The sequence below is a fragment of the Ranitomeya variabilis genome, chromosome 8, assembly GCF_051348905.1.
Source record: "Ranitomeya variabilis isolate aRanVar5 chromosome 8, aRanVar5.hap1, whole genome shotgun sequence".
In the NCBI taxonomy this organism is placed as follows: domain Eukaryota; kingdom Metazoa; phylum Chordata; class Amphibia; order Anura; family Dendrobatidae; genus Ranitomeya; species Ranitomeya variabilis.
In genome coordinates this window covers 125,557,118-125,629,206 of record NC_135239.1, presented here as the reverse complement: position 1 = coordinate 125,629,206, position 72,089 = coordinate 125,557,118, and positions in this window count along the sequence as shown.

The following is a 72,089-nucleotide window of genomic DNA, read 5'->3' as shown; positions in this document are numbered from 1 at the left end:
TCGCTAATCTATCTGGGTATTGTAGTTCTCCCATCCCCTTTATTAACTTTGTTGCCCTCCTTTGTACTCTCTCTAGTTCCATTATATCCTTCCTGAGCACCGGTGCCCAAAACTGGACACAGTACTCCATGTGCGGTCTAACTAGGGATTTGTACAGAGGCAGTATAATGCTCTCATCATGTGTATCCAGACCTCTTTTAATGCACCCCATGATCCTGTTTGCCATGGCAGCTGCTGCCTGGCACTGGCTGCTCCAGGTAAGTTTATCATTAACTAGGATCCCCAAGTCCTTCTCCCTGTCAGATTTACCCAGTGGTTTCCCGTTCAGTGTGTAATGGTGATATTGATTCCTTCTTCCCATGTGTATAACCTTACATTTATCATTGTTAAACCTCATCTGCCACCTTTCAGCCCAAGTTTCCAACTTATCCAGATCCATCTGTAGCAGAATACTATCTTCTCTTGTATTAACTGCTTTACATAGTTTTGTATCATCTGCAAATATCAATATTTTACTGTGTAAACCTTCTACCAGATCATTAATGAATATGTTGAAGAGAACAGGTCCCAATACCGACCCCTGCGGTACCCCACTGGTCACAGCGACCCAGTTAGAGACTATACCATTTATAACCACCCTCTGCTTTCTATCACTAAGCCAGTTACTAACCCATTTACACACATTTTCCCCCAGACCAAGCATTCTCATTTTGTGTACCAACCTCTTGTGCGGCACGGTATCAAACGCTTTGGAAAAATCGAGATATACCACGTCCAATGACTCACCGTGGTCTAGCCTATAGCTTACCTCTTCATAAAAACTGATTAGATTGGTTTGACATGAGCGATTTCTCATAAACCCATGCTGATATGGAGTTAAACAGTTATTCTCATTGAGATAATCCAGAATAACATCCCTCAGAAACCCTTCAAATATTTTACCAACAGTAGAGGTTAGACTTACTGGCCTATAATTTCCAGGTTCACTTTTAGAGCCCTTTTTGAATATTGGCACCACATTTGCTATGCGCCAGTCCTGTGGAACAGACCCCGTCGCTATAGAGTCCCTAAAAATAAGAAATAATGGTTTATCTATTACATTACTTAGTTCTCTTAGTACTCGTGGGTGTATGCCATCCGGACCCGGAGATTTATCTATTTTAATCTTATTTAGCCGGTTTCGCACCTCTTCTTGGGTTAGATTGGTGACCCTTAATATAGGGTTTTCATTGTTTCTTGGGATTTCACCTAGCATTTCATTTTCCACCGTGAATACCGTGGAGAAGAAGGTGTTTAATATGTTAGCCTTTTCCTCGTCATCTACAACCATTCTTTCCTCACTATTTTTTAAGGGGCCTACATTTTCAGTTTTTATTCTTTTACTATTGATATAGTTGAAGAACAGTTTGGGATTAGTTTTACTCTCCTTAGCAATGTGCTTCTCTGTTTGCTTTTTGGCAGCTTTAATTAGTTTTTTAGATAAAGTATTTTTCTCCCTATAGTTTTTTAGAGCTTCAATGGTGCCATCCTGCTTTAGTAGAGCAAATGCTTTCTTTTTACTGTTAATTGCCTGTCTTACTTCTTTGTTTAGCCACATTGGGTTTTTCCTATTTCTAGTCCTTTTATTCCCACAAGGTATAAACCGCTTACAGTGCCTATTTAGGATGTTCTTAAACATTTTCCATTTATTATCTGTATTCTTATTTCTGAGGATATTGTCCCAGTCTACCAGATTAAGGGCATCTCTAAGCTGGTCAAACTTTGCCTTCCTAAAGTTCAGTGTTTTTGTGACTCCCTGACAAGTCCCCCTAGTGAAAGACAGGTGAAACTGTACAATATTGTGGTCGCTATTTCCTAGATTCCTATTTTCCTAGATTTAAAACCCCCCCACAGATTTGTCAGTGTGTTATTTCCGTGACAGGCCTCATATTTCTGCGTACTCCAATTTAATCCATTTTAGGCTGTGTGCAAACGATGCGGAATTAGTGCGGATCCGCAGTGGATTTTTCCGCGCAGAAACGCTGCAGTTCCTTAAAGTGATTTACAGTACAATGTAAATCAATAGAAAAAAAAATGCTGTGCTAATTGTGCAGAAAGATCCGCATGAAAACCACTGCGGATCAAAAGAAGTAGCATGCTACTTCTTTTGTGCGGAACTGCAGCGTTTGACTATTATAGAAATCCGCAGGGGTAAAAAACGCAGAAAATTCGCACAAAATCCGTATCAATTCCACAACAAAAATGCACAAAATCTGCATAAAATCCGCGGCAAATCTGCACCTGCGTTTTCTGCCAGGAGATGCAGATTTTGTGCGGAAAATTCTGCACCCCAATCCGCAACGTGTGCACATAGCCTTAGGCCGGTGGAATACTTTTTTTGCTGTCTGTTACCCAAATTATATACAGCACTATTTTACATGAAAGAAAGCACCACAGATTTGGCAGTGTGTTATTTCCGTGACAGGTTTTTAGGGCTAGCGGACCGCACCAAATAATTATAAGGATGGAATAAGGTGCGTTCGCAGCCCGTGCAGAGATGGAACCTGCTGCTGAGTAATGACGGACTATATGGCGGTACCATGCGGATACACACACGGATTAGCTTCACCCGGTATGAAGGAAGCGAACCCTGTTGCTTCACAGGGTCGCGGTACTGCACAAAGAGCGCAAGCCAAGAGTCACAGAACTCTGTCCCAACTCTGGTGGACGCCACTAACCACCCAGGAAAGCGCTCTATTAGCGCACAGCACCGCACTGGCGGTCACTGCTATCAGATGCTGTATCGTGTGCTAGCTGTGCAGGATAGCACTGTCAGGCGCTAGCTAGCTTCCACCATTCGCGAACAGTCAACAACCCTAGGGATGGGAATAATTCAGAGCTTTCATCCATTGACAGGCATACGTCCACACACACACAATAATAAGTTTATACTAGCGCATGGCCGTGCAGCCATGTGAACCCTTTATAGTGGAAGCTCTCCAGGACCTTCCTAGTGGTCCAATAGGAGCTGCTTCAGGACCTGAGCATGTGACCCCCGACCTCCAATGAGAGGTCGTCCCTTGGGCATGCTCAGAAGAAGAAAAGCAGGACTTAGTCCCAGGGATGCCTGCTCGCCGCTGATCAGTACTGGTTACAATGACTGAGCCTGGAAGGACAGCAGTAACCAGCCGCACAGTATCAGTTTGAGCCAGATGCTGGGACTGACATCTCTGCTGAGCAGGCTCCACTGCAGCTGGAGGAGAATGGGAGACTGCAGCAGAGATGGCTCGAGATTCCCTCTGTGCAGCGGCGGGAACTCGACACCTAACATTACCCCCCCCTCCTTGGGCCTCGCTACGCTCGAAGGCAGCAATGAGCTGCGGAGCCCGAATGTGCTCAACAGACTCCCAGGACCTGTCCTCTGGGCCATGACCCTTGCAATCCACCAAATAGAATTTTTTAGCACGTACCACTTTACACCCCATGATGGCATTCACCTTGTATTCGTCCGTGGACAAGCCCAATGTCCCGGCAGATTACTCGGAACCAGGACATGTGGACGTGCTTTAGGAGGGACACATGAAAGGTGTTGGTGATGTCTAGGCGTGGAGGAAGGGCCAGACGGTAGACCACAGGATTAACCTGTTCCAGGACCTTGAAGGGACCTAGGTAGCGAGGCACAAACGTAGTGGACTCAACTCGCAGCCTGTTGTGAATTTGGATTCTGGGCTCCCCCGGTGGCTACTGGTGGAATTGAACTGGTGTTTTCATCTTCTCTGTTCACCTGTTCCCATCAAGATGTGGGAGTCGCTATATAACCTTGCTGCTCTGTTAGTTGCTTGCCGGTCAACAATGTTATCAGAAGCCTCTCTGTGCTTGTTCCTGCTCCTAGACAACTACTAGATAAGTTGGACTCTTGTCCATGTTTGTTTTTGCATTTTTGTTCCAGTTCACAGCTGTAGTTTCGTTACTGTGTCTGGAAAGCTCTTGTGAACAGGAATTGCCACTCTGGTGTTATGAGTTAATGCCAGAGTTTTAAAGTAATTCCTGGATGGTGTTTTGATAGGGTTTTAAGCTGACCATGAAAGTGTCCTTTCTGTCTTCTGCTATGTAGTAAGTGGACCTCAAATTTGCTAAACCTATTTTCATACTACGTTTGTTATTTCATCTTAATTCACCGCCAATACATGTGGGGGGCCTCTGTCTCCTTTCGGGGTATTTCTCTAGAGGTGAGCTAGGACTAATATTTTCCTCTGCTAGCATTATTTAGTCCTCCGGCTGGTGCTGGGCATCTAGAATCAACGTAGGCATGCTACCCGGCCACTGCTAGTTGTGCGTTAGGTTTAGTTCATGGTCAGCTCAGTTCCCATCTTCCAAGAGCTAGTTCCTATATATGCTGATGCTATGTTCTCTTGCCATTGAGAACATGACAGTTTGACCGGCCCACAAAGTGTTAATTGTTTGGGCTGAAGCAGGAGAAAAAGAAGTGTTTAAGGGAATTTTTTTTTTTTTTTTTTTTTTTCCCCTCAGAGTTTTGCTGCCTAGCCCTTAATTGCTGTCTAGCTGCTTCTTACCTCCTTTTAACCCTTGAATGGCTCTGTGTCCACCTGTTTGTAATGGATCTTCAGAGTGTAACTGCAGGTTTGAATAATCTCGCCACGAAGGTACAAAATTTGCAAGACTTTGTTTGTCATGCACCTGTATCTGAGCCGAGAATTCCTTGGCCGGAATTTTTCTCGGGGAATAGATCTGGGTTTCAGAATTTTCGAAATAATTGCAAATTATTTTTGTCCCTGAAATTTCGCTCTGCCGGAGACCCTGCACAGCAGGTCAGGATTGTGATTTCCTTGCTCCGGGGCGACCCTCAAGACTGGGCTTTTTCATTGACACCAGGGGATCCTGCGTTGCTCAATGTGGATGCGTTTTTTCTGGCCTTGGGGTTGCTTTATGACGAACCTCATTTGGAGCTTCAGGCAGAAAAAACTTTGATGTCCCTATCTCAGGGGCAAGATGAAGCGGAAATTTACTGTCAAAGATTCCGTAAATGGTCTGTGCTTACTCAGTGGAATGAGTGCGCCCTGGCGGCGACTTTCAGAGAGGGTCTCTCTGATGCCATTAAGGATGTTATGGTGGGGTTCCCTGTGCCTGCGGGTCTGAATGAGTCCATGACAATGGCTATTCAGATCGATAGGCGTTTGCGGGAGCGCAAACCAGTGCACCATCTGGCGGTGTCCACTGAGAAGTCGCCAGAGAGTATGCAGTGTGATAGAATTCTGTCCCGAAGCGAGCGGCAGAATTTTAGACGGAAAAATGGGTTGTGTTTCTATTGTGGTGATTCTACTCATGTTATATCAGCATGCTCTAAGCGCACTAAAAAGCTTGATAAATCTGTTTCCATTTGCACCTTACCATCTAAGTTTATTCTATCTGTGACCTTGATTTGCTCTTTGTCATCTATTACCACGGACGCCTATGTCGACTCTGGCGCCGCTTTGAGTCTTATGGATTGGTCCTTTGCCAAACGCTGTGGGTATGATTTAGAGCCTTTGGAGACTCTTATTCCTCTGAAGGGGATTGACTCCACCCCATTGGCTAATAATAAACCACAATACTGGACACAAGTAACTATGCGTATTAATCCGGATCACCAGGAGATTATTCGCTTTCTGGTGCTGTATAATCTACATGATGATTTGGTGCTAGGATTGCCTTGGCTGCAATCTCACAACCCAGTCCTCGACTGGAGAGCTATGTCTGTGTTGAGCTGGGGATGTAAGGGGGCTCATGGGGATGTACCTGTGGTTTCCATTTCATCATCTATTCCCTCTGAAATTCCTGAGTTCCTGTCTGACTATCGTGACGTCTTTGAAGAATCCAAGCTTGGTTCATTACCTCCGCACCGAGAGTGCGATTGTGCCATAGATTTAATCCCGGGTAGTAAATACCCAAAGGGTCGTTTATTTAATCTGTCTGTGCCTGAACATGCTGCTATGCGAGAATATATAAAGGAGTCCTTGGAAAAGGGACATATTCGTCCATCGTCATCTCCCTTAGGAGCCGGTTTTTTCTTTGTGTCAAAAAAAGACGGCTCTTTGAGACCATGTATCGATTATCGGCTTTTGAATAAAATCACTGTAAAATATCAATACCCATTGCCGTTGCTGACTGATTTGTTTGCTCGCATAAAGGGGGCCAAGTGGTTCTCTAAGATTGACCTTCGTGGGGCGTATAATTTGGTGCGAATCAGGCAGGGGGATGAGTGGAAAACCGCATTTAATACGCCCGAGGGCCACTTTGAGTATTTAGTGATGCCTTTTGGTCTTTCAAATGCTCCGTCAGTTTTCCAGTCCTTTATGCATGATATTTTTCGCGATTATTTGGATAAATTTATGATTGTGTATCTGGATGATATTCTGATTTTTTCGGATGACTGGGACTCTCATGTCCAGCAAGTCAGGAGGGTTTTCCAGGTTTTGCGGTCTAATTCTTTGTGTGTGAAGGGTTCTAAGTGTGTTTTTGGGGTACAGAGGATTTCCTTTTTGGGATATATTTTTTCTCCCTCTTCCATTGAAATGGATCCTGTCAAGGTTCAAGCTATTTGTGATTGGACGCAGCCCTCTTCTCTTAAGAGTCTTCAGAAATTTTTGGGCTTTGCTAACTTTTATCGTCGATTTATTGCTGGTTTTTCGGATATTGCTAAGCCATTGACCGATTTGACTAAGAAGGGTGCTGATGTTGCTGATTGGTCCCCTGACGCTGTGGAGGCCTTTCGGGAGCTTAAGCGCCGTTTTTCCTCTGCCCCTGTGTTGCGTCAGCCTGATGTTGCTCTACCTTTTCAGGTTGAGGTCGACGCTTCTGAGATCGGAGCTGGGGCAGTGTTGTCGCAGAAAAGTTCTGACTGCTCCGTGATGAGGCCTTGTGCCTTCTTTTCCCGTAAATTTTCGCCCGCTGAGCGGAATTATGATGTTGGGAATCGGGAGCTTTTGGCCATGAAGTGGGCTTTTGAGGAGTGGCGCCATTGGCTTGAGGGGGCCAGACATCAGGTGGTGGTATTGACTGACCACAAAAACTTGATTTATCTTGAGACCGCCAGGCGCCTGAATCCTAGACAGGCGCGCTGGTCATTATTTTTCTCTCGGTTTAATTTTGTGGTGTCGTACCTACCGGGTTCTGAGAATGTTAAGGCGGATGCCCTTTCTAGGAGTTTTGAGCCTGACTCGCCTGGTAACTCTGAGCCCACAGGTATCCTTGAGGATGGAGTGGTATTGTCAGCCGTTTCTCTGGACCTGCGGCGGGCCTTGCAGGAGTTTCAGGCGGATAGACCGGATCGTTGCCCACCTGATAAACTGTTTGTTCCTGATGATTGGACCAGTAGAGTCATCTCTGAGGTTCATTCTTCTGCGTTGGCAGGTCATCCTGGCATTTTTGGTACCAGGGATTTGGTGGCAAGGTCCTTCTGGTGGCCTTCCCTGTCACGAGATGTGCGAGGCTTTGTGCAGTCTTGTGACGTTTGTGCTCGGGCCAAGCCTTGTTGCTCTCGGGCTAGTGGATTATTGTTGCCCTTGCCCATTCCTAAGAGGCCTTGGACACACATCTCGATGGATTTTATTTCAGATCTGCCTGTTTCTCAGAAGATGTCTGTCATCTGGGTGGTGTGTGACCGTTTCTCTAAGATGGTCCATTTGGTTCCTCTGCCCAAGTTGCCTTCTTCTTCCGAGTTGGTTCCTCTGTTTTTTCAAAATGTTGTTCGTTTGCATGGTATTCCTGAGAATATCATTTCTGACAGAGGGACCCAATTCGTGTCTAGATTTTGGCGGGCATTCTGTGCTAGGATGGGCATAGATTTATCTTTTTCGTCTGCTTTCCATCCTCAGACGAATGGCCAGACCGAGCGGACTAATCAGACCCTGGAGACATATCTGAGGTGTTTTGTGTCTGCTGACCAGGATGATTGGGTTGCTTTTTTGCCATTGGCAGAGTTCGCTCTCAATAATCGGGCCAGCTCTGCCACTTTGGTGTTCCCGTTTTTCTGTAATTCGGGGTTTCATCCTCGATTTTCCTCTGGTCAGGTGGAATCTTCGGATTGTCCTGGAGTGGATGCTGTGGTGGAGAGATTGCATCAGATCTGGGGGCAGGTGGTGGACAATTTGAGGTTGTCCCAGGAGAAGACTCAGCTTTTTGCCAACCGCCACCGTCGTGTTGGTCCTCGGCTTTGTGTTGGGGATTTGGTGTGGTTGTCTTCTCGTTTTGTCCCTATGAGGGTCTCTTCTCCTAAGTTTAAGCCTCGGTTCATCGGCCCGTATAAGATATTGGAGATTCTTAACCCTGTTTCCTTCCGTTTGGACCTCCCTGCATCCTTCTCTATTCATAACGTTTTTCATCGGTCATTATTGCGCAGGTATGAGGTACCGGTTGTGCCTTCCGTTGAGCCTCCTGCTCCGGTGTTGGTTGAGGGTGAGTTGGAGTACGTTGTGGAGAAAATCTTAGACTCTCGTGTTTCCAGACGGAGACTCCAGTATCTGGTCAAGTGGAAGGGATACGGCCAGGAGGATAATTCTTGGGTTAATGCATCTGATGTTCATGCCTCTGATCTGGTTCGTGCCTTTCATAGGGCCCATCCTGATCGCCCTGGTGGTTCTGGTGAGGGTTCGGTGCCCCCTCCTTGAGGGGGGGGTACTGTTGTGAATTTGGATTCTGGGCTCCCCCGGTGGCTACTGGTGGAATTGAACTGGTGTTTTCATCTTCTCTGTTCACCTGTTCCCATCAAGATGTGGGAGTCGCTATATAACCTTGCTGCTCTGTTAGTTGCTTGCCGGTCAACAATGTTATCAGAAGCCTCTCTGTGCTTGTTCCTGCTCCTAGACAACTACTAGATAAGTTGGACTCTTGTCCATGTTTGTTTTTGCATTTTTGTTCCAGTTCACAGCTGTAGTTTCGTTACTGTGTCTGGAAAGCTCTTGTGAACAGGAATTGCCACTCTGGTGTTATGAGTTAATGCCAGAGTTTTAAAGTAATTCCTGGATGGTGTTTTGATAGGGTTTTAAGCTGACCATGAAAGTGTCCTTTCTGTCTTCTGCTATGTAGTAAGTGGACCTCAAATTTGCTAAACCTATTTTCATACTACGTTTGTTATTTCATCTTAATTCACCGCCAATACATGTGGGGGGCCTCTGTCTCCTTTCGGGGTATTTCTCTAGAGGTGAGCTAGGACTAATATTTTCCTCTGCTAGCATTATTTAGTCCTCCGGCTGGTGCTGGGCATCTAGAATCAACGTAGGCATGCTACCCGGCCACTGCTAGTTGTGCGTTAGGTTTAGTTCATGGTCAGCTCAGTTCCCATCTTCCAAGAGCTAGTTCCTATATATGCTGATGCTATGTTCTCTTGCCATTGAGAACATGACAGCAGCCTGATGTTACGGGCGGAGAACCACACTAAGTCGCCAGGAGCAAAGGTCGGAGTGGGGCGCCGATGTGCATTGGCGAAGACCCTCATTCTCTCCTTGGAGGCCCGGATAGCATCCTGTGCGGTCCCAAATGTCACGTGCCTACACAGCCCAGTCTGCCACCCTGGAGTCAGCGGAAGACACGGACATGGGCACAGGAACCCACAGATGCTGTCTGTATTTAAGGAGGAATGGGGTCTGCCCAGTGGAGTCGGCTACGGCATTGTTCACCGCAAACTCCACCCATGGTAGCAAGGATGCCCAGTCATCCTGCCTGGCTGAGACAAAATGTCGCAGGTATGTGACCAGGGTCTGGTTGGCCCTTTCTACCAACACATTCGTCTCTGGATGGTATGCTGAAGAGAGAGATTCAGCACAATGCTGGGAAGATGACAAAGCTCTCTCCAGAACCGAGATACAAACTGGGGACCCCGGTCACTGACAATTTTGTCTGGCTTACCGTGTAGGCAGAAAACGTGCTTAATAAACAACGCTGCAAAGGCCCGTGCAGAAGGTAGTCTTGGAGGAGGCACCAAGTGCACCATTTTGGAAAAATGGTCGGTGACTACCCAAATAATGGTGCAGCTACAAGACTTGGGTAAGCCCATCCCGACAATTTCTCCAGGGCCTGCCCACCACTGGCAGGGGGTAAAGTAGCCCAGCAGGCCATTGTCGAGGAGACTTGTTGTGAATTTGGTTTCTGGGCTCCCCCGGTGGTCACTGGTGGTACTGAACTTGTGTGCTTCATCTCCTCTGTTCACCTGTTTCCATCAGGATGTGGGAGTTTTCTATTTAGCCTTGCTCCTCAGTCATTTCTATGCCGGCCATCAATGTTACCAGAAGCCTTTCTGTTGCATGTTCCTGCTCCTAGACTACTATCAGCTAAGTTGGACTTGTAGTCCTAAGTTTGTTTTGCATTTTTGTTCCAGTTCTCTGTGATTGTATATTTCTGAGACTGGAAGCTCTTGTGAGCTGAAATTGCCACTCTGGTGTCATGAGTTGATATTAGAGTCTTAAAGTAATTTCAGGATGGTATTTTGAAAGGGTTTTCAGCTGACCGTGAAGTTCCCTTTTCTGTCTTCCTACTATCTAGTAAGCGGACCTCAATTTGCTAAACCTATCTTCATACTTCGTATGTCAATTTCCTCTGAAATCACCGACAATATATGTGGGGGCTACTGTCTGCCTTTTGGGGAAAATTTCTCTAGAGGTAAGCCAGGTCTGTATTTTCCTCTGCTAGGGTCAGTCAGTCCTCCGGCTGGCGCTGGGCGTCTAGGGATAAAACGTAGGCACGCTACCCGGCCACTGCTAGTTGTGCGGCAGGTTTAGCTCACGGTCAGCTCGAGTTTCCATCTTCCAAGAGCTAGTCCTTTTGTATGCTTTACTATGTTCTCTTGCCATTTGAGAACCATGACAGTATGGCCGGCCAAGGGTTAAAATAATTGGCAGAAGAAAGGAGTGAAAAGAAGTCTGCAGAGAATTTTTTATTTTTTTTTCTGAGTTTGCTCATTAGTTGATTCACTAGCATCTCTGCTTACTGCAGCCTTCGTTTCTCTCTCCTTCTAATCCTTGAATGGTTCTGATTTCACCTGATTAAAATGGATCCTCAGAGTTTAGCTACAGGTTTGAATAATCTTGCTATGAAGGTTCAAAGTTTACAAGATTTTGTTATTCATGCTCCTATATCTGAACCTAGAATTCCTTTACCTGAATTTTTCTCCGGGGATAGATCTCGCTTCCAGAATTTCAAACATAATTGTAAATTATTTTTGTCTCTGAGATCTCGCTCCGCTGGAGATCCTGCACAGCAGGTCAGGATTGTAATTTCCTTGCTCCGGGGCGACCCTCAGGATTGGGCATTTGCTTTGGCACCAGGGGATCCTGCGTTGCTCAATGTGGATGCGTTTTTCCTGGCTTTGGGGTTGCTTTATGAGGAACCTCATTTAGAGATTCAGGCTGAAAAAGCCTTGATGGCCCTGTCTCAAGGGCAAGATGAGGCTGAAATATACTGCCAAAAATTTCGTAAGTGGTCTGTGCTTACTCAGTGGAATGAGTGCGCCCTGGCGGCGAATTTCAGAGAGGGTCTCTCTGATGCCATTAAAGATGTTATGGTGGGGTTCCCTGTGCCTACAGGTCTGAATGAGTCCATGACAATGGCTATTCAGATTGATCGGCGTTTGCGGGAGCGCAAACCTGTGCACCATTTGGCGGTGTCTACTGAGAAGGCGCCAGAGATTATGCAATGTGATAGAATTCTGTCCAGAAGCGAACGACAGAATTTTAGGCGAAAAAATGGGTTATGCTTCTATTGTGGTGATTCAACTCATGTTATATCAGCATGCTCTAAACGTACTAAGAAGGTTGATAAGTCTGTTTCAATTGGCACTTTACTGTTATGACCCCAATGGCGAGGGTCTCAGAGGAACGTGGAAGTCTGCAGAATACAAAAATCCAGCTCATAGGGCAGTGGTAACTGGGTTGACCATATATCTACTCCTAACGCCAACACTAGAAGTAGCCGGGGATCATTCCTACGATGATTCTAGATGACACGCTCCAGCCGGAGAATCTAACTACCCCTAGTAGAGGAAAACAAAGACCTTTCTTGCCTCCAGAGAAGGGACCCCAAAGCTGGATAGAAGCCCCCCACAAATAATAACGGTGAGGTAAGAGGAAATGACAAACACAGAAATGAACCAGGTTTAGCACAGAGAGGCCCGCTTACTGATAGCAGAATAAAGAAAGGTAACTTATATGGTCAACAAAAACCCTATCAATATCCACACTGGAAATTCAAGAACCCCCGAACCGTCTAACGGTCCGGGGGGAGAACACCAGCCCCCTAGAGCTTCCAGCAAAGGTCAGGATATAGATTTGGAACAAGCTGGACAAAAATACAAAACCAAAACAAATAGCAAAAAGCAAAAAGCAAACTTAGCTGATATAACCGGAACCAGGATCAGTAGACAAGAGCACAGCAGACTAGCTCTGATAACTACGTTGCCAGGCATAGAACTGAAGGTCCAGGGAGCTTATATAGCAACACCCCTAACTAACGACCCAGGTGCGGATAAAAGGAATGACAGAAAAACCAGAGTCAAAAAAACTAGTAACCACTAGAGGGAGCAAAAAGCAAATTCACAACAGTACCCCCCCCTTAGTGAGGGGTCACCGAACCCTCACCACGACCACCAGGGCGATCAGGATGAGCGGCATGAAAGGCACGAACTAAATCGGCCGCATGAACATCAGAGGCGACCACCCAGGAATTATCCTCCTGACCATAGCCCTTCCACTTGACCAGGTACTGAAGCCTCCGCCTGGAGAGGCGAGAATCCAAGATCTTCTCCACCACGTACTCCAACTCGCCCTCAACCAACACCGGAGCAGGAGGCTCAGCAGAAGGAACTACAGGCACAATGTACCGCCGCAACAAGGACCTATGAAATACATTGTGAATAGCAAACGACACAGGAAGATCCAGACGAAAAGATACAGGATTAAGGATTTCCAATATCTTGTAAGGCCCAATAAAACGAGGTTTAAATTTGGGAGAGGAGACCTTCATAGGAACAAAGCGGGAAGAAAGCCATACCAAATCCCCAACGCGTAGTCGGGGACCCACACCGCGGCGGCGGTTGGCAAAGCGCTGAGCCTTCTCCTGTGACAACTTCAAGTTGTCCACCACATGACTCCAGATCCGCTGCAACCTATCCACCACAGAATCCACCCCAGGACAGTCAGAAGGCTCCACATGACCCGAAGAAAAGCGAGGATGGAAACCAGAGTTGCAGAAAAAAGGCGAAACCAAGGTGGCGGAACTAGCCCGATTATTAAGGGCAAACTCAGCCAACGGCAAAAATGTCACCCAATCGTCCTGATCAGCAGAGACAAAACACCTCAAATAAGCCTCCAAAGTCTGATTGGTTCGCTCCGTCTGTCCATTAGTCTGAGGATGGAAAGCAGACGAAAACGACAAATCAATGCCCATCCTACTACAAAAGGATCGCCAGAACCTGGAAACGAACTGGGATCCTCTGTCTGACACAATATTCTCAGGGATGCCGTGCAAACGAACCACGTTCTGGAAAAACACAGGAACCAGATCGGAAGAGGAAGGCAGCTTAGGCAAAGGAACCAAATGGACCATCTTGGAGAAGCGATCACATATCACCCAGATAACGGACATGCCCTGAGATAGCGGAAGATCAGAAATGAAATCCATGGAGATATGTGTCCAAGGTCTCTTCGGGACAGGCAAGGGCAAGAGCAAACCGCTGGCACGAGAACAGCAAGGCTTAGCTCGAGCACAAGTCCCACAGGACTGCACAAATGACCGCACATCCCTAGACAAGGAAGGCCACCAAAAGGACCTGGCCACCAGATCTCTGGTGCCAAAAATTCCCGGGTGACCTGCCAACACCGAGGAATGAACCTCAGAAATGACTCTGCTGGTCCACTTATCCGGGACAAACAGTCTGTCAGGTGGACAAGACTCAGGCCTATCAGCCTGAAATCTCTGCAACACACGTCGCAGATTTTTGTGATCAGTCAAGACCACCACACGATGCTTAGCACCCTCGAGCCAATGACGCCACTCCTCAAATGCCCATTTCATGGCCAACAACTCCCGATTGCCCACATCATAATTTCGCTCGGCAGGCGAAAACTTCCTAGAGAAAAAGGCACAAGGTTTCATAACAGAGCAACCAGGGCCTCTCTGCGACAAAACGGCCCCTGCTCCAATCTCTGAAGCATCCACCTCAACCTGAAAGGGAAGTGAGACATCGGGCTGGCACAAAACAGGCGCCGAAGTAAACCGGCGTTTCAACTCCTGGAAAGCCTCCACGGCAGCAGGAGCCCAGTTAGCTACATCGGAGCCCTTCTTGGTCATATCCGTCAAAGGTTTCACAATGCTAGAAAAATTAGCGATAAAACGACGGTAGAAGTTAGCGAAACCCAAGAACTTCTGAAGACTCTTAACTGACGAGGGTTGAGTCCAATCAAGAATAGCTCGGACCTTGACTGGGTCCATCTCCACAGCAGAAGGGGAAAAAATGAACCCCAAAAAGGGAACCTTCTGTACACCAAAGAGACACTTTGAGCCCTTGACAAACAAAGAATTTTCACGCAAAATTTTAAAGACCAACCTGACCTGCTCCACATGCGAATCCCAATCATCAGAAAAAACCAAAATATCATCCAGATAAACAATCAAAAATTTATCCAGATACTTCCGGAAAATGTCATGCATAAAAGACTGAAAAACTGAAGGCGCATTGGAGAGCCCAAAAGGCATCACCAAGTACTCAAAATGACCTTCGGGCGTATTGAATGCGGTTTTCCATTCATCACCTTGCTTAATGCGCACAAGGTTGTACGCACCACGAAGGTCTATCTTGGTGAACCACTTGGCACCTTTAATCCGGGCAAACAAGTCAGACAACAGCGGTAAAGGATACTGAAATTTGACAGTGATCTTATTTAAAAGCCGATAATCAATACAAGGTCTCAAAGATCCGTCCTTTTTTGCCACAAAAAAGAATCCCGCACCAAGAGGGGAAGAAGACGGACGAATATGTCCTTTCTCCAGAGACTCCTTGATATATGAACGCATAGCGGTATGTTCAGGTACCGACAGATTAAAGAGTCTTCCCTTAGGAAATTTACTGCCTGGGATCAAATCTATAGCACAGTCACAGTCCCTATGAGGAGGCAGTGCACTGGACTCAGACTCACTGAAGACATCCTGATAATCAGACAAATACTCCGGAACTTCCGAAGGCGTAGAAGAAGCAATAGACACAGGCAGGGAATCCCCATGAATACCACGACAGCCCCAACTTGACACTGACATAGCCTTCCAGTCCAGGACTGGATTATGGGTCTGTAACCATGGCAGCCCTAAAACAACCAAATCATGCATTTTATGTAAAACCAGGAAACGTATCACCTCGCGGTGTTCAGGAGTCATGCACATGGTAACCTGTGTCCAATACTGCGGTTTATTTGCTGCCAATGGCGTAGCATCAATACCCCTAAGAGGAATAGGATTTTCTAATGGTTCAAGAGTAAAACCACAGTGCTTAGCAAATGACAGATCCATAAGACTCAGGGCAGCACCTGAATCTACAAACGCCATGACAGGATAAGACGACAGTGAGCAAATCAAAGTTACAGACAGAATAAATTTAGGTTGCAAATTACCAACGGTGACAGGACTAACAACCTTAGCTATACGTTTAGAGCATGCTGAGATAACATGTGTAGAATCACCACAGTAGTAGCACAAGCCATTCCGGCGTCTATGAATTTTCCGCTCATTTCTAGTCAGGATTCTATCACATTGCATTAAATCAGGTGTCTGTTCAGACAACACCATGAGGGAATTTGCGGTTTTTCTATCACATTGCACCGAATTAGGTGTCTGTTCAGACAACACCATGAGGGAATTTGCGGTTTTGCGCTCCCGCAACCGCCGGTCAATTTGAATAGCCAGTGCCATAGTATCATTCAGACCTGTGGGAATGGGAAAACCCACCATAACATTCTTAATGGCTTCAGAAAGGCCATTTCTAAAATTAGCGGCCAGTGCACACTCGTTCCAATGTGTCAGCACGGACCATTTCCGAAATTTTTGGCAATACACTTCAGCCTCGTCCTGCCCCTGAGACATAGCCAGCAAGGCCTTTTCTGCCTGAATCTCAAGATTGGGTTCCTCATAAAGTAAACCGAGCGCCAGAAAAAACGCATCAATATCAGCCAATGCCGGATCTCCTGGCGCCAGCGAAAAAGCCCAATCCTGAGGGTCGCCCCGTAAGAACGAAATAACAATTTTTACTTGCTGAGCAAAGTCTCCAGATGAACAGGGTCTCAGGGACAAAAACAATTTACAATTATTCATGAAATTCCTAAACTTAAACCTGTCTCCGGAAAACAGTTCAGGAATCGGTATTTTAGGTTCTGACCTAGGATTTCTGATAACATAGTCTTGTATGCCCTGCACACGAGTAGCCAGCTGGTCCACACTTGTAATCAAGGTCTGGACATTCATGTCTGCAGCAAGCATAGCCACTCTGAGGTAAAGGGGAAGAAGAAAAAAAAAAAAACTCAGAATCTTCTTTCTTATAATCCCTCTTCTGCAATGCATTAAACATTTAATACTGGCCTGGCAAACTGTTATGACCCCAATGGCGAGGGTCTCAGAGGAACGTGGAAGTCTGCAGAATACAAAAATCCAGCTCATAGGGCAGTGGTAACTGGGTTGACCATATATCTACTCCTAACGCCAACACTAGAAGTAGCCGGGGATCATTCCTACGATGATTCTAGATGACACGCTCCAGCCGGAGAATCTAACTACCCCTAGTAGAGGAAAACAAAGACCTTTCTTGCCTCCAGAGAAGGGACCCCAAAGCTGGATAGAAGCCCCCCACAAATAATAACGGTGAGGTAAGAGGAAATGACAAACACAGAAATGAACCAGGTTTAGCACAGAGAGGCCCGCTTACTGATAGCAGAATAAAGAAAGGTAACTTATATGGTCAACAAAAACCCTATCAATATCCACACTGGAAATTCAAGAACCCCCGAACCGTCTAACGGTCCGGGGGGAGAACACCAGCCCCCTAGAGCTTCCAGCAAAGGTCAGGATATAGATTTGGAACAAGCTGGACAAAAATACAAAACCAAAACAAATAGCAAAAAGCAAAAAGCAAACTTAGCTGATATAACCGGAACCAGGATCAGTAGACAAGAGCACAGCAGACTAGCTCTGATAACTACATTGCCAGGCATAGAACTGAAGGTCCAGGGAGCTTATATAGCAACACCCCTAACTAACGACCCAGGTGCGGATAAAAGGAATGACAGAAAAACCAGAGTCAAAAAAACTAGTAACCACTAGAGGGAGCAAAAAGCAAATTCACAACACTTTACAGTCTAAGTTTATTCTATCTGTGACCCTGATTTGCTCTTTATCGTCTATTACCGCGGACGCCTATGTCGACTCTGGCGCCGCTTTGAGTCTTATGGATTGGTCCTTTGCCAAACGCTGTGGGTATGATTTAGAGCCTCTGGAAGTTCCTATACCTCTGAAGGGTATTGACTTCACGCCATTGGCTAGTAATAAACCACAATACTGGACACAAGTAACTATGCGTATTAATCCGGATCACCAGGAGATTATTCGCTTCCTTGTGTTGTATAATCTACATGATGTGTTGGTGCTTGGATTGCCATGGCTGCAATCTCATAACCCAGTCCTCGACTGGAAAGCAATGTCTGTGTTAAGCTGGGGATGTCAGGGGATTCATGGGGACGTACCTTTGGTTTCCATTTCGTCATCTATTCCCTCTGAGATTCCGGAATTTTTATCTGATTATCGTGACGTTTTTGAGGAGCCTAAACTTGGTTCACTACCTCCGCACAGAGATTGCGATTGTACTATAGATCTGATTCCGGGCAGTAAGTTTCCAAAGGGTCGTTTATTTAATCTATCTGTGCCTGAACATGCTGCTATGCGGGAATATATTAAGGAGTCCTTGGAAAAGGGACATATTCGTCCTTCGTCATCTCCCTTAGGAGCCGTTTTTTTCTTTGTATCTAAGAAAGATGGCTCTTTGAGGCCGTGTATTGATTATCGGCTTTTGAATAAAATCACGGTTAAATATCAGTATCCTTTGCCACTGCTTACTGATTTGTTTGCTCGAATAAAGGGGGCCAAGTGGTTCTCTAAGATTGATCTTCGTGGGGCGTATAATTTAGTGCGAATTAAGCAGGGGGATGAGTGGAAAACCGCATTTAATACGCCTGAGGGCCATTTTGAGTATTTAGTAATGCCTTTTGGTCTTTCAAATGCCCCTTCAGTCTTTCAGTCCTTTATGCATGACATTTTCCGTGAATATTTGGATAAATTTTTGATTGTGTATCTGGATGATATTTTGATTTTTTCGGATGACTGGGACTCTCATGTCCAACAGGTCAGGAGGGTTTTTCAGGTTTTGCGCTCTAATTCCTTGTGTGTAAAGGGTTCTAAGTGCGTTTTTGGGGTTCAAAAGATTTCGTTTTTGGGGTACATTTTTTCCCCCTCTTCCATTGAGATGGACCCTGTCAAGGTTCAGGCTATTTGTGATTGGACGCGACCCTCTTCTCTTAAGAGCCTTCAGAAGTTTTTGGGCTTTGCTAATTTTTATCGTCAATTTATAACTGGTTTTTCTGATGTTGCTAAGCCGTTGACTGATTTGACTAAGAAGGGTGCTGATGTTGCTGATTGGTCCCCTGCTGCTGTGGAGGCCTTTCGGGAGCTTAAGCGCCGCTTTTCTTCCGCCCCTGTATTGCGTCAGCCTGATGTTACTCTTCCTTTTCAGGTTGAGGTCGACGCTTCGGAAATCGGAGCTGGGGCGGTTTTGTCGCAGAAAAGTTCTGACTGCTCCGTGATGAGACCTTGTGCGTTCTTTTCTCGCAAATTTTCGCCCACTGAGCGAAATTATGATATTGGTAATCGGGAGCTCTTGGCTATGAAGTGGGCTTTTGAGGAGTGGCGTCATTGGATTGAGGGGGCTAGACATCAGGTGGTGGTATTGACTGACCACAAGAATTTGATTTATCTTGAGTCTGCCAGGCGCCTGAATCCTAGACAGGCGCGCTGGTCGTTATTTTTCTCTCGGTTTAATTTTGTGGTTTCATACCTACCGGGTTCTAAAAATGTGAAGGCGGATGCCCTTTCTAGGAGTTTTGAGCCTGATTCCCCTGGTAATTCTGAACCTACAGGTATCCTTAAGGATGGAGTGATATTATCTGCTGTTTCCCCAGACTTGCGACGGGTTTTGCAGGAGTTTCAGGCGGATAGACCTGATCGTTGCCCGCCTGGTAGAATGTTTGTTCCTGATGATTGGACCAGTAGAGTCATCTCGGAGGTCCATTCTTCTGCGTTAGCAGGTCATCCTGGAATCTTTGGTACCAGGGATTTGGTGGCTAGGTCCTTCTGGTGGCCTTCCCTGTCGCGAGATGTGCGAGGTTTTGTGCAGTCTTGTGATGTTTGTGCTCGGGCCAAGCCTTGTTGTTCTCGGGCTAGTGGATTGTTGTTATCCTTGCCTATTCCGAAGAGGCCTTGGACTCACATCTCCATGGACTTTATTTCTGATCTCCCTGTTTCTCAGAAGATGTCTGTCATCTGGGTGGTGTGTGACCGTTTCTCTAAGATGGTCCATTTGGTTCCCTTGCCTAAATTGCCTTCCTCATCCGAGCTGGTTCCTCTGTTTTTTCAAAATGTGGTTCGCTTGCATGGTATTCCTGAGAATATCGTTTCTGACAGGGGAACCCAATTCGTGTCTAGATTTTGGCGAGCGTTCTGTGCTAGGATGGGCATTGATTTGTCTTTTTCGTCTGCTTTCCATCCTCAGACTAATGGCCAGACCGAGCAAACTAATCAGACCTTGGAGACTTATTTGAGGTGTTTTGTGTCTGCGGATCAGGATGATTGGGTTGCCTTTTTGCCCTTGGCGGAGTTTGCCCTCAATAATCGGGCTAATTCTGCCACCTTGGTTTCTCCGTTCTTCTGTAATTCGGGGTTTCATCCTCGTTTCTCTTCCGGTCAGGTGGAGTCTTCGGATTGTCCTGGAGTGGATGCTGTGGTGGAGAGGTTGCATCAGATTTGGGGGCATGTGGTGGACAATTTGAAGTTGTCCCAGGAGAAGACTCAGCAGTTTGCCAACCGCCGTCGTCGTGTTGGTCCTCGTCTTTGTGTTGGGGACTTGGTGTGGTTGTCTTCTCGTTTTGTCCCTATGAAGGTTTCTTCTCCTAAGTTTAAACCTTGGTTCATCGGCCCGTACAAGATATTGGAGATTCTTAACCCTGTGTCCTTTCGTTTGGACCTCCCTGCATCTTTTTCTATTCATAATGTCTTCCATCGGTCATTGTTGCGCAGGTATGAGGTACCGGTTGTGCCTTCCGTTGAGCCTCCTGCTCCGGTGTTGGTTGAGGGTGAGTTGGAGTACGTTGTCGAGAAGATCTTGGACTCCCGTGTTTCCAGACGGAGACTTCAGTATCTGGTCAAGTGGAAGGGCTACGGTCAGGAGGATAATTCTTGGGTGACAGCCTCTGATGTTCATGCCTCCGATTTGGTCCGTGCCTTTCATAGGGCTCATCCTGATCGCCCTGGTGGTTCTGGTGAGGGTTCGGTGCCCCCTCCTTGAGGGGGGGTACTGTTGTGAATTTGGTTTCTGGGCTCCCCCGGTGGTCACTGGTGGTACTGAACTTGTGTGCTTCATCTCCTCTGTTCACCTGTTTCCATCAGGATGTGGGAGTTTTCTATTTAGCCTTGCTCCTCAGTCATTTCTATGCCGGCCATCAATGTTACCAGAAGCCTTTCTGTTGCATGTTCCTGCTCCTAGACTACTATCAGCTAAGTTGGACTTGTAGTCCTAAGTTTGTTTTGCATTTTTGTTCCAGTTCTCTGTGATTGTATATTTCTGAGACTGGAAGCTCTTGTGAGCTGAAATTGCCACTCTGGTGTCATGAGTTGATATTAGAGTCTTAAAGTAATTTCAGGATGGTATTTTGAAAGGGTTTTCAGCTGACCGTGAAGTTCCCTTTTCTGTCTTCCTACTATCTAGTAAGCGGACCTCAATTTGCTAAACCTATCTTCATACTTCGTATGTCAATTTCCTCTGAAATCACCGACAATATATGTGGGGGCTACTCTCTGCCTTTTGGGGAAAATTTCTCTAGAGGTAAGCCAGGTCTGTATTTTCCTCTGCTAGGGTCAGTCAGTCCTCCGGCTGGCGCTGGGCGTCTAGGGATAAAACGTAGGCACGCTACCCGGCCACTGCTAGTTGTGCGGCAGGTTTAGCTCACGGTCAGCTCGAGTTCCCATCTTCCAAGAGCTAGTCCTTTTGTATGCTTTACTATGTTCTCTTGCCATTTGAGAACCATGACAGAGACTTATTCTTGGCACAGGAGACACACGCCTGAATATAGTCTCCGACGTCACGGCCATATGCGGCCACCAGTATGTCCTCGCCAGAAGCTCAGATGTCCTCTTGGTCCCAAAATGTCCACCCACCCTGGACGAGTGAGCCCAAGAGAGAACCTCGGGTTGCAAATTAGATGGCACAAAGGTCTTGCCTGGAGGCAGAGACTGTAGCGAAACTGGGGTCACGGTCCTCAGTCTCTCCGAAGGGACAATTAACCGAGGCTCCTCCTCTAATGATGACACTATGGAGCAGGAGAGAGCATCGGCACGGATGTTCTTCTCCCCGGAAAGATAAAGGAGGGTGAAGTGGAAGCGGAAGAAGAGCAAGGACCATCTAGCCTGGCACGAGTTTAGCTGCTGGGCAGTCTGTAAATAAAGCAAATTTTTGTGGCTGTTATATACTTGGAAGGGAAAATGAGCCCCCTCCAGGAGGTGTCTCCACTCTAAGAAGGCCAACTTTATATCTAGCAACACTCCCTGTCCTTGATGGAATAACTCCTCTCTGCTGGTGTGAAGGTCTTAGAGAAAAAGAAGCAAGGATGCTTTTGACCTTGAGCATCCTTTTGGAAGAGGACTGCTCCAGTACCGACGGATAAGGCATCCACCTCCATTATAAATGGTTTATCTACATCGGGGCGATGTAAGATGGGAGCTCTAGCAAAATGAAACTTAATAGAGAGGAAGGCCTTGGCAACCCCCTCTGACCGCAATTTGGGATTTGCTCCCTTCTTGGTGAGGGCTACCAAGGGAGCTACCAAAGTTGAGAAGTGGGAAATGAACTGACGATAATAGTTAATGAACCCCATAAAGCGCTGCACCGCTTTGAGAGAATGGGGTTCTTGCCAGTCCATCACAGCCTGTAGCTTGGCAAGATCCATAGCCAATTCCTCAATTCCTGGGTGGAGATGATATAGCCAAGGAAAGGCAAGGACTCCTGCTCAAACACACACTTCTCCAACTTGGCATAGAGGGAGTTTGCCCGTAGGAGGTCGAAGACTTTGCAAACATCTCTCCGGTGGGAGTCTATATCTGGAGACTAGATGAGAATATCATCCAGATATACTACGATCGAGGAGGTGAGCATATCCTGGAAGATATTCACAAAGTCTTGGAAAATGGCAGGAGCATTACAGAGCCCGAAGGGCATCACCAGGTATTCATAGTGCCTGTCCCTGGTGTGTTAAATGCTGTCTTCCATTCGGCCCCCTCACGGATGCGAATCAGGTTGTAAGCACCCCGAAGATCAAGCTTAGTAAATACCGTTGCTCCCCGCAACCTATCAAATAGCTCAGATATAAGAGGCAAAGGGTATTTGTTCTTAAGGATGATTGCGTTAAGACCCTTGTAATCTATGCATGGACGTAGTTCTCCATTCTTCTTCTGCACAAAGAAGAACCCCGCCCCTGTAGGTGACACTGACTTCCCAATGAATCCTCTTGCCAGATTCTCCTGAATGTATTGGGTCATCGCCTCCGTCTCCGGGAGAGATAGGGGATAGACTCGACCTATGGGAGGCTCTGCACCAGGCAAGAGGTCAATAGGACAGTTATAAGTTCGGTGGGGTGGAAGGGTCTCCGCAGCCCTCTTGGAGAACACGTCCGCATAGGTCCAATAATGCTTGGGGAGAGAAGAAAGATCTGCAGGTACTTCAGTAGTAGCAACCTGAACGCACTCCCTCTGACATCTACCCTCACAAGATTCACTCCATCCCAGAATTCTCCCAGAGGACCACTCTATATGAGGAGAGTGGTAGCGTAGCCATGGGATCCCTCACAGAACCTCATCAATTCCCTAGGGAATGACTAGCAGGGAGATAATCTCCTGATGGGATGGAGACATGGATAAAGTAAATGGGATGTGTTGTGAATTCTGCTCTTGGGCTCCCTCCGGTGGTTGTTGATAGTAGTGCAGTTGTCTCTGGGTTGTAATCCTTGGCAGGTGTTTCTGCTGATTGCAGCTCTATTAGGTATTTAGGTGTGCAGGATCCATGAGTCCCTGCCAGTTGTCCATTGTTCTTGGAGGGATTGCATCTCTCTCTGGCTCCTCATGCCCTGCTGTCAATTCAGCTAAGATAAGTGTCTGTTTTTTTTTGTCTCTGTTGCACACATGCAGTGTGCTTTACAGTTCAGTGCAATTTATTGTGTTTTTGTCCAGCTTAGACTTTGTTTGGATTTTTCTGTCATGCTGGATTCTCTGGAGATGCAGATATACATTCTATGTCTTTAGTTGATGTAGAATATTTGTATTATCTGCTGTGGATATTTTTAGGGTTTTAATACTGACCGCTTAGAATTCTGTCCTATCCTTTTCTATTTAGCTAGAAGTGCCTCTTTTGCTAAATTCTGTTTTCTGCCTGTGTTCGTCTTTCCTCTTAAACTCACAGTCAATATTTGTGGGGGGCTGCCTATCCTTTGGGGTTCTGCTCTGAGGCCAGATAGAATTCCCATTTCCAACTTTAGGGGTATTTAGTTCTCCAGCTGTGTCGAGGTGTCTAGGCCATGTTAGGTACACCCCACGGCTACTTCTAGTTGCGGTGTCAGTTTAGGGTTTGCGGTCAGTACAGGTACCACCTACTCCAGAGATAGTCTCATGCGGCTCCAGGGTCACCGGATCATAACAGTACAACTGGCCAACAATGAGTTAAACGCATCTCAGAAGAAGGGAAGAAAAGTGTTGAGCCATTTTTTTTTCTGTAGTCTGTTTTGTCTTTCCTTCCCTCTTTTCCTCTGGGTGACTGAGGAGTTTTGTGCTAGCATGGATGTTCAGGGATTAGCTTCTCGTGTAGACCAACTTGCTGCTAGGGTACAGGGTATTGCCGATTATATTGTTCAGACTCCGGTTTTACAGCCTAGGATTCCTACTCCTGATCTGTTTTTTGGGGACAGGTCCAAATTTTTGAGTTTTAAAAACAACTGTAAATTGTTTTTTTGCACTGAAACCTCGTTCTTCTGGTGATCCCATTCAGCAGGTTAAAATTGTCATCTCCCTTCTGCTTGGCGATCCTCAGGATTGGGCATTTTCCCTGGAATCTGGGAATCCGGCCTTGCTTAATGTAGATGCCTTTTTTCAGGCTCTAGGGTTATTATATGATGAACCAAATTCTGTGGATCATGCTGAGAAGACCTTGTTGGCCCTGTTTCAGGGTCAAGAAGCGGCAGAATTGTATTGTCAGAAATTTAGAAAATGGTCTGTGCTGACTAAATGGAATGAGGATGCTTTGGCGGCAATTTTCAGAAAGGGTCTTTCTGAATCTGTTAAGGATGTTATGGTGGGGTTTCCCACGCCTGTTGTTCTGAGTGATTCTATGTCTCTGGCCATTCAGATTGATCGGCGCTTGTGGGAGCGCAGAACTGTGCGCACTGTGGCGTTGTCCTCAGAGCAGATACCTGAGCCTATGCAGTGTGATAGGATTCTGTCTAGAGCTGAACAACAAGGATTCAGACGTCAGAATAGGTTGTGTTTTTACTGTGGCGATGCTTTTCATGTCATTTCAGTCTGCCCTAAGCGTACAAAGAGAATCGCTAGTTCAGTTACCATCAGTACTGTACAACCTAAATTTCTGTTATCTGTGACCTTGATCTGCTCATTGTCGTCATTTTCTGTCATGGCGTTTGTGGATTCAGGCGCCGTTTTGAACTTAATGGACTTTGAATTTGCCAGGCGTTGTGGTTTTCCCTTGCAGTCTTAGCAGAACCTTATTCCTTTAAGGGGCATTGTTGCTACACCTTTGGCTAAAAATAAACCCCAGTTTTGGACACAGGTGACCATGTGCATGGCACCAGCCCATTAGGAAGATTGTAGTTTTCTGGTGTTGCATAATTTGCATGATGCTATTGTGCTGGGTTTTCCGTGGTTGCAGGTACATAATCCAGTGTTGGATTGGAAATCTATGTCTGTGACTAGTTGGGGTTGTCAGGGGGTTCATAATGACGTTCCTTTGATGTCAATCTCCTCTTCCTCTTCTTCTGAAATTCCAGAGTTTTTGTCTGATTTTCAGGATGTATTCGATGAGCCCAAGTCCAGTTCCCTCCCACCGCATAGGGACTGTGATTGTGCTATTGACTTGATTCCAGGCTGTAAGTTTCCTAAGGGCCGACTTTTCAACCTGTCTGTGCCTGAACATACCGCCATGCGGAGTTATGTTAAGGAGTCTTTGGAGAAAGGGCATATGCGGCCATCTTCTTCACCGTTGGGAGCGGGATTTTTTTTTTGTTGCCAAGAAGGATGGCTCCTTGAGACCCTGTATTGATTATCGCCTCTTGAATAAGATCACGGTCAAATTTCAATACCCTTTGCCTTTGCTTTCCGATTTGTTTGCTAGGATTAAAGGGGCTAGTTGGTTCACTAAGATTGACCTTCGAGGGGCATATAATCTTGTTCGTATTAAGCAGGGTGATGAATGGAAAACTGCGTTTAATACGCCCGAAGGCCATTTTGAATACCTTGTGATGCCATTCGGGCTCTCTAATGCTCCATCTGTTTTTCAGTGCTTCATGCATGATATCTTCCGGAATTATCTTGATAAATTCATGATTGTATATTTGGATGACATTTTGATTTTTTCCGATGATTGGGAGTCTCATGTGAAACAGGTCAGGTTGGTATTTCAGATCCTTCGTGATAATGCTTTATTTGTGAAGGGGTCTAAGTGTCTCTTGGGAGTGCAGAAGGTTTCTTTTTTGGGCTTCATTTTTTCTCCCTCATCTATAGAGATGGATCCGGTTAAGGTTCAGGCCATTTATGATTGGATTCAGCCCACATCCGTGAAGAGCCTTCAGAAGTTTTTGGGCTTTGCTAATTTTTATCGCCGTTTCATTGCTAACTTCTCCAGTGTGGTTAAACCTCCGACCGATCTGACGAAGAAAGGAGCTGATGTGACGAATTGGTCCTCTGCGGCTGTCTCTGCCTTTCAGGAGCTTAAACACCGATTTACTTCTACCCCGGTGTTGCGCCAACCGGATGTTTCTATTCCATTTCAGGTTGAGGTTGACGCTTCTGAGATTGGGGCAGGGGCCGTTTTGTCTCAGAGGAATTCTGATGGTTCCTTGATGAAACCATGTGCCTTCTTTTCCTGAAAGTTTTCGCCTGCTGAACGCAATTATGATGTCGGCAATCGGGAGTTGTTGGCTATGAAGTGGGTGTTTGAGGAATGGCGACATTGGCTTGAGGGAGCCAAGCACCGTATTGTGGTCTTGACCGATCATAAAAATCTGATTTACCTCGAGTCTGCCAAACGGCTGAATCCTAGACAGGCTCGATGGTCCCTGTTTTTCTCCCGTTTTGATTTCGTGGTCTCGTATCTTCCGGGTTCTAAGAATATTAAGGCTGATGCCCTCTCTAGGAGCTTTTTGCCTGATTCTCCTGAGGTCCTTGAACCGGTCGGCATTCTGAAGGAAGGGGTGGTCCTTTCTGCCATTTCCCCTGATTTACGACGGGTTCTTCAGGAATTTCAGGCTGACAAACCTGACCGCTGTCCAGTGGGGAAACTGTTTGTTCCTGATAGATGGACTAGTAGAGTGATTTCTGAGGTTCATTGTTCTGTGTTGGCTGGCCATCCTGGTATTTTTGGTACCAGAGATTTGGTTGGTAGGTCCTTTTGGTGGCCTTCTTTGTCGGGGGATGTGCGTTCTTTTGTGCAGTCCTGTGGGACTTGTGCGCGGGCTAATCCTTGTTGTTCCCGCGCTAGTGGGTTGCTTTTGCCTTTGCCGGTCCATGAGAGGCCCTGGACGCATATTTCTATGGATTTTATTTCAGATCTTCTGGTTTCCCAGAGGATGTCGGTTATCTGGGTGGTTTGTGACCGGTTCTCTAAGATGGTTCATTTGGTGCCTTTGTCTAAATTGCCTTCCTCTTCTGATTTGGTTCCGTTGTTTTTTCAGCATGTGGTTCGTTTGCATGGTATTCCGGAGAATATTGTGTCTGACAGAGGTACCCAGTTTGTTTCTAGGTTTTGGCGGGCCTTTTGTGCTAGGCTGGGCATTGATTTGTCTTTTTCTTCCGCATTTCATCCTCAGACAAATGGCCAGACCGAGCGAACTAATCAGACTTTGGAAACTTATTTGAGATGCTTCGTGTCTGCTGATCAGGATGATTGGGTGGCTTTCTTGCCATTGGCCGAGTTTGCCCTTAATAATCGGGCTAGTTCGGCTACCTTGGTTTCACCCTTCTTTTGTAATTTTGGTTTTCATCCTCGTTTTTCTTCAGAGCAGGTTGAGCCTTCTGATTGTCCTGGTGTGGATTCTGTGGTTGACAGGCTGCAGCAAATTTGGGCTCATGTGGTGGACAATTTGGTGTTGTCTCAGGAGTAGGCTCAGCGTTTTGCTAACCGACGTCGGTGTGTTGGTTCCCGGCTTCGGGTTAGGGATTTGGTCTGGTTGTCTTCCCGTCATGTTCCTATGAAGGTTTCTTCCCCTAAGTTTAAGCCTCGGTTTATTGGTCCTTATAGGATTTCTGAGATTATCAATCCGGTGTCTTTTCGTTTGGCCCTTCCGGCCTCTTTTGCCAACCATAATGTTTTCCATAGATCTTTATTGCGGAAATATGTGGTGCCCGTTGTTCCCTCTGTTGATCCTCCTGCCCCTGTGTTGGTTGATGGGGAGTTGGAGTATGTGGTTGAGAAGATTTTGGATTCTCGTTTTTCGAGGCGGAAGCTTCAGTACCTTGTCAAATGGAAGGGTTATGGCCAGGAGGATAATTCTTGGGTTTTTGCCTCTGATGTCCATGCTGCTGATTTGGTCCGTGCCTTTCATCTGGCTCGTCCTGATCGGCCTGGGGGCTCTGGTGAGGGTTCGGTGACCCCTCTTCAAGGGGGAGGGTACTTTTGTGAATTCTGCTCTTGGGCTCCCTCCGGTGGTTGTTGATAGTAGTGCAGTTGTCTCTGGGTTGTAATCCTTGGCAGGTGTTTCTGCTGATTGCAGCTCTATTAGGTATTTAGGTGTGCAGGATCCATGAGTCCCTGCCAGTTGTCCATTGTTCTTGGAGGGATTGCATCTCTCTCTGGCTCCTCATGCCCTGCTGTCAATTCAGCTAAGATAAGTGTCTGTTTTTTTTTGTCTCTGTTGCACACATGCAGTGTGCTTTACAGTTCAGTGCAATTTATTGTTTTTTTGTCCAGCTTAGACTTTGTTTGGATTTTTCTGTCATGCTGGATTCTCTGGAGATGCAGATATACATTCTATGTCTTTAGTTGATGTAACATAGTAACATAGTAACATAGTTAGTAAGGCCGAAAAAAGACATTTGTCCATCCAGTTCAGCCTATATTCCTATATTCCATCATAATAAATCCCCAGATCTACATCCTTCTACAGAACCTAATAATTGTATGATACAATATTGTTCTGCTCCAGGAAGACATCCAGGCCTCTCTTGAACCCCTCGACTGAGTTCGCCATCACCACCTCCTCAGGCAAGCAATTCCAGATTCTCACTGCCCTAACAGTAAATGTAGATGTAGATGTAGAATATTTGTATTATCTTGTATTATCTGCTGTGGATATTTTTAGGGTTTTAATACTGACCGCTTAGAATTTTGTCCTATCCTTTTCTATTTAGCTAGAAGTGCCTCTTTTGCTAAATTCTGTTTTCTGCCTGCGTTCGTCTTTCCTCTTAAACTCACAGTCAATATTTGTGGGGGGCTGCCTATCCTTTGGGGTTCTGCTCTGAGGCCAGATAGAATTCCCATTTCCAACTTTAGGGGTATTTAGTTCTCCGGCTGTGTCGAGGTGTCTAGGCAGTGTTAGATACACCCCACTGCTACTTCTAGTTGCGGTGTCAGTTTAGGGTTTGTGGTCAGTACAGGTACCACCTACTCCAGAGATAGTTTCATGCGGCTCCAGGGTCACCGGATCATAACAGGGATGGTCTGGTGTGTTATTTGTGAGGGAAAAGTTGACCCATTCACCACTCATACAGTCACCAGCTTTGCGAGCATCACCAGGGGTATTGCGTGGTGTTGGGCGAAGGCAGAGGACATAAATTCCCCTCCGCCCTGGAATCCACACAAAGCTCAACTTGGAGTGGATGGGTCAAAGGTGATTGTCCCTTTGAAGGACAGTTTGGAGGAAATCATCGCCTTGTCTAGTGTACCTTCTCCTACATCCACTAGACGCTGACAATTTCCCGACCGCTGGGAACATCTGGAGGCAAGATGTCCTGACTGCCGGCAGACATGACAGACCTTGAGAGCACGAGCGATCTGAGACTTAGATCCCGCTCGTGACACCTCCATGGCCTCATGTGGCTCAGATGCCTGAACTGGAGATTCCAGAGGTATGGCGAAGGTGGGAGCCAGCCGAAACCTCTGCTTACACTGGGCTCACTCCAACCTTCGCTCGTTAAAACGAAGGTCGATGCGAGTTGACACTGCTATTAGCTCCTCCAATGAGGCAGGAATCTCCCTAGTGGCCAAAGGGTCCTTCACATGGTCAGCCAGCCCCCTCCAAAATACAGGGATGAGGGCTTTATCCGGCCACTGCAGCTCAGATTCTAAAGTCCGGAAGTGGACAGAAAAATGGCTGACCAAGGATGAGCCCTGTGTCAGTGCCAACAGTTGGAGCGCCATATCATGGGTGTCTTGAGGTCCCAAAAAGACCTGTTTCAGAGTGCTCAGGAACTGCAGAGCACTCTGCATTACATGAGCGTCACGCTCCCACTGCAGTGTAGCCAACTCCAACACCCTGTCTGATAAGAGAGATATTATGAATCCCACTTTAGCCTGCTCTGAGGGGAAACATGCAGCCAGAAGCTCAAGATGTATCGCACACTGGTTCACAAATCCCCTGCATGACTTGCTATCACCAGAGTACTTATCTGGCAGCAGGAGGCGGGATAAGGTCGGAACAGGGGTGGCAGTGAACAAACTTGCTGCAGTGATGCTAGCAGCCTCAACAGCTACTGCAGTAACATCCACAGCCGAGGTTTTGCGCTCGAGAGCAGCCATCCTGCCCTCCAGCTGCTGGATGTACCGCTGCAGTCGCTGTTCGGCCGCCATTACTAGCCAGACCCTGGCGCGCTAGTATAATGTTAGGGCTAGTGGAACGCATCAAATAATAAGGATGGAATAAGGTGCGTTCGCAGCCCAGGGTCCACCGTGCAGAGATGGAACCTGCTGCTGAGTAATGACGGACTATATGGCGGTACCATGTGGATACACACATGGGTTAGCTTCACCCTGTATGAAGGAAGCGAACCCTGTTGCGTCACAGGGTCGTGGTACCGCATAAAGAGCGCAAGCCAAGAGTCACAGAACTCTGTCCCAAGTCTCAGGGAAAGAGTTCCTCTAGACCTCTTGCGCTCGACACTGCTACTGGGGTATCAGAGATCACCAGAACTAATAATTTACTGCACAAGGGTGCATGCAGTGCCGCTCTGATGGACTCCACTAACCACCCAGACTTGGGCCAGGAAAGCACTCTGTTAGCGCATGGAGCCGCACTGGCAGTCACTGCTATCAGACGCTGTATCGTGTGCTAGCTGTGTGGGATAGCAATGTCAGGCGCTAGGTAGCTTCCACCATTCGCGAACAGTCAACAACACTAGGGATGGGAATGATTCAGAGCTTTCATCCAATCAACAGGCATACATCCACACACACACAAAAAAATAATTTTATACTAGCGCTTGGCCTTTTATAGCGGAAGCTCTCCAGGACCTTCCTAGTGGTCCAATAGGAGCTGCTACAGGACCTGAGCATGTGACCCCCGACCTACAATGAGAGGTCGTCCCTTGGGCATGCTCAGAAGAAGGAAAGCAGGACTTAGTCCCAGGGATGCCTCGTCACCGCTGATCAGTACTGATTACAATGGCTGAGCCATTGAACAATTGAAAACCAGATCACAAAAGCCACCAGAATATCAAAGAATCACCTGCTGCATTACAAAGCTAAAGAAGAAAATAACCAGGTGCCTTTAGCAGTTACCTACAATCCAAATCTGGAGGTGCTAAGGGGAGCTGCATGGAAATTACAACCTTTACTACAAAAAGATGCCCCCTTACAATCCATTTTTCCAGTCCCCCCACTACTGTGTTTTAGGCAGTCCCCAAATCTAAGAAGCATCATTGTCAGAAGCTCCCTGTCCTCTCCAACAGCTGCAGGAACCTTTCCTTGCAACCAGAAAAAATTTAAAACCTGTCCATTTATAATGACCATGGACAAGATAAAGATCCCCAATTCACATCAGGACTACAAGATCCCAGGTACCTTCAGCTGCATCACATCTAATGTGGTGTACTTAATTATTTGTACTAAATGTCCAACTGGGGGTCTGTCTGTTGAGGAGACAGGACAAAAACTGAGAACAAGGATAAATTCTCACTGCCTTACAATAAAAGAAAAATGAATGGAACTACCTGTTGCCAAACATTTTTGTATGCCTGATCATAGCACCATGGATCTGAAATTACTTGTATTGAAAGGTGGCTTCAAATCTCAGAGAGACAGGAGAATCTGGGAGCATAAACTTATGACGACCTTTGACATACTTAGTGCAGGAATGAATGTGTCGCATGGATTTTTGTCTTTTTACATCAAGTAAGGAATTTGCACTTCAGACCATGTGGGGTCATCATAACAGAACCAGACCCCAATCAGAGGACAACAAAACATTCACTCCTAATCTAGGAACTTTCCAATATTTATGGACACAACTGTTTATCACTTATCACTCTCCTATAATGACAGTTCTGTGCTGTGTTGTGTATAAATATGCGATTCTTCAGAATTTGCTTTAGTCTGTGCCTGATGAAGAGACCTGAGTAGTCTCGAAAGCTTGCAATTTGTTACCATCTTATCAGTTAGCCATTAAAAGGTATCAACCACTGAGGACTCTCAATTCTAAATATTTTTCTATCTACTGGCTAACACGGTACCAAGATATTTAGCTTCCCAGTATCAAAATGGAGGATACCAGAATGTCCCGCATCTTTATGAAACTAAAACCACTTCTGAAGAAACGTGCACAAATGGACAGCAACATTTTTTTCCTATCTAAATGCAAAAAGGAGAATCTAATTCCCAAAGTACTCTGGATTACAAACCCAATTCTTCATACCCACAATACCCATTATGCACAAAACCTTTGTCACAGGACTTCTGAGAGATTAAAGGGAACCTGTCACCGGAATTTGGCGGGACCGGTTTTCGGTCATATGGGCGGGGTTTTCTGGTGTTTGGTTCACCCTTTTACCTTACCCGCTGTCTGCATGCTGGCCGCAATATTGGATTGAAGTTCACTAATGCTTTTTGGCTTTGCCTCAGTTGGGCAAAGCATACTGCGCGTGCGCAAGGCAAGATTGCCTTGCGCAGGCATATACTACGGAAGACAGAGAATGGACTTCAATCAAATATTGCGGCCAGCATGCAGCCAGCAGGTAAGGAAAGGGTGAATCAAACACCCGAAAATCCCGTCCATATGACCGAAAACCGGTCCCGCCAAATTCCGGTGACAGGTTCCCTTTAAGGAATCACCTTTTGCATGTCTGCTACAGTATAAAGAGTAAAGTCCAAGGGGAATTTGAAACTGAGGAAAACACTTACATAAGACACAGAGCAAAAATTGCAACAATACTACAACAAACTACGGGCCCTTCTGATTCATAACAAGAAAAGAAACTACACAGATTGCACGTCAATTCAGGACTCTATACAAACAGATACAAAACAAAGCCAAAACCTGACAACTTGGACAACCACTCCATTCCAGACACAAAAGCATCTAACTGTGTCATTAATCTCTCAGATTATAAACCCAAAGTGGAGCTGGCCGTGCTTTCCAAAGGACTCTCATTTTGTCCTACTAAGGCCCTGGATAAAACTGAACTCTGCAGTGATATGGAACATTTTTTCAGGAGACTGCGCCTGAGGGAATATTTCAATGATACAGAAGATTCAGAACCCACCTGGACTGAAGGAAAAGGGATCCTAACAACAAAGAAGAGGTCTGACTGGACACCTCCACCTGGACGCAACCCTCATTTGGATAAATATATAGACTCCTTTAGACATTTGATAAAATCCACCATCATAGATACTAACAGGAGACAAGCATCCAACATCAGAGCCCAGAAAAGAAAGGCCATATAGTCTCTGAAAACCAACAAAGAAATCATTACCCCTTTACCCCCAAGGGTGGTTTGCACATTAATGACCCGGACAATTTTTACAATTCTGACCACGGTCCCTTTATGAGCTTATAACTCTGGAATGCTTTAACGGATCCCAGTGATTTTGACATTGTTTTCTCGAGACTAGTGTTGAGCATTCCGATACCGCAAGTATCGGGTATCGGCCGATACTTGCGGTATCGGAATTCCGATACCGGGATTCCGATACTTGCCGCGTATCGGATACCGGAATCGGAAGTTCCAAGATTCAAAATTCAGAAATTCAGCCAATGAGAATGATTCCAAGTGTGGGCACATCCTGTTTAGCATGGAGGGCATGAAAGTACTGGCAAGGCTGTGATTGGCTGCTGAAATGATGTCATGATGCAGTTTAAAAGTTGCTGGCGCCATTTTGCGATCACTCTGCTGTGAATTCAGTTAGTGACAGGACGCTGTTTGCTGACTGAGGGACAGTTTAGAGATAGCGATTTGCTTCTTTGTGCTTTCCAAAGGCTAATTTAGCAACCGCTGTGTTCACCTACTATTCACCTTGCTTTTGCCTTGTAGCGCTGTTTTCACAGCGATCTGCAAGGTCTGTGTGTGTGTGTGTGTGAGTGCAGCCCACTCTCTAGTCTGAGTGCAGCCACATAGGCCATCCATAGCTGGTTGTATTCAGTTCAGGGAGGGTGGTTCATTGCCTCATACAGTACTGTTCTCTTTTTTTTTTTTTTTTTTTTTTTTTTTCCAAGTAGTGTAGTCTGCTGCTAATTTATTCAAAAAAATCCTATTAGTGTCTTTCCACCCGTCTCCAGCTAATTTGTGGAAAAACACTACATAGGATAAAGTAGAGGAGGGTTTTTGGGCCTTGCAGCGCCGTTTACGGCTGTCTGCACGGTCTCCGTGTGACTGCAGCTCGCCCTGTAGTCTGTGAGCAGCTATAGCCTGGTTGTCTCCAGCTCAGGGTTGTTCACTGCGTCATACCGCCAAATCAATTTTCTTTTTTTTCCAAGTAGTGTAGTCTGCTGCTAATTTATTTTAAAAAATCCTATTAGTGTCTTTCCACCCGTCTCCAGCTAATTTGTGGAAAAACACTACATAGGATAAAGTAGAGGAGGGTTTTTGGGCCTTGCAGCGCCGTTTACGGCTGTCTGCACGGTCTCCGTGTGACTGCAGCTCGCCCTGTAGTCTGTGAGCAGCTATAGCCTGGTTGTCTCCAGCTCAGGGTTGTTCACTGCGTCATACCGCCAAATCAATTTTCTTTTTTTTCCAAGTAGTGTAGTCTGCTGCTAATTTATTTAAAAAAATCCTATTAGTGTCTTTCCACCCGTCTCCAGCTAATTTGTGGAAAAACACTACATAGGATAAAGTAGAGGAGGGTTTTTGGGCCTTGCAGCGCCGTTTACGGCTGTCTGCACGGTCTCCGTGTGACTGCAGCTCGCCCTGTAGTCTGTGAGCAGCTATAGCCTGGTTGTCTCCAGCTCAGGGTTGTTCACTGCGTCATACCGCCAAATCAATTTTCTTTTTTTTCCAAGTAGTGTAGTCTGCTGCTAATTTATTTTAAAAAATCCTATTAGTGTCTTTCCACCCGTCTCCAGCTAATTTGTGGAAAAACACTACATAGGATAAAGTAGAGGAGGGTTTTTGGGCCTTGCAGCGCCGTTTACGGCTGTCTGCACGGTCTCCGTGTGACTGCAGCTCTATCTGTTGTCAGTTCAGCCCCCAAAAAATAAATAAATAATAAAGTTCACCAAACACACCATTTACACCACTTTACATTTGTGTAGGCCACATTAGCTCATATTAAAGTCTAGTCCACACTTTAGATAATTAGTGTTTCTTATACCTGTTAGGAGGAGTTGCTCAGGAATAAGCACACAAATCCGTTAGTACTTTTCTGCTTATCTTTATCAGTCAACCAAGATGAAGAAGGCAGTGAGTAAGGCACGTGGGCGTGGGAGCCGTCGCGGAGCAGGGAGGGGACGTGGGGATTCTGTGCCTGCTGCGGGCACCGGTGACTCATCAGCACCCACTTTCACCAGGCAACAGTCGTTCATGCGAAGCTTTGTGTCCGAGCGCCGTACACCGCTGCTGCGTGAAGAACAAATTGAAGCTTCCATTAGTGCCACATCCTCTCAGACACAGAGCACTGGAGAGCAGCCATCTGTCTCTTCACCACCTGCCAAATTGCCCAGGCAGACAGAGAGCCCAGGACAGGAGCCGTCTCTACTTCTGTTCTCTGAATCTCTTGGCTTGGAAACAGGGGGCCAGCCAAGCAGCATTGGAGAAATGGAAGAAGAGGCAGGGTGCAGTGATGCCCAACAGCTTTTTCTGTCTTCCTCTGAAGAGGCGGGTGGGCCAGTGGCTCCGGTCACCACATCGCAGGCCGCATCAGCTGATGATGACACTCAGGTGCCACTTACTGGTGCGTGCTCTGCTGCTGAGACTACCCAGGAGGAGCAGTTGGGGGCAGAGGGTAGTGTAGATGATGAGGTCCTCGACCCATCTTGGCGTGAGGGACAGGAAGGTGGTGGGAGCAGCTCTGAGGAAGAGATTCCCCGTACGGTCGTGCAGAGCTTTTTGAGGGACTATCCGGATCTTGATGCACTGCTGCACAAGGTCCGCCTAGAGTGTGCTCACTTGCGGCGTTCCAGCACGGCAAAAGCGCGCATTGCGGCTCTGCAGCGCCGACACCGCCTGCCGGAACATCGCATCATATGTGACCTACCTACCAGGTGGAATTCCACGTTACATATGTTGGAGCGGTTGTGTGAGCAGCAGCAAGCTGTAATGGAGTACCAGCTGCTTCAGGCGCAAAAAAGTCGCAGTCAGCGCCGTACAGACTTCACAACCACAGAGTGGGCCACTATGAATGACGTCTGCCAGGTTTTGCGTCCCTTTGATTATTCCACGCGGATGGCGAGTGCAGATGATGCACTAGTCAGCATGACTGTCCCCCTTATCTGCCTGCTTGAAAAATCACTGCAAGCGCTAAGGGATGATGTTGTGGAAGAGGTGGAGGATGAGGATTCACCATTTCCATCATCTTCTGGACAGTCAGCGCCACGTGGTTCCTCACAAACGCGTAGGCAGGGGACAGTTTGTGAGAAGGATGAGGAGGAGTCAATGGAGGAGGAAGACATCCGTCCAGAGGAGGGAGTTACCGAATTGTCCAGTACTCAGTGTGTACAGCGAGGGTGGGGTGATGACGAGCGGGCAGAGATCACGCCTCCAGCAGGGGACAGCGTTTCTTGGGCAGTTGGCAGTCTGCAGCACATGGTGGATTACATGCTGCAGTGCCTGAGAAACGACCGCCGCATCGACCACATTCTCAACATGTCTGATTATTGGGTGTTCACCCTCCTCGATCCTCGCTACCGGGACAACGTAGAAAGCCTCATCACACCGTTGAACCGGGAGCGAAAAATGCGGGAGTACCAAGACACACTGGTCAATTCCATCATCTTCTCCATTCCAACTGAGAGAAGTGCTGCTAGTGCATTCCAAAGCAGCTCAGTGCGTCCAGGCCGTGGTGGAGGCTCTGCACAAAGAGGGAGCAGAAGCAGTGCCTCTGCCCAAGGCAAGACCAGTATGGCCGAACTGTGGCACAGTTTTCTGTGCCCGCCACAAAAGTCTACACCATCACAGACGGCTCCAGTCAGCAGGAGGCAACGGTTACGTCAGATGGTGACAGACTACATGTCTTGCCCTCTTGCTGTACTCCCAGACGGCTCTTCCCCTTTCAAGTTTTGGGTCTCAAAGCTGGATACATGGCCAGAGCTAAGCCAGTATGCATTGGAGGTGCTGTCTTGCCCTGCGGCCAGTGTATTATCGGAACGTGTCTTTAGTGCTGCAGGTGGTGTACTAACTGACCGTCGCATGCGACTATCCTCCGATAACGTTGACCGGCTTACTTTCCTGAAAATGAACAAGGCCTGGATCTCGCAGGAATTTGCCACTCCTCCTCCTGATTGAATAATTAGGTCACTGTATACGTTATCCAGGTCTCCTGTTGTGTTCATCTTTCTACCACCTGAACTTAAATTCCTGGGCTCCAACACCGCCAGTTGAGGCTCAGAAGTGCCGTCTGCACAGTCAAAACATACGACCCAGTGTTATTGGGTTTCAGTAACGTCAGCTGATCCCCAGCTGTGTAGCCGGCAATGTGTCATGCGACCGCCACGCTGACACAACAACTGAAATGTAAGGGAATCTGTCCCCCCCCCCCCCAAGGCGTTTGTTACTGAAAGAGCCACCTTGTGCAGCAGTAATGCTGCACAAGGAAAAAGGTAGCTATTTTGGTTTTGCTCCTTGCACACGCAAAACTTAACACTTATAAAATGTGTCCACTGATACCGTAAAACCGTCCCGGAGGTGGGACTTTCCTTCGTAATATGACGCAGCACAGCCGTCATTCCTACCCCCCCGGCGCCGCGCCCCGGCTCCTCAGCGTTGTTTGATTCCGTCCAGGAGCCTGCGCTGTTATGTTATCCCGTGGCCAGGCACACTTAGCGCTGCCCGTCTTCTGGCATCATTTGGTGTCAGGCTGGCTGCGCCTGTGCGGCCACGCTGGCCGAGAGCCCGCCTCGCAGTGTCTTCTGATTTAATCCCACTGGGGGCCTGGGATCCATGGACATGCGCAGTGCATATCTGAACCTCCACCTCTCACTCATCTCCCTATGGCTTCTTCAGACTGTTCGGTGTCAGCTGGTCCCTAATAGCATGCCACGGCCGTGACACCGCACAGTCTTAAGAAGCCGTAGGGAGGGGAGTGAGAGTCGAGGATATGCACTGCGCATGGCCATGGATCCCAGGCCCCCAGTGGGATTAAATCAGAAGACACTGCGAGTCGGGCTCTCGGCCAGCGCGGCCGCACAGGCGCAGCCAGCCTGACACCAAATGATGTCAGAAGATGGGCAGCTGTTATGACCCCAATGGCGAGGGTCTCAGAGGAACGTGGAAGTCTGCAGAATACAAAAATCCAGCTCATAGGGCAGTGGTAACTGGGTTGACCATATATCTACTCCTAACGCCAACACTAGAAGTAGCCGGGGATCATTCCTACGTTGATTCTAGATGACACGCTCCAGCCGGAGAATCTAGCTACCCCTAGTAGAGGAAAACAAAGACCTTTCTTGCCTCCAGAGAAGGGGACCCCAAAGCTGGATAGAAGCCCCCCACAAATAATAACGGTGAGGTAAGAGGAAATGACAAACACAGAAATGAACCAGATTTAGCACAGAGAGGCCCGCTTACTGATAGCAGAATAAAGAAAGGTAACTTATATGGTCAACAAAAACCCTATCAAAATCCACACTGGAAATTCAAGAACCCCCGAACCGTCTAACGGTCCGGGGGGAGAACACCAGCCCCCTAGAGCTTCCAGCAAAGGTCAGGATATAGATTTGGAACAAGCTGGACAAAAATACAAAACCAAAACAAATAGCAAAAAGCAAAAAGCGGACTTAGCTGATATAACTGGAACCAGGATCAGTAGACAAGAGCACAGCAGACTAGCTCTGATAACTACGCTGCCAGGCATTGAACTGAAGGTCCAGGGAGCTTATATAGCAACACCCCTACCTAACGACCCAGGTGCGGATAAAAGGAATGACAGAAAAACCAGAGTCAAAAAACTAGTAACCAGTAGAGGGAGCAAAAAGCAAATTCACAACAGTACCCCCCCCTTAGTGAGGGGTCACCGAACCCTCACCACGACCACCAGGGCGATCAGGATGAGCGGCATGAAAGGCACGAACTAAATCGGCCGCATGAACATCAGAGGCGACCACCCAGGAATTATCCTCCTGACCATAGCCCTTCCACTTGACCAGGTACTGAAGCCTCCGCCTGGAGAGGCGAGAATCCAAGATCTTCTCCACCATGTACTCCAACTCGCCCTCAACCAACACCGGAGCAGGAGGCTCAGCAGAAGGAACTACAGGCACAATGTACCGCCGCAACAAGGACCTATGAAATACATTGTGAATAGCAAACGACACAGGAAGATCCAGACGAAAAGATACAGGATTAAGGATTTCCAATATCTTGTAAGGCCCAATAAAACGAGGTTTAAATTTGGGAGAGGAGACCTTCATAGGAACAAAGCGGGAAGAAAGCCATACCAAATCCCCAACGCGTAGTCGGGGACCCACACCGCGGCGGCGGTTGGCAAAGCGCTGAGCCCTCTCCTGTGACAACTTCAAGTTGTCCACCACATGATTCCAGATCCGCTGCAACCTATCCACCACAGAATCCACCCCAGGACAGTCAGAAGGCTCCACATGACCCGAAGAAAAGCGAGGATGGAAACCAGAGTTGCAGAAAAAAGGCGAAACCAAGGTGGCGGAACTAGCCCGATTATTAAGGGCAAACTCAGCCAACGGCAAGAATGTCACCCAATCGTCCTGATCAGCAGAGACAAAACACCTCAAATAAGCCTCCAAAGTCTGATTGGTTCGCTCCGTCTGTCCATTAGTCTGAGGATGGAAAGCAGACGAAAACGACAAATCAATGCCCATCCTACTACAAAAGGATCGCCAGAACCTGGAAACGAACTGGGATCCTCTATCTGACACAATATTCTCAGGGATGCCGTGCAAACGAACCACGTTCTGGAAAAACACAGGAACCAGATCGGAAGAGGAAGGCAGCTTAGGCAAAGGAACCAAATGGACCATCTTGGAGAAGCGATCACATATCACCCAGATAACGGACATGCCCTGAGATAGCGGAAGATCAGAAATGAAATCCATGGAGATATGTGTCCAAGGTCTCTTCGGGACAGGCAAGGGCAAGAGCAAACCGCTGGCACGAGAACAGCAAGGCTTAGCTCGAGCACAAGTCCCACAGGACTGCACAAATGACCGCACATCCCTTGACAAGGAAGGCCACCAAAAGGACCTGGCCAACAGATCTCTGGTGCCAAAAATTCCCGGGTGACCTGCCAACACCGAGGAATGAACCTCGGAAATGACTCTGCTGGTCCACTTATCCGGGACAAACAGTCTGTCAGGTGGACAAGACTCAGGCCTATCAGCCTGAAATCTCTGCAACACACGTCGCAGATCCGGAGAAATAGCTGACAAGATAACTCAATCTTTAAGAATACCAACAGGATCAGCGATTTCAGGAGCATCAGGCACAAAGCTCCTAGAAAGAGCATCGGCCTTCACATTCTTTGAACCTGGTAAATACGAGACAACAAAATCAAAGCGGGAGAAAAACAATGACCAGCGGGCCTGTCTCGGATTAAGGCGTTTAGCAGACTCGAGATACATCAGATTTTTGTGATCAGTCAAGACCACCACACGATGCTTAGCACCCTCGAGCCAATGACGCCACTCCTCAAATGCCCATTTCATGGCCAACAACTCCCGATTGCCCACATCATAATTTCACTCGGCAGGCGAAAACTTCCTAGAGAAAAAGGCACAAGGTTTCATAACAGAGCAACCAGGGCCTCTCTGCGACAAAACGGCCCCTGCTCCAATCTCCGAAGCATCCACCTCAACCTGAAAGGGAAGTGAGACATCGGGCTGGCACAAAACAGGCGCCGAAGTAAACCGGCGTTTCAACTCCTGGAAAGCCTCCACGGCAGCAGGAGCCCAGTTAGCTACATCGGAGCCCTTCTTGGTCATATCCGTCAAAGGTTTCACAATGCTAGAAAAATTAGCGATAAAACGACGGTAGAAGTTAGCGAAACCCAAGAACTTCTGAAGACTCTTAACTGACGAGGGCTGAGTCCAATCAAGAATAGCTCGGACCTTGACTGGGTCCATCTCCACAGCAGAAGGGGAGAAAATGAACCCCAAAAAGGGAACCTTCTGTACACCAAAGAGACACTTTGAGCCCTTGACAAACAAAGAATTTTCACGCAAAATTTTAAAGACCAACCTGACCTGCTCCACATGCGAATCCCAATTATCAGAAAAAACCAAAATATCATCCAGATAAACAATCAAAAATTTATCCAGATACTTCCGGAAAATGTCATGCATAAAGGACTGAAAAACTGAAGGCGCATTGGAGAGCCCAAAAGGCATCACCAAGTACTCAAAATGACCTTCGGGCGTATTGAATGCGGTTTTCCATTCATCACCTTGCTTAATGCGCACAAGGTTGTACGCACCACGAAGGTCTATCTTGGTGAACCACTTGGCACCTTTAATCCGGGCAAACAAGTCAGACAACAGCGGCAAAGGATACTGAAATTTGACAGTGATCTTATTTAAAAGCCGATAATCAATACAAGGCCTCAAAGATCCGTCCTTTTTTGCCACAAAAAAGAATCCCGCACCAAGAGGGGAAGAAGACGGACGAATATGTCCCTTCTCCAGAGATTCCTTGATATATGAACGCATAGCGGTATGTTCAGGTACCGACAGATTAAACAGTCTTCCCTTAGGAAATTTACTGCCTGGGATCAAATCTATAGCACAGTCACAGTCCCTATGAGGAGGCAGTGCACTGGACTCAGACTCACTGAAGACATCCTGATAATCAGACAAATACTCAGGAACTTCCGAAGGCGTAGAAGAAGCAATAGATACAGGCAGGGAATCCCCATGAATACCACGACAGCCCCAACTTGAGACTGACATAGCCTTCCAGTCCAGGACTGGATTATGGGTCTGTAACCATGGCAGCCCTAAAACAACCAAATCATGCATTTTATGTAAAACCAGGAAACGTATCACCTCGCGGTGTTCAGGAGTCATGCACATGGTAACCTGTGTCCAATACTGCGGTTTATTTGCTGCCAATGGCGTAGCATCAATACCCCTAAGAGGAATAGGATTTTCTAATGGTTCAAGAGTAAAACCACAGCGCTTAGCAAATGACAGATCCATAAGACTCAGGGCGGCACCTGAATCTACAAACGCCATGACAGGATAAGACGACAGTGAGCAAATCAAAGTTACAGACAGAATAAATTTAGGTTGCAAATTACCAACGGTGACAGGACTAACAACCTTAGCTATACGTTTAGAGCATGCTGAGATAACATGTGTAGAATCACCACAGTAGTAGCACAAGCCATTCCGGCGTCTATGAATTTTCCGCTCATTTCTAGTCAGGATTCTATCACATTGCATTAAATCAGGTGTCTGTTCAGACAACACCATGAGGGAATTTGCGGTTTTGCGCTCCCGCAACCGCCGGTCAATTTGAATAGCCAGTGCCATAGTATCATTCAGACCTGTGGGAATGGGAAAACCCACCATAACATTCTTAATGGCTTCAGAAAGGCCATTTCTAAAATTAGCGGCCAGTGCACACTCGTTCCAATGTGTCAGCACGGACCATTTCCGAAATTTTTGGCAATACACTTCAGCCTCGTCCTGCCCCTGAGACATAGCCAGCAAGGCCTTTTCTGCCTGAATCTCAAGATTGGGTTCCTCATAAAGTAAACCGAGCGCCAGAAAAAACGCATCAATATCAGCCAATGCCGGATCTCCTGGCGCCAGCGAAAAAGCCCAATCCTGAGGGTCGCCCCGTAAGAACGAAATAACAATTTTTACTTGCTGAGCAGAGTCTCCAGATGAACAGGGTCTCAGGGACAAAAACAATTTACAATTATTCACGAAATTCCTAAACTTAAACCTGTCTCCGGAAAACAGTTCAGGAATCGGTATTTTAGGTTCTGACCTAGGATTTCTGATAACATAGTCTTGTATGCCCTGCACACGAGTAGCCAGCTGGTCCACACTTGTAATCAAGGTCTGGACATTCATGTCTGCAGCAAGCATAGCCACTCTGAGGTAAAGGGGAAGAAGAAAAAAAAAAAAAAAAAACTCAGAATCTTCTTTCTTATAATCCCTCTTCTGCAATGCTTTAAACATTTAATACTCCTGGCAAACTGTTATGACCCCAATGGCGAGGGTCTCAGAGGAACGTGGAAGTCTGCAGAATACAAAAATCCAGCTCATAGGGCAGTGGTAACTGGGTTGACCATATATCTACTCCTAACGCCAACACTAGAAGTAGCCGGGGATCATTCCTACGTTGATTCTAGATGACACGCTCCAGCCGGAGAATCTAGCTACCCCTAGTAGAGGAAAACAAAGACCTTTCTTGCCTCCAGAGAAGGGGACCCCAAAGCTGGATAGAAGCCCCCCACAAATAATAACGGTGAGGTAAGAGGAAATGACAAACACAGAAATGAACCAGATTTAGCACAGAGAGGCCCGCTTACTGATAGCAGAATAAAGAAAGGTAACTTATATGGTCAACAAAAACCCTATCAAAATCCACACTGGAAATTCAAGAACCCCCGAACCGTCTAACGGTCCGGGGGGAGAACACCAGCCCCCTAGAGCTTCCAGCAAAGGTCAGGATATAGATTTGGAACAAGCTGGACAAAAATACAAAACCAAAACAAATAGCAAAAAGCAAAAAGCGGACTTAGCTGATATAACTGGAACCAGGATCAGTAGACAAGAGCACAGCAGACTAGCTCTGATAACTACGCTGCCAGGCATTGAACTGAAGGTCCAGGGAGCTTATATAGCAACACCCTCACCTAACGACCCAGGTGCGGATAAAAGGAATGACAGAAAAACCAGAGTCAAAAAACTAGTAACCACTAGAGGGAGCAAAAAGCAAATTCACAACAGGCAGCGCTAAGTGTGCCTGGCCACGGGATAACATAACAGCGCAGGCTCCGGGACGGAATCAAACAACGCTGAGGAGCCGGGGCACGGCGGCGGGGGGGTAGGAATGATGTGCTGTGCTGCGTCATATTACGAAGGAAAGTCCCACCTCCGGGACGATTTCACGGCTTCATGGGACACATTTTATAAGTGTTTAGTTCTGTGTTTGCAAGGAGCATGATGAAAAGAGCCACCTTTTCCTTTTGCATCTTTTGTGCTGCACAAGCTGGCTCTTTCAGCTACAAACGCCTTGGGGGGGGGTAAAGGTTCCCTTTCGAATTTCTCAGGCTTCGGCCTACATTGTGTTAATCTGCTTTTCCACCTGCCCCTGGGCTCCAACACCGCCAGTTGCCGTCCAGAAGTGCTGTACGCACAGTCAACAGTCGCTCCTCTGTTATTGGGGTTCAGTAACGTCAGCTGTTCCCCTGCTGTGTGTGTGGCAATCCCTCCTACCTCCTCCACCTCCTCCTCCTCCACCTGTCCCTGGGCTCCAACACCACCAGTTGCCGTCCAGAAGTGCTGTACGCACAGTCAACAGTCCCTCCTCTGTTATTGGGGTTCAGTAACGTCAGCTGTTCCCCTGCTGTGTGTGTGGCAATCCCTCCTACCTCCTCCACCTCCTCCTCCTCCACCTGTCCCTGGGCTCCAACACCGCCAGTTGCCGTCCAGAAGTGCTGTACGCACAGTCAACAGTCCCTCCTCTGTTATTGGGGTTCAGTAACGTCAGCTGTTCCCCTGCTGTGTGTGTGGCAATCCCTCCTACCTCCTCCACCTCCTCCTCCTCCACCTGTCCCTGGGCTCCAACACCGCCAGTTGCCGTCCAGAAGTGCTGTACGCACAGTCAACAGTCCCTCCTCTGTTATTGGGGTTCAGTAACGTCAGCTGTTCCCCTGCTGTGTGTGTGGCAATCCCTCCTACCTCCTCCACCTCCTCCTCCTCCACCTGTCCCTGGGCTCCAACACCGCCAGTTGCCGTCCAGAAGTGCTGTACGCACAGTCAACAGTCCCTCCTCTGTTATTGGGGTTCAGTAACGTCAGCTGTTCCCCTGCTGTGTGTGTGGCAATCCCTCCTACCTCCTCCACCTCCTCCTCCTCCACCTGTCCCTGGGCTCCAACACCGCCAGTTGCCGTCCAGAAGTGCTGTACGCACAGTCAACAGTCCCTCCTCTGTTATTGGGGTTCAGTAACGTCAGCTGTTCCCCTGCTGTGTGTGTGGCAATCCCTCCTACCTCCTCCACCTCCTCCTCCTCCACCTGTCCCTGGGCTCCAACACCGCCAGTTGCCGTCCAGAAGTGCTGTACGCACAGTCAACAGTCGCTCCTCTGTTATTGGGGTTCAGTAACGTCAGCTGTTCCCCTGCTGTGTGTGTGGCAATCCCTCCTACCTCCTCCACCTCCTCCTCCTCCACCTGTCCCTGGGCTCCAACACCGCCAGTTGCCGTCCAGAAGTGCTGTACGCACAGTCAACAGTCGCTCCTCTGTTATTGGGGTTCAGTAACGTCAGCTGTTCCCCTGCTGTGTGTGTGGCAATCCCTCCTACCTCCTCCACCTCCTCCTCCTCCACCTGTCCCTGGGCTCCAACACCGCCAGTTGCCGTCCAGAAGTGCTGTACGCACAGTCAACAGTCCCTCCTCTGTTATTGGGGTTCAGTAACGTCAGCTGTTCCCCTGCTGTGTGTGTGGCAATCCCTCCTACCTCCTCCACCTCCTCCTCCTCCACCTGTCCCTGGGCTCCAACACCGCCAGTTGCCGTCCAGAAGTGCTGTACGCACAGTCAACAGTCCCTCCTCTGTTATTGGGGTTCAGTAACGTCAGCTGTTCCCCTGCTGTGTGTGTGGCAATCCCTCCTACCTCCTCCACCTCCTCCTCCTCCACCTGCCCCTGGGCTCCAACACCGCCAGTTGCCGTCCAGAAGTGCTGTACGCACAGAGCAAAACACCTCGCCAATGTGTTAGTGGGGTTCAGCACCGCCAGCTGTTCCCCTGCTGTGTATATGGCAACGTGTACTGCGACCGCCAAGCAGGCACAACAAGTTAAATTTAAGGGAACCTGTCCCCCCCCCCCCCAGGCGTTTGTTACTGAAGGAGCCACCTTGTGCAGCAGTAATGATGCAAAGGGAAAAAGTGCCTCTTTTCGTGGTGCTCCTTGCACATGCGGAACCTAACAGTTATGAAATGTGTCCCCTCACAGCGTAAAACCGTCCGGTAGGTGGAACTTTCCTTTGTCGTGTGACGCAGCACAGCCATCATTTTTACCCCCTTGGCGCCGTGCGCCGCCTCCTCAGCGTTGTTTGAATCTGTCCCGGAGCCTGCGCTGTTAGGTTAGCCCTTGGCCATGCACACATGTTGCGGTGCCCGTCTTCTGACATCATTTGGTGTCAGGCTGGCTGCTCCTGTGCGGGTGCGCTGGCCGAGATCCCGCCTCGCAGTGTCGTCTAATGTAATCCCACCGCGGGCCTGTGATCCGTGACCGTGCGCAGTGCATATCCTCGCCTCTCACTCCCCTCCCTACGGCTTCTTCAGACTGTGCGATGTCAGCTGGTCCCTAATAGCATGCCACGGCCGTGACACCGCACAGTCTGAAAAAGCCGTAGGGAGGGGAGTGAGAGGCGAGGATATGCACTGCGCACGGGCACGGATCACAGGCCCGCGGTGGGATTACATTAGACGACACTGCGAGGCGGGATCTCGGCCAGCGCACCCGCACAGGCGCAGCCAGCCTGACACCAAATGATGTCAGAAGACGGGCAGCGCAACATGTGTGCATGGCCAAGGGCTAACCTAACAGCGCAGGCTCCGGGACAGATTCAAACAACGCTGAGGAGGCGGCGCACGGCGCCAAGGGGGTAAAAGTGATGGCTGTGCTGCGTCACACGACAAAGGAAAGTTCCACCTACCGGACGGTTTAACGCTGTGAGGGGACACATTTCATAACTGTTAGGTTCCGCATGTGCAAGGACCATAATTAAAAGAGCTAAGTTTACCTTTTCCAGCATTAGTGCTGTACACAATGGCTCTTTCAGCTACAAACGCCTGGGGGGGGGGGGTTAAAGGTTTCCTTTCAACTTGCTCGAGTGCAGGCTTCGGCCTACACTCCGCTCCCCCTGCTCCTCCTGCTGACCCCGGGCTCTAACACCGCCAGTTGGGGCCCGGTACTGCTAGCTGCACAGAGAAAAACACCTCGCCAATGTGTCAGTGGGGCTCAGCACCGCCAGCTGTTCCCCTGCTGTGCAGCCGGCAACGTGTCCTGCAACTGCCACGCAGGCACAACACACCCAAAAGCTGCCGCCAGTGCAGGCTTCGGCCTACACTCTGCTCCCTCTCCTCCTCCTGCTGACCCCGGGCTCTAACACCGCCAGTTGGGGCCCGGTATTGCTAGCTGCACAGAGAAAAACACCAGCCAATGTGTCAGTGGGGTTCAGCACCGCCAGCTGTTCCCCTGCTGTGCAGCCGGCATCGTGTCCTGCAAAAGCCACGCAGACACCAGAACTGAAATTGAAGGGAACCTGTCCCCCCTCCCCCAGGCGTTTTTACGTTATCCAGCCACCTTGTACAGCGGTAATGCTGCATGTGTGCAAGGTGGCTCATAAACGTATTCTCCTCGCACATGTGGAACTGAAAACACGTCTGAAATGTGTCCTCTGTGTGACCATTTAACCGTCCCGGTCGTGTGACTTTCCTTTGTAATGACACGCTGCAACCCCCTTGGTAGCGCTGCCCGTCTTCTGGCATCATTGTTTGGCTGGCTGCGCCTCTGCGGCCGCCCTGACCCACACAACGCCCCTCGTTGTCTTATTTATTGGGACTGCGAGGGTGTGATTGATGGGCATGATCAGTGCATCAGTTCGCCTGTCCCTCAGCTCCTTCCGCCTTGTTCAGACTGTGCGGCTTCCTGGCCGTGGCATGCGATAAGGGACCAGCTGACGCCGCACAGTCTGAAGCGGGTGTAAGGACCAGAGTGCGAGAGGCGAACATATGTGCTGCGCCAGGCCCTGAATCCCAGCCCCGCAGTGTTTTAACAATGTTAAGACACTGCGGGGCTGGGATTCATGGTCATCGCGAACCGCAACGGCCGACATTACATGATGCCAGAAGATGGGCAGCGCTAACAGCGCTAGGCCAGGGGATAACACGACAGCGCAGACTCCTGTACAGCAAATAACAACGCTCAGGAGGCTGCACCCAGCACCAAGGTGGGATTCTTGACATCTGTGCTGCGTCTCATTACAAAGGGAACTCGCGCCTCCAACACAGTTTGACTGTATAAAGGGCTAAATGTTATGCGTGTTTCATTCAGCGTGTGCAAGGAGAAAAATGAAAAGAGCAACCTTTGACTTGTGCAGCACTGCTGCTGCATGAACTATGTGGCTCTTCTACTTTGTAACCCCTGAGGGGGGGTTAAAGGTTACCTTTGAAATTGGTTCGATTAGGCTTCGGCCTACACTCTGCTCCCCCTGCAGAGGCCGGGCTCCAACACCGCCAGTTGGGGCCCGGTACTGCTAGCTGCACAGAGAAAAACACCTCGCCAATGTGTCAGTGGGGCTCAGCACCGCCAGCTGTTCCCCTGCTGTGCAGCCGGCAACGTGTCCTGCAACTGCCACGCAGGCACAACACACCCAAAAGCTGCCGCCAGTGCAGGCTTCGGCCTACACTCTGCTCCCTCTCCTCCTCCTGCTGACCCCGGGCTCTAACACCGCCAGTTGGGGCCCGGTACTGCTAGCTGCACAGAGAAAAACACCTCGCCAATGTGTCAGTGGGGCTCAGCACCGCCAGCTGTTCCCCTGCTGTGCAGCCGGCAACGTGTCCTGCAACTGCCACGCAGGCACAACACACCCAAAAGCTGCCGCCAGTGCAGGCTTCGGCCTACACTCTGCTCCCTCTCCTCCTCCTGCTGACCCCGGGCTCTAACACCGCCAGTTGGGGCCCGGTATTGCTAGCTGCACAGAGAAAAACACCAGCCAATGTGTCAGTGGGGTTCAGCACCGCCAGCTGTTCCCCTGCTGTGCAGCCGGCATCGTGTCCTGCAAAAGCCACGCAGACACCAGAACTGAAATTGAAGGGAACCTGTCCCCCCTCCCCAGGCGTTTTTACGTTATCCAGCCACCTTGTACAGCGGTAATGCTGCATGTGTGCAAGGTGGCTCATAAACGTATTCTCCTCGCACATGTGGAACTGAAAACACGTCTGAAATGTGTCCTCTGTGTGACCATTTAACCGTCCCGGTCGTGTGACTTTCCTTTGTAATGACACGCTGCAACCCCCTTGGTAGCGCTGCCCGTCTTCTGGCATCATTGTTTGGCTGGCTGCGCCTCTGCGGCCGCCCTGACCCACACAACGCCCCTCGTTGTCTTATTTATTGGGACTGCGAGGGTGTGATTGATGGGCATGATCAGTGCATCAGTTCGCCTGTCCCTCAGCTCCTTCCGCCTTGTTCAGACTGTGCGGCTTCCTGGCCGTGGCATGCGATAAGGGACCAGCTGACGCCGCACAGTCTGAAGCGGGTGTAAGGACCAGAGTGCGAGAGGCGAACATATGTGCTGCGCCAGGCCCTGAATCCCAGCCCCGCAGTGTTTTAACAATGTTAAGACACTGCGGGGCTGGGATTCATGGTCATCGCGAACCGCAACGGCCGACATTACATGATGCCAGAAGATGGGCAGCGCTAACAGCGCTAGGCCAGGGGATAACACGACAGCGCAGACTCCTGTACAGCAAATAACAACGCTCAGGAGGCTGCACCCAGCACCAAGGTGGGATTCTTGACATCTGTGCTGCGTCTCATTACAAAGGGAACTCGCGCCTCCAACACAGTTTGACTGTATAAAGGGCTAAATGTTATGCGTGTTTCATTCAGCGTGTGCAAGGAGAAAAATGAAAAGAGCAACCTTTGACTTGTGCAGCACTGCTGCTGCATGAACTATGTGGCTCTTCTACTTTGTAACCCCTGAGGGGGGGTTAAAGGTTACCTTTGAAATTGGTTCGATTAGGCTTCGGCCTACACTCTGCTCCCCCTGCAGAGGCCGGGCTCCAACACCGCCAGTTGGGGCCCGGTACTGCTAGCTGCACAGAGAAAAACACCTCGCCAATGTGTCAGTGGGGCTCAGCACCGCCAGCTGTTCCCCTGCTGTGCAGCCGGCAACGTGTCCTGCAACTGCCACGCAGGCACAACACACCCAAAAGCTGCCGCCAGTGCAGGCTTCGGCCTACACTCTGCTCCCTCTCCTCCTCCTGCTGACCCCGGGCTCTAACACCGCCAGTTGGGGCCCGGTATTGCTAGCTGCACAGAGAAAAACACCAGCCAATGTGTCAGTGGGGTTCAGCACCGCCAGCTGTTCCCCTGCTGTGCAGCCGGCATCGTGTCCTGCAAAAGCCACGCAGACACCAGAACTGAAATTGAAGGGAACCTGTCCCCCCTCCCCCAGGCTTTTTTACGTTATCCAGCCACCTTGTACAGCGGTAATGCTGCATGTGTGCAAGGTGGCTCATAAACGTATTCTCCTCGCACATGTGGAACTGAAAACACGTCTGAAATGTGTCCTCTGTGTGACCATTTAACCGTCCCGGTCGTGTGACTTTCCTTTGTAATGACACGCTGCAACCCCCTTGGTAGCGCTGCCCGTCTTCTGGCATCATTGTTTGGCTGGCTGCGCCTCTGCGGCCGCCCTGACCCACACAACGCCCCTCGTTGTCTTATTTATTGGGACTGCGAGGGTGTGATTGATGGGCATGATCAGTGCATCAGTTCGCCTGTCCCTCAGCTCCTTCCGCCTTGTTCAGACTGTGCGGCTTCCTGGCCGTGGCATGCGATAAGGGACCAGCTGACGCCGCACAGTCTGAAGCGGGTGTAAGGACCAGAGTGCGAGAGGCGAACATATGTGCTGCGCCAGGCCCTGAATCCCAGCCCCGCAGTGTTTTAACAATGTTAAGACACTGCGGGGCTGGGATTCATGGTCATCGCGAACCGCAACGGCCGACATTACATGATGCCAGAAGATGGGCAGCGCTAACAGCGCTAGGCCAGGGGATAACACGACAGCGCAGACTCCTGTACAGCAAATAACAACGCTCAGGAGGCTGCACCCAGCACCAAGGTGGGATTCTTGACATCTGTGCTGCGTCTCATTACAAAGGGAACTCGCGCCTCCAACACAGTTTGACTGTATAAAGGGCTAAATGTTATGCGTGTTTCATTCAGCGTGTGCAAGGAGAAAAATGAAAAGAGCAACCTTTGACTTGTGCAGCACTGCTGCTGCATGAACTATGTGGCTCTTCTACTTTGTAACCCCTGAGGGGGGGTTAAAGGTTACCTTTGAAATTGGTTCGATTAGGCTTCGGCCTACACTCTGCTCCCCCTGCAGAGGCCGGGTTCCAACACCGCCAGTTGGGGCCCGGTACTGCTAGCTGCACAGAGAAAAACACCTCGCCAATGTGTCAGTGGGGCTCAGCACCGCCAGCTGTTCCCCTGCTGTGCAGCCGGCAACGTGTCCTGCAACTGCCACGCAGGCACAACACACCCAAAAGCTGCCGCCAGTGCAGGCTTCGGCCTACACTCTGCTCCCTCTCCTCCTCCTGCTGACCCCGGGCTCTAACACCGCCAGTTGGGGCCCGGTATTGCTAGCTGCACAGAGAAAAACACCTCGCCAATGTGTCAGTGGGGCTCAGCACCGCCAGCTGTTCCCCTGCTGTGCAGCCGGCATCGTGTCCTGCAAAAGCCACGCAGACACTTGATCTTGTACCTTCTGCTCCCCATCCTGGTTCCAGTACCGTCAGCTGGTTCCGGGCAGAGCCTTTGGCTTAGGTGCCTCCCTCTGGGTATCTGAGTTCCACCAACATCAGGTGGTCCTTGGTAGTGCTTTCAGGCACGGGTACCTCCTGCTTAGTAACCGGGTTCCAGTAACGTCAGCTGGTCCTCGGTAGTTCCATTGGCTCTTGGACCTTCGGTTACCCATCCGGGTTCCAGCACCGTCAGCTGGTTCTCGGCACTGTCTTTTGCTCTTGTACCTTCTGCTCCCCATCCTGGTTCCAGTACCGTCAGCTGGTTCCGGGCAGAGCCTTTGGCTTAGGTGCCTCCCTCTGGGTATCCGAGTTCCACCAACGTCAGGTGGTCCTTGGTAGTGCTTTCAGGCACGGGTACCTCCTGCTTAGTAACCGGGTTCCAGTAACGTCAGCTGGTCCTCGGTAGTTCCATTGGCTCTTGGACCTTCGGGTAGCCATCCGAGTTCCAGTTCCATCAGCTGGTTCTCGGCATTTTCTCAGCCTTCTTGTACCTTCTGCTACATTTCCAAGTTCAAGAGACTAAACACGATGAACCGGAAGACCACCCCTAAGATGACGACGACACCAGAGACGACAACCACCGTGATGACGACGACCCTGGAGACGATGACCCTGAAGACCACCCCGATGACGACGACCCCGGAGAACACCCCGATGACGACGACCCCGGAGACGACGACCCTGGAGACGACGACGACCTGGAAGACCGAGAAGCAGAAGAACAAGAGGCTGCAGAACAAAGAGCAGAAGGACATTAAGCATAACACTAAATATCAGAGCAAAAAATATTATCTAAATTATAAGCAGAAGAAGACTAAGCAGTGTATGGGGGTGAGTCCGTTCCTCCTCGTGGTGCCCCTGGATAAAGCCTGATGCTGCAGGCCAAACTGAACGCGGACAAATGTAACTGTTTTGTGACAGGCAGAACGGAAGGTGTAATCTTCAAACTTTTATAGATAACAACTACGGGAATGCCTGTCACAAATAAGAATATGATGAAGAAGTAGAATATGATGAAGATAATAGTAAAATAAAAAGAATATGAACAATGTAACCAAAAAAATTATAGGTAGAAGATGAAGAAGAAGATGAATAAGGTGAAGAAGTTGATGTCAAAGAAGCTGATGATGAGGATAATGAAGAAGAAAGCGTGGGAGAAGTAAAAAAGAATGTGAAGGGCGTGGAAGTAGTGAAACATCAATATCTGACATAAAAAAAAAAAAAAATAACATACTCAAATTCTTTCTAACGCCGAACGTCATAAAAAAAAAAAAAAAAAAAAAATGCTATTCTATTACATTGGGCTAAACCTCTGTGCCTTTAATATCTCCGCCACGTCCCCCAATACATCCTACATTATTCTTAGTTGTTTTCCTTCATGTAGAATGAACCTACAAGTTTATAAAGGGTTTATTTTAATTCCGATATTTTCGTCCCATTGACTTGCATTGGGATCGGGTATCGGTATCGGATTGGATCCGATATTTTGACGGTATCGGCCGATACTTTCCGATACCGATACTTTCCGATATCGGAAAGTATCGCTCAACACTACTCGAGACATATTGTACTTCATGTTAGTGGTAAAATTTCTTTGATATTACCTGCGTTTATTTGTGAAAAAAAATGGAAACTTGGCGAAAATGTTGAACATTTTGCAATTTTCCAACTTTGAATTTTTATACCCTTAAATCACAGAGTTATGTAACACAAAATACTTAATAAGTAACATTTTCCACATGTCTCCTTTACATCAGCACAATTTTGGAACCAAATTTTTTTTTGTTAGGGAGGCATAAGGGTTGAAAGTTGATCAGCAATTTCTCATTTTTACAACACCATTTTTTTTTTAGAGACTACATCACATTTGAAGTCATTTTGAGGGGTCTATTTGATAGAAAATACCCAAGTGTGAAACCATTCTAAAAACTGCACAACACGTGGTACTCATAACCACATTCAAGAAGTTTATTAACCCTTCAGGTGTTTCACAGGAATTTTTGGAATGTTTAAAAAAAAAAAATGAACATTTAACTTTTTTTTCACAAAAAAATTTAATTTAGATCCAATTTGTTTTATTTTAACAAGGGTAACAGGAGAAATTGGACACCAAAAGTTGTTGTACAATTTGTTCTGAGTATGCCGATACCCAATATGTGGGGGTAAACCACTGTTTGGGCGCATGGCAGTGCTCAGAATGGAAGGAGTGCCATTTGTTCTTTTTAATGCAAAATTGACTGGAATTGAGATAGGACGCCATGTCACGTTTGGAGAGCCCCTGATGTGCCTAAACATTGAAACCCCCACAAGTGACACCATTTTGGAAAGTAGACCACCAAGGAACTTATCTAGATGTGTGGTAAGCACTTTGAACCCCCAAGTGTTTCACTACAGTTTATAACGCAGAGCCGTGAAAATAAAAATTATTTTTTTTCCCACAAAAATGATTTTTTTCCCAATTTTTATTTTCCCAAGGGTAACCAAAGAAATAGGACCCCAAAAGTTGTTGTCCAATTTGTCCTGAGTACGCTGAAACCCCATATGTTGAGGTAAACCCCTGTTTTGGCGCACGGGAGAGCTCGGAAGGGAAGGAGCACTATTTTACTTTTTCAACACAGAATTTGCTGGAATTGAGATCGGACGCCATGTCGCGTTTGGAGAGCCCCTGATGTGCCTAAACAGTGGAAACCCCCCAATTCTAACTGAAACCCTAACCCAAACACACCCCTAACCCTAATCCCAACCATAACCCTAACCACACCCCTAACTTGACACACCCCGAACCCTAATCCCAACCGTAAATTTAATCCAAACCCTAACCCTAGCTTTAGCCCCAATTCTAACTGTAGCCCTAACCCTAACCCCAACACTAACCCTAATCCCAACCCTAACCCTAACTTTTGCCCCAACCCTAACTGTAGCCATAACCCTAACTGTTGCCCCAACCCTAACGGGAAAATGGAAATAAATACATTTTTTAAATTTTATTATGTTTCCCTAACTAAGGGGATGATTAAGAGGGTTTGATTAACTTTTATAGCGGGTTTCTTTAGCGGATTTTTATGATTGGCAGCTGTCATACACTAAAAGACACTTTTTATTGCAAAAAATAGTTTTTGCGTCTCCACATTTTGAGAGCTAAAATTTTTCCATATTTTGGTCCACAGAGTCCTGCGAGATCTTGGTTTTTGCGGGACGAGTTGACGTTTTTATTGGTACTATTTTCAGGCACGTGCCATTTTTTGCTCGCTTTTTATTCCGATTTTTGTGAGGCAGAATGAACAAAAACCAGCAATTCGTGAATTTCTTTTGAGGGGTGTTTATACCGTTCCACGTTTGATAAAATTGATAAAGCAGTTTTATTCTTCGGGTCAGTACGATTACAGCGATACCTCATTTATATCTTTTTTATGTTTTGGCGCTTTTATACGATAAAATAGATTTTATATAAAAAATTATTATTTTTGCATCGCTTTATTCTAAGGACTATAACTTTTTTATTTTTTTGCTGATGATGCTGTATGGTGGCTCGATTTTTGCGGGACAAGATGACGTTTTCAGCGGTACCATTTTTTTTATATCCCTCTTTCTGATCGTGTGTTATTCAATTTTTTATTCGGCGATATGATAATAAAGCGTTGCTTTTTGCGTCCATGTTTTTTTTTTTTTACACAGTGATCACTGAAGGGGTTAACTAGTGGGGCAGTTTTATAGGTTGGGTCGTTACGGATGCTGCGATACTAAATATGTGTACATTTATTTTTTTATATTTATGCAAAGAAATGTATTTATTGGAACAATATTTTTTTTTCTTTATTTAGGATTTTTTTTTTTTACTTCTTCACATTGTCCAAGGGGGGGACATCATTCTATAGTGTCAGATTGCTGATCTGACACTTTGCAAAAAAGTGTGTCAGATCAGTGATCTGACAGGCACTGCAGGGAGGCTTGCTGGTGCCTGCTCTGAGCAGGCGCTTGCAAGCCACCTCCCTGCAGGACTTGGAAAGCCCCCCGCAGCCATCTTGGATCTGGGCCTGCAGGGAGGAGGAGGTAGGAGACCCTCGGAGCAACGCAATCATATCGCATTGCTCCGAGGGTCTCAGGGAAGCACGCAGGGAGCCCCCTCCCTGCGTGATGCTTCCCTATGCCACCGGAACACTGCGATCATGTTAATCATCAGGGGTGTTAGGGTTCGAGTTCCTGTCTCTGCACCAGGGGAATCTTGGGCCATCTCTGCTGCGGTCTCCCATTCTTCTCCTGCCGCAGTGGAGTCTGCTCAGCGGAGACGTCGGTCCCAGCGTCTCGCTCAGTCTGACTCTGTACAGAGAGTTACTGCTGCTTTTCCTGCTTCTGCCATCGAAGTCAGTGCTGGGCAGCGGCGAGCAGATGCTTCTGGGACTAAGTCCTGCTTTTCTTGTTCTGAGCATGCCCAGAGTAAGATCTCTCAGTGGAGATCGAGGGTCACATGATCAGACACTGCAGCTAAGGTCCTGTAGGTGCTCACGCTCTGTGGCAGCCTCTCATTGGTCTTTTCTGGAAGGTCCTGTACGTGTTGCAACTATTTAAGGCTCGCATGGCCGCACGGCCATGCGCTAGTATTGCTCTTTATTTATGTACTTTGCGCCGGTGTGGTCTTGTATGAGTGTGTTCAGGGACCCGGCAGAAATAAGCCCCTAGAATGCTGGCACCTCCGGCGAGGAGTTTGTATGCTTGGGTATTCAGGGACCTGGCCGAAATAAGTCCCTAGAATGCTGGCACCTCCGGCGAGGAGTTTCGTGTGCATGCATGACCACTGACTGCTTTTGTTTAGGCAGTTAGCCTGTGCCTCTGTGGAGTCTAACAGGGTGCAGTGCTTTGAGTTCACGGCTGCTCTGTGAAGTAACAGAGTTAGCTAATGCAGCGCCCCAGAGTCCTGGTCGTTGCAGTACTGTGGCTCCGCCACTATGGGGAGCTATGGTGCGTCTGATGGCACTGAAGGAGTTCATCTGATCAGGTATCACAGACACCAATACATTTCACAGCTGGGCCTCCAGGGGGAGCTAATGGTGCTATTCATTAGGCCACTCCCCACCATAGTGGGTAAACTGGGGGTCAGGCAGGAAGTTAGATCAGAAAGCTGACTGGGTTGGAACCAAGCAACACCTTGTGGCAGAGGGTGTTGTAGGGGAAGATACAGTAGGGTCTCTGTCAGGGGTGGGATCCTGACAGAGGCTTGGCAACAAGAACGAACGTAACGGGACCGTGCCTGCTCCGGGTAGCGGCGGTGCCCGAGGAAGGACTAGAAGCGAGATAGATTGTGCTGAGTGAGAAACGAGATCACGCAAAGGAGAAATACCAGTAGGAGTCGTGCTGTAAGACCGAAGCAACATCCTACTGAGGCGCACTACCGGTGGCCGGAACGCCGAGGGAGTATCATAACATTCAGCTTCAAGCAATACTCCAAACAGCGGCAGGACAGTCAGTTTAAGGCGGGCTGTCTCACCTTAAATCACCTATGCAGTCTTGGGGGGCAACTTGTGGAGAGGGGCAACTCTAGGGTCCCGGAAGAGCTCCGAGCCTACCCGTCAAACGGGTGCCGTCCCAACCAGAACACCAGGGAGGGACGGAGGATTAGCAGAACATCATCTAATCGAGTTGTGAGGGAACTTAAGAAACAGACACAACAGTTGTGGGGGACTTTCCGTAAGCACAGCAGGGAAGGACCACAACACAGCGCTAGAAGGAAGGCACCGATTTCCACCTGTGAAGAGAACTCTGGAGGTGCCATTGGACCGGCCGGACTTGCGCAGCCTGGTGAACCGTGTTCCGGACTGAGGACCCAGAGATCTTCAGTAAAGAGGTAAAGAGACTGCAACCAGGTGTCCTCGTTATTTACTGCACCACAGCATCACCACCATCATCCACACCTATTATTCACTGTGCGCCCCATGGCAGGGTCACGGACCGGGGCCTAGCCGCCGTGACAACCCCAGAGCAGAGACTCAGAGGCCCGGTAACGGGTACCCCTCGGCCCTGCGGCGGTGGGGGCGCTCCACTAACACCGCCATTTAGTTCCGCTATTTGCTAGCAGCAGGTTCTCCTGCACGGTGGACCCCGGGCTGCGAACGCATCTTTTATAATAAAATCTATATATTCATTTGGTGCGTTCCGCTAGCCCTAACATAATACTAGCGCGCCAGGGTCTGGCTAGTAAATGGCGGACATACAGCAATCTTTGCAGTATATCCAGCAGCTGGAGGGTAGGTTCGCGGCTCTCGAGAGCTCAACCTCAGCTGTGGATATTTCCGCAGTTGCTGTACAGGCTGCTAGCATGGCTGCAGCAACCTTGTCCATTGCCACCCCTGTTCCGACATTTTCGCGCCTCCCGCTGCCAGAAAAATTTTCTGGAGAAAGCAGATCTTGTAGGGGATTCGTGAGTCAGTGCTCTATTCACCACGAGCTACTGGCTGCACGTTTTCCCACAGAGCGGGCTAAGGTGGGATTTATTGTGTCCCTCTTGTCAAACGGCGTTGGAATGGGCTACACCGCTGTGGGAGCGTGATGATCGTGTGGTGCAGAGTGCGCCGTTGTTTCTGAGCACTCTGAAACAGGTCTTCCAAGGACCTCAAGTCACCCATGATGTGGCGCTCAAACTGCTGGCATAAGCTCAGGGTGAGTCCTTGGTCAGCCAATTTGCCATCCATTTCCGAACTTTAGCTTCAGAGCTGGAGTGGTCGGATAAAGCCCTTATCCCCATATTCTGGAGGGGGCTGGCTGATCACGTTAAGGACACTCTGGCCACTAGGGAGATTCAAGTCACACTGGAGGAGTTAATAACTGTATCTACCCATATTGACCTCCGTTTTAACGAGCAGAGGTTAGAGTGAGCCCGGTGTAGGCAGAGGTTTCGGCTGGCTCCCACTTTCGCCAAACCTCTGGAATCTCCGGTCCAGGTTCCTGAGTCACATGAGTCCAGGGAGGTGTCTCGAGCGGGTTCTAAGTCCCAGACCGCTTGGGCACCCAAGGTCTGTCACGTTTGCCAGCAGTCTGGACATCTTGCCACCAGATGTTCCCAGCGGTCGAGGAGACGTCAGCCTCTAGTGGTAGTCGGTGGAGGTACACTAGATACGGCGACATTTGCCTCAAAATTGTCCTTTAAGGGAACAATTATTATTGGCTCATCTTCCCACTCAATAGAGCTCTGCGTGGATTCTGGGGCGGAGGGCAATATTATGTCTTCCACCTTCGCCCAACGTCACGCAATACCCCTGGTTATGCTAGCGCAACCAGTTACGGTATGAGTGGTGAATGGGTCGACACTGCCCTCACAGATTACTCACCAGACCATTCCTTTTACTCTGTCCATGACGCCATCCCATCTGGAGACAATATTTCTGCTCATCATACCTGAGAGAATTGATGAGGTCCTGTTGGGAATACCTTGGTTACGGTACCACTCTCCACATATCGAGTGGTCCTCAGGAAGAATTTTGGGATGGGGTGAGTCTTGTGAGGGTAGGTGTCAAAGGGAGTGCATTCAGGTTGCTACTACAGAGGTACCCGCAGATCTATCCTCTCTCCCCAAACAATACTGGTCTAATGCGGACGTGTTCTCCAAAAAGGCAGCGGAGACCCTTCCGCCTCACCGCCCCTATGACTGTCCTATTGACATCTTGCCTGGTGCTGAGCCTCCCAGGGGTCGAGTTTATCCGTTATCTCTCCCGGAGATGGAGGTTATGTCTCAGTACATCCAAAAGAATCTGGCAAGAGGGTTCATCAGGAAGTCAGTGTCGCCTGCTGGGGCTGGGTTCTTCTTTGTTCAGAAGAAGAATGGAGAACTGCGTCCATGTATTGATTACAGGGGTCTTAACGCCATCACCATTAAGAACAAGTACCAATTACCCCTGATATCTGAGCTTTTTGATAGGCTACGGGGAGCAAGGGTATTTACAAAATTAGATCTGCGGGGTGCTTACAACCTGATTCGCATCCGTGAGGGGGACGAATGGAAGATGGCTTTTAACACCAGGGATGGGCACTATGAGTATCTGGTGATGCCCTTCTGGCTCTGTAATGCCCCAGCCATTTTCCAAGACTTTGTGAACGACATCTTCTGTGATATGCTCACCACCTCGGTCATAGTCTATCTGGATGATATTCTCATCTACTCTCCAGATATTGACTCCCATCGGAGAGATGTTCGCAAAGTCTTTGACCTCTTATGGGCAAACTCCCTCTACGCTAAGTTGGAGAAGTGTGTGTTTGAGAAGGAGTCCTTGCCATTTCTTGGTTATATCATCTCTGCCAAGGGTTTGGCTATGGATCCTGCCAAGCTACAGGCTGTGATGGACTGGCAGGAACCCCATTCTCTTAAAGCGGTGCAGCGCTTTATGGGGTTCATTAACTACTATCGACAGTTCATTCCACACTTCTCAACTTTGGTAGCTCCTTTGGTTGCCCTTACCAAGAAGGGAGCAAATCCCAAATTGTGGTCTGAGGAGGTCTCCAAGGCCTTTAATTCCATAAAGTCACACTTCGCTAGCGCTCCCATCCTACATCGCCCCGATGTAGACAAACCATTTATCATGGAGGTGGATGCCTCATCTGTTGGTGCTGGAGCAGTCCTCTTCCAAAAAGATGCTCAGGGTGGGAAGCATCCTTGCTTCTTCTTTTCTAAGACCTTCTCACCAGCAGAGAGGAATTATTCCATCGGGGACAGGGAGTTGCTGGCCATGAAGTTGGCTTTCTCGGAGTGGAGACATCTCTTGGAGGGAGCTCGTTTTCCTTTCCAAGTCTTCACAGACCATAAATATTTGGTGTACCTGCAGACAGCCCAACGGTTAAATTCTCGCCTTGTTCTTCTCCCGGTTCCATTTCACCCTCCATTTTCTTTCGGGGGAGAAGAACATTTGTGCCGACGCTCTCTCTCGCTCCGTTGTGTCATCTGTGGAGGAGGAAGAGGAGCCTCGGCTTATTGTCCCCACTGAGAGTCTGAGAACCATAGCTCCGGTTTCGCTAGAGTCTTTGCCTCCGGGCAAGACTTTCGTACCATCCAGTTTGCGACCGGAGGTTCTATCGTGGGCTCATTCGTCCAGGGTGGGTGGACATTTTGGGACAAAAAGGACATCTGAGCTGTTGGCGAGGACGTACTGGTGGCCACATATGGTCCGTGATGTCAGGGATTATATTCAGGCGTGTGTCTCCTGCGCCAAAAATAAGTCTCCTCAACAATGGCCAGCTGGGTTACTCTATCCATTGCCGGTGGCAGACAGGCCCTGGGAGATGGTCGGGATGGACTTTGTGGTGGGTTTGCCCAAGTCTCGGGGCTGTACCATCATTTGGGTTATCACTGATCATTTTTCCAAAATGGTGCATTTGGTGCCGCTTCCATGGTTACCTTCGGCACGGGCCTTGGCAGCGTTGTTCATAAAGCACATCTTCCGTCTACATGGTTGTTGTGGATTCTGTTTGTGGGCTCCCTCTGGTGGTTACTGCTGGTACTGGGTGACTTTGGTGGGTTGCGGCCTTTGGTTCCCACCTGTCCATCTGAGGCTGGGTGTTTCCTATTTTACCTGGCCTTTCTGTCATTTCCCTTGCCGGCTATCAATGTGTTCAGATGTGCTCTGTTTGGTTCCTGCCTACCTGCTCCCAGATCTTTCAGGATAAGCTAAGTGCTGATTTTCAGTTGTTTGGTTTTTGGTCCAGCTTGCTTAGAATGTCTCTATGCTAGCTGGTTGCTCTAGTGGACTGAGGTTCTCCCCATGTGCCATGAGTTGGCACATGGGTTCTTGTAATCTCAGGATGGTTTTTTTGATTAGGGTTTTTTGCTGACCGCTCAGTCCCCTTTTGTGTCATTCTGCTTTCTAGTTTTCAGCGGGCCTCTATTTGCTAAACCTATATACATCATCTCTATGTGTGTGCCTTCCTCTCATTTCACCGTCAATACATGTGGGGGGCAACTATACCTTTTGGGGTTAATTCCTCTGGAGGCAAGTGAGGTCTTGTTTTCTCTGCAGTACTAGTTAGCTCTTAGGCTGGTGCGTGGCATCTAGAACCAATGTAGGCACGCTCCCTGGCTATCTCTAGTTGCGTTTGTCAGGCGTAGGGCAGCGGTCAGCCCAGGTTCCATCACCCTAGAGCTCGTCCAATATTTATTATACTTTGCTTGTCCTGTGCTATCCCTCGCCATTGGGGATTCATGACAGTATAGCCGGCCCACAAAGTGTTAATTGTTTGGGCTGAAGCAGGAGAAAAAGAAGTGTTCAAGGGAAATTTTTTTTTTTTTTTTTTTCTCTTCAGAGTTTTGCTGCCTAGCCCTTAATTGCTGTCTAGCTGCTTCTTACCTCCTCTTAACCCTTGAATGGCTCTGATCTTAGCTGTTTATCATGGATGTCCAGAGTTTGGCTTCCAGCCTGAGTAATCTCGCAGCAAAGGTTCAAAACATACAGGATTTCGTTGTTCACACTCCCATGTCTGAACCTAGAATTCCTATTCCAGAGTTTTTTTCTGGAGATAGATCTACCTTCCTGAATTTCAGGAACAATTGTAAATTGTTTCTCTCTTTGAAATCTCGCTCCTCTGGAGACCCTGCTCAACAGGTCAAGATTGTTATATCGTTCCTACGGGGCGACCCTCAGAATTGGGCATTTGCATTGGCACCAGGGGATCCTGCATTGCTCAGTGTGGATGCGTTTTTTCTGGCATTGGGATTGCTCTATGAGGAACCTAACCTAGAGATTCAGGCTGAAAAGGCTTTATTAGCCCTCTCTCAGGGGCATGATGAAGCAGAAATATATTGTCAGAAATTTCGGAAATGGTCGGTGCTTACTCAGTGGAATGAGTGCGCCCTGGCTGCAAACTTCAGAAATGGTCTTTCTGAGGCCATTAAGGATATTATGGTGGGGTTCCCTGCGCCTACAGGTCTGAATGAGTCTATGGCTATGGCCATTCAGATTGATCGGTGTTTATGGGAGCGCAAACCCGTGCACCAGTTGGCGGTGTCTTCTGAACAGGCACCTGAGACTATGCAATGTGATAGAATTCAGTCCAGAAGTGAACGGCAAAATTATAGGCGGAAAAATGGTTTGTGTTTTTATTGTGGTGATTCAGCTCATGTTATATCAGCATGCTCTAAACGCACAAAAAGGGTTGATAAATCTTTTGCCATTGATACTCTGCAGTCTAAGTTCATTTTGTCTGTGACTTTGATTTTTTCACTGTCTTCCATTTCCGTCAATGCCTATGTGGATTCAGGCGCTGCCCTGAGTCTTATGGATTGGTCATTTGCTAAACGCTGCGGTTTTAGTCTAGAGCCTCTGGAAGTTCCTATTCCTCTGAAGGGAATTGATTCTACACCATTGGCTATGAATAAACCGCAGTATTGGACACAAGTGACCATGCGAATGACTCCCGTTCATCAGGAGGTGATTCGCTTCCTTGTACTGTATAATTTACATGATGTACTAGTGCTTGGTCTGCCATGGTTACAAACTCATAATCCTGTCCTGGACTGGAAAACAATGTCTGTGCTAAGCTGGGGATGTCAGGGGGTTCATGATGATGCACCTCCGATTTCTATCGCTTCATCTACTCCTTCGGAGATCCCTGCATTTTTGTCGGATTATAGAGATGTTTTTGAGGAGCCTAAGCTCAATTCGCTCCCTCCTCATAGAGAGTGTGACTGTGCTATAGAATTGATTCCTGGCAGTAAGTTCCCTAAGGGTCGTTTATTTAATCTGTCACTGCCAGAGCATACTGCTATGCGGAATTATATTAAGGAGTCCTTGGAAAAGGGACATATTCGTCCATCTTCGTCCCCTCTGGGAGCATGTTTTTTTTTCGTGGCTAAAAAAGATGGTTCCCTGAGGCCTTGTATAGATTATCGCCTTCTGAATAAGATTACAGTCAAATACCAGTATCCATTGCCATTATTTACTGATTTGTTTGCTCGCATTAAGGGGGCTAGATGGTTCACTAAAATAGATCTTCGTGGTGCGTATAATCTGGTGCGGATAAAACAGGGTGATGAGTGGAAAACCGCATTTAATACGCCTGAGGGCCATTTTGAGTATTTGGTAATGCCTTTTGGACTCGCCAATGCTCCGTCAGTCTTTCAGTCCTTTATGCACAATATTTTCCGTGAATATCTGGATAAGTTTATGATTGTGTATTTGGATGATATTTTGGTGTTTTCTGATGACTGGGAGTCTCATGTTCTACAGGTCAGGAAGGTGTTTCAGGTTTTGCGGGCCAATTCTCTGTTTGTGAAGGGCTCAAAGTGTCTCTTTGGAGTCCAGAAGATTTCTTTTTTGGGGTACATTTTTTCTCCTACTATTGAGATGGATCCCGTTAAGGTTCAGGCGATTTGTGACTGGACACAACCTACATCTGTTAAGAGCCTTCAGAAGTTCTTGGGGTTTGCTAATTTTTATCGTCGGTTCATTGCTAATTTTTCCAGTATTGTTAAACCTTTGACTGATTTGACTAAAAAGGGTGCTGATGTTGCTGATTGGTCTCCTGCGGCCGTGGAGGCCTTTCGGGAACTTAAGCGCCGGTTTTCTTCTGCTCCTGTGTTGTGTCAACCAGATGTTTCACTTCCTTTTCAGGTGGAGGTTGATGCTTCCGAGATTGGAGCGGGGGCGGTTTTGTCACAGAGAAGTTCTAATGGCTCGGTGATGAAGCCATGTGCTTTCTTCTCTAGAAAATTCTCGCCCGCCGAGCGCAATTATGATGTGGGTAATCGGGAGCTTTTGGCCATGAAGTGGGCATTTGAGGAGTGGCGTCATTGGCTTGAGGGTGCTAAACATCGTGTAGTGGTCTTGACTGATCACAAGAATCTCATTTACCTTGAGTCTGCCAGGCGTTTGAATCCTAGACAGGCTCGTTGGTCGTTATTTTTTTCTCGTTTCAATTTCGTGGTTTCATACCTGCCAGGTTCAAAGAATGTGAAGGCAGATGCTCTTTCCAGGAGTTTTGTGCCTGACTCTCCTGGAGACACTGGGCCTGCTGGTATCCTTAGGGATGGGGTAATATTGTCCGCCGTATCCCCAGACTTGCGACGCGCATTGCAGGAGTTTCAGGTGGATAAACCGGATCGATGTCCACCAGAAAGACTGTTTGTTCCGGATGATTGGACCAGTAGAGTCATCTCCGAGGTCCATTCTTCTGTGTTGGCTGGTCATCCTGGAATATTTGGTACAAGAGACTTGGTGGCCAGGTCTTTTTGGTGGCCTTCCTTGTCTAGGGATGTGCGTACCTTTGTGCAGTCTTGTGAAGTGTGTGCTCGAGCTAAGCCTTGCTGTTCACGGGCTAGTGGGTTGTTGTTATCATTGCCCATCCCGAAGAGGCCTTGGACGCACATTTCCATGGATTTTATTTCTGATCTCCCGGTTTCACAGAAAATGTCCGTTATCTGGGTTGTGTGTGACCGCTTTTCTAAGATGGTTCATTTGGTGCCCTTGTCTAAGTTGCCCTCCTCCTCTGAGTTGGTTCCTTTGTTTTTTCAGAACGTGGTTCGTTTGCATGGGAATCCAGAGAATATCGTTTCTGACAGGGGATCCCAGTTTGTGTCTAGATTTTGGCGGACGTTTTGTGCCAAGATGGGCATTGATTTGTCTTTCTCGTCTGCATTCCATCCTCAGACGAATGGCCAGACGGAGCGAACTAATCAGACCTTGGAAACTTATTTGAGGTGTTTTGTTTCTGCTGATCAGGATGACTGGGTTGCTTTTTTGCCACTGGCCGAATTTGCTCTTAATAATCGGGCTAGTTCTGCCACGTTGGTCTCTCCTTTTTTTTGTAATTCGGGGTTTCATCCTCGTTTTTCCTCTGGTCAGGGGGAATCTTCGGATTGTCCTGGAGTGGACGTGGTGGTGGACAGGTTACATCAGATTTGGAATCAGGTGGTGGACAATTTGAAGTTATCTCAGGAGAAGACTCAGCAGTTTGCTAATCGCCGTCGCCACGTGGGTCCCCGACTTCTTGTTGGGGACTTGGTGTGGTTGTCTTCTCGTTTTGTCCCTATGAAGGTCTCTTCTCCTAAGTTCAAGCCTCGGTTCATCGGTCCTTATAGGATCTCGGAGATTCTTAACCCTGTATCTTTCCGTTTGGATCTCCCAGCATCGTTTGCTATTCATAATGTGTTCCATCGGTCGTTGTTGCGGAGGTATGAGGTGCCCGTTGTTCCTTCGGTCGAGCCTCCTGCTCCGGTGCTGGTGGAGGGAGAACTGGAGTATGTTGTTGAAAAGATCTTGGATTCTCGTGTTTCCAGACGCAAACTCCAGTATTTGGTTAAGTGGAAGGGTTATGGTCAGGAGGATAATTCCTGGGTGGTCGCCTCCGATGTTCATGCGACTGATTTGGTCCGCGCCTTCCATAGAGCTCACCCTGATCGCCCTGGGGGTTCTCGTGAGGGTTCGGTGACCCCTCCTCAAGGGGGGGGTACTGTTGTGGATTCTGTTTGTGGGCTCCCTCTGGTGGTTACTGCTGGTACTGGGTGACTTTGGTGGGTTGCGGCCTTTGGTTTCCACCTGTCCATCTGAGGCTGGGTGTTTCCTATTTTACCTGGCCTTTCTGTCATTTCCCTTGCCGGCTATCAATGTGTTCAGATGTGCTCTGTTTGGTTCCTGCCTACCTGCTCCCAGATCTTTCAGGATAAGCTAAGTGCTGATTTTCAGTTGTTTGGTTTTTGGTCCAGCTTGCTTAGAATGTCTCTATGCTAGCTGGTTGCTCTAGTGGACTGAGGTTCTCCCCATGTGCCATGAGTTGGCACATGGGTTCTTGTAATCTCAGGATGGTTTTTTTGATTAGGGTTTTTTGCTGACCGCTCAGTCCCCTTTTGTGTCATTCTGCTTTCTAGTTTTCAGCGGGCCTCTATTTGCTAAACCTATATACATCATCTCTATGTGTGTGCCTTCCTCTCATTTCACCGTCAATACATGTGGGGGGCAACTATACCTTTTGGGGTTAATTCCTCTGGAGGCAAGTGAGGTCTTGTTTTCTCTGCAGTACTAGTTAGCTCTTAGGCTGGTGCGTGGCGTCTAGAACCAACGTAGGCACGCTCCCTGGCTATCTCTAGTTGCGTTTGTCAGGCGTAGGGCAGCGGTCAGCCCAGGTTCCATCACCCTAGAGCTCGTCCGATATTTATTATACTTTGCTTGTCCTGTGCTATCCCTCGCCATTGGGGATTCATGACACATGGTATGCCAGACAAAATTGTCAGTGGCCGGGGTCCCCAGTTTGCATCTCGGTTCTGGAGAGAGCTTTGTCGTCTTCTCAGCATTGAGTTAAATCTCTCTTCCGCATATCATCCTGAGACGAATGGATTGGTAGAGAGGGCCAATCAGACCTTGGTCACATATCTGCGACATTTTATCTCAGCCAGGCAGGATGACTGGGCGTCCTTGCTACCGTGGGCAGAGTTTGCACTGAACAATGCGGTAGCCGACTCCACTGGACAAACCCCATTCCTCCTCAACTATGGTCAGCATCCGCGGGTATCTGTGCCTATGCCCATGTCTTCTGCCGACTCCAGGGTGGCAGACTGGGCTGTGGAAGCATGGGATATTTGGGACCACACTCAGGATGCTATTCAGGCCTCCAAGGAGAGAATGAGGTCCTCCGCTGATGCACATCGGTGCCCCGCTCCGACCTTTGCTCCTGGCGACTTAGTGTGGCTCTCCGCCCATAACATCAGGCTGCGTCTTGAGTCCACTAAGTTTGCACCTCGCTACTTGGGTCCTTTCAAGGTCCTCGAACAGGTTAACCCTGTGGTCTATCGTTTAGCCCTTCCGCCATGCCTGGGTATCACCGACACCTTTCATGTGTCCCTCTTGAAACCTGTATACATGTCCCGGTTTTCCGAGTCATCTGCCGGGACATCGGGTTCATCTACGGACGATTACGAGGTGAATGCTATTTTGGGGTGCAAGGTGGTTCGTGGCAAAACATTTTATTTGGTGGACTGGAAGGGTTACGGTCCTGAGGATAGGTCCTGGGAGCCTGCTGAGCGCATTCGGGCTCCGCAGCTCATTGCTGCCTTCGAGCGAAGCGAGGTCCAAGGAGGGGGGCCCTAGGAGGGGGGGTAATGTTAGGGTGCGAGTTCCCGTCTCTGCACAGGGGGAATCTCGGGCCATCTCCGCTGCGGTCTCCCATTCTTCTCCTGCCGCAGTGGAGATGTCGGTCCCAGCGTCTCGCTCAGTCTGACTCTGTACAGAGAGTTACTGCTGCTTTTCCTGCTTCTGCCATTGAAGCCAATGCTGGGCAGCGGCGAGCAGACGCTTCTGAGACTAAGTCCTGCTTTTCTCGTTCTGAGCATGCCCAGAGTAAGATCTCTCAGTGGAGATCGAGGGTCACATGATCAGACACTGCAGCTAAGGTCCTGTAGGTGCTCACGCTCTGTGGCAGCCTCTCATTGGTCCTTTCTGGAAGGTCCTGTACGTGCTGCAACTATTTAAGGCTCGTATGGCCGCACGGCCATGCGCTAGTATTGCTCTTTATTTATGTACTTTGCGCCGGTGTGGTCTTGTATGAGTGTGTTCAGGGACCTGGCTGAAATAAGCCCCTAGAATGCTGGCACCTCCGGCGAGGAGTTTGTATGCTTGGGTATTCAGGGACCTGGCCAAAATAAGTCCCTAGAATGCTGGCACCTCCGGCGAGGAGTTTCGTGTGCATGCATGACCACTGACTGCTTTTGTTTAGGCAGTTAGCCTGTGCCTCTGTGGAGTCTAACAGGGTGCAGTGCTTTGAGTTCACGGCTGCTCTGTGAAGTAACAGAGTTAGCCAACACCGCCATTTAGTTCTGCTATTTGCTAGCAGCAGGTTCTCCTGCACGGTGGACCCCGGGCTGCGAACCCATCTTTCATAATAAAATCTATATATTCATTTGGTGCGTCCTGCTAGCCCTAACAATGGGTTAATGTGCTGTGACCGCTCCTGGCACATAGTGCCGGATGTCAGCTGCGATAGTCAGCTGACACCTGGCGGCGATCGGCCGCGCTCCCCCCGGGAGCGCGGCTGATCGCATATGACATACTATCCCGTCGAGGGTCAGATAGGCCCAGATCACCTCGATGGGATAGTATGTCTAAGGTCGGAGAGGGGTTAAACCTGCTGACAAGGGAGGTGCAATAGTCATGATTAGTGTTGAGCATTCGGATAACGCAAGTATCGGTTATCTGACGATATTCACGGTATCGGAATTCCGATACCGATTTCCGATACTTTCAGTATATCGGATACCGGAATCGGAAGTTCCTATAATTCAAAGAGCCAGAATTCAGCCAATGAGGAATCATTAGAAGTGTGGGCACATCCTGTTCTGCATGTTAGGCATGTAACTACTGGCATGGCTGTGATTGGCTGCTGAAATGATGTCATGATGTACTATAAAAGTCGCCGCCGCCATTTTGGGTTCACTCTGCTGTGAATTCAGTTAGGGATAGGACACTGTGTTCTGATTGAGGGCCAGTTCAGAGATAGTGATTTGCTTCATTGTGCTTTACCCAGGCTAATTTAGCAACCACTGTGTGAGAACCTTGTTTTTGCCTTGCAGTGCTGTTCATGGCTGTCTGCAAGTTGTCTGTGTGAGTGCAGCTCACCCTGTAGTCTCGTCTGCAGCCACCGCTGGTTGTAGTCAGCTCAGGGTGCGTCACTGCCTCATACCGTTCCATTGTCCTTCTTGCAATTAGTGCAGCCTGCTGCACATTTTTTCAAATTTATCTATTTGTGGCTTTCCATCTGTATCCTGCTAGATTGTGGAAAAACACTATATTGGATTACATAGAGGAGTTTTTTTGGCCTTACAGCGCCGTACACGGCTGTCTGCACGGTTTCTGTGTGAGTGCAGCTCACTCTGTAGTCTGTTCTGCCGCCACAGCCGGTTGTAGTCAGCTCAGGGTGCGTCACTGCCTCATACCATTTCATTGTCCTTTTTCATTTAGTGCAGCCTGCTGCACATTTTTCAAATTCATCCTATTAGTGGCTTTCCATCCGTATCCTGCTAGACTGTGGAAAAACACTATATAAGATTACATAGAGGAGGTTTTCTTTGGCCTTGCAGCACCGTTCAAGGTTGTCTGCATGGTCTCTGTGTGAGTGCAGCTCACTCTGTAGTCTGTTCTGCCGCCACAGCCGGTTGTAGTCAGCTCAGGGTGCGTCACTGCCTCATACCGTTCCATTGTCCTTTTTCAATTAGTGCAGCCTGCTGCACATTTTTTCAAATTTATCCTATTAGTGGCTTTCCTTCCGTTTCCTGCTAGATTGTGGAAAAACACTATATAGGATTACATAGAGGAGCTTTTTTGGTCTTGCAGCGCCATTCAAGGCTGTCTGCACGGTCTCTGGGTGAGTGCAGCTCACTCTGTAGTCTGTTCTGGGAAAAAAACACAAAGTTTATAAAGTTCACCAAACACTCCACTTTACTGTTGTGTAGGCCACATTAGCTCATATTAAAGTCTTGTCCACACTTGATAAAATTAGTGTTTCTTATACCTGTTAGCAGCTGTTCAGGAATAAGCACAATAAGCCCTTAGTACTTTTCTGCCTATCTTTATCAGTCTACCAAGATGGAGAAGGCAGGGAGTAAGGCACATGGGCGTGGGCGTGGAGGTGGAGCAGGGAGAGGACTTGGGGATTCTGTGCCTGCTGCGGTCACCGGTGACTCATCATCCCCCAGTTTTAGCAGGGAACAGTCCTTCATGCTTTGTTGGAGCTCGCCGTACCCCGCTGCTGCGGGAAGAACAAATTGAAGCCGTTGATGGATGGATGGCAGCTAACGCATCGACTTCAATTAGTGCCACATCCTCTCAGGCACAGAGCACCCATCTGTCTCTTCACCACCTGCCAAATTGCCCACGCAGTCAGAGAGCCCAGGACAGGAGCCATCTCTACTTCTGTTCTCTGAATCTCTTGGCTTGGAAAGTGGGGGCCAGCCAAGTAGCATTCGAGAAATGGAAGAAAAGCCAGTATGCAGTGATGCCCAACTGCTTTGTCTCTCTGAATCTGAAAAGGCGGGTGGGCCAGTGCCTCCGGTCAGCACACCTCAGTACGCATCTGATGATGATGAGACTCAGGTGCCACTTTCTGGTGCATACTGTGCTGCCGAGACTACCCAGGAGAAGCAGTTGGTGGAAGACGGTAGTGTAGATGATGAGGTCCTTGACCCATCATGGCGTGAGGGACAGGAAGGTGGTGGGAGCAGCTCTGAGGAAGAGATTCCCTGAACGGCCCAAAGAGGGAGAGGGAGGGGGAAGACTGCGTTGCCTGTAGCCTCCACTTCGGCACCCATTAGGAGCATGCCTCTTCCAAAAGCCAAAACGGGCACTCCCAAGACTTGCAGTGCCTGGTCCTTTTTTGACACACTTGCAGATGACATTTCCTTTGTCAAATGCAAGGTGTGTCATCAGAAAGTCAAAAGAGGGAAAAGTGTCTGCAACCTCAATACCACAAATATGTGGAAGCATGTGCGGACCAAGCACGCGGTGGAGTTACAAAAACACACTGAAGACCTAGGCCAACCTACAGCGGCACCTACCACCTCTTCAGCTCGTGTTGTAGACTCTTCCTCCAGCTCACACACAGCTGGTTCGGCTTCCTCACAGGATCGCCATTGAAGAACCTCTGGCACTGTTGTCCAGAGACCCAGTGTAATTCCACCCACAGCACCATGTTCCCAGTCATCCTCACACTCCCAGCCCAGTCTACAGCCATCAGTAGCACAGGCATGGGAGAAAAGGTGGCCATTCTCGGCAAACCACCCCCGAGCACAGGCTCTGAATGCTGGCATTGCAAAACTACTGTCCCTTGAAATGCTGTCATTCAGGCTGGTGGAGACTGATAGCTTCCGTAACTTGATGGCATTGGCAGTCCCACAATACAACGTGCCCAGCCGCTTTTATTTCAGCAGGCAAGCCTTCCCTGCCCTGCAAAAGCATGTGGAGGGAAACATTAAACCACCGATGCGTGGACCAGTCACCATGGACAGGGACGATACCTTTCCCCCACTGCCCATTGGGTAAATGTTGTGAAGCCGGGTACAGAACGTGAGAGTGGCGCTGGGCGTGTTCTGCCAACTCCAAGGATTGCAGGAATACAGTCTGTACACATTGACTGCTCCTCATACTCAAGTTCCTCTGAATCAGCGCTGCGGGAGCCATCACAGTCCACCTCCACATGGACCCGTGAACACTTA